Source organism: Pelecanus crispus, chromosome 6 (assembly GCF_030463565.1).
Source record: "Pelecanus crispus isolate bPelCri1 chromosome 6, bPelCri1.pri, whole genome shotgun sequence".
Classification (NCBI taxonomy): Eukaryota; Metazoa; Chordata; class Aves; order Pelecaniformes; family Pelecanidae; genus Pelecanus; species Pelecanus crispus.
In genome coordinates this window covers 870,698-924,663 of record NC_134648.1, presented here as the reverse complement: position 1 = coordinate 924,663, position 53,966 = coordinate 870,698, and the positions used below count along the sequence as shown (strand labels likewise).

At 42.3% G+C, this 53,966-nt stretch overlaps 2 protein-coding genes across 3 annotated transcripts; both read left to right on the top strand.

Annotated features, from left to right (window-relative positions):
- Window positions 1-2,143: 2,143 nt before the first annotated feature.
- Window positions 2,144-27,105, top strand: KNL1 (kinetochore scaffold 1). The gene is made up of 25 exons (XM_075712808.1): window positions 2,144-2,178; window positions 2,598-2,637; window positions 2,860-2,919; window positions 3,635-3,696; window positions 4,175-4,230; window positions 4,698-4,737; window positions 5,859-5,896; window positions 6,226-6,278; window positions 7,782-13,019; window positions 13,887-14,031; window positions 15,045-15,112; window positions 15,239-15,337; window positions 17,964-18,079; window positions 18,858-18,948; window positions 20,437-20,553; window positions 21,196-21,283; window positions 22,028-22,087; window positions 22,507-22,546; window positions 22,664-22,765; window positions 23,222-23,322; window positions 23,610-23,678; window positions 23,829-23,938; window positions 24,498-24,616; window positions 25,954-26,076; window positions 26,187-27,105. Exons 1-25 carry the CDS (start codon window positions 2,144-2,146, stop codon window positions 26,290-26,292), a joined length of 7,176 nt encoding a protein of 2,391 aa, XP_075568923.1. The 3' UTR covers window positions 26,293-27,105.
- Window positions 27,106-34,513: 7,408 nt separating this feature from the next.
- Window positions 34,514-46,180, top strand: RAD51 (RAD51 recombinase). 2 transcript variants are annotated; one of them, XM_009484321.2, is made up of 9 exons: window positions 34,514-34,600; window positions 35,078-35,215; window positions 36,441-36,558; window positions 37,093-37,184; window positions 38,080-38,174; window positions 43,475-43,588; window positions 44,989-45,118; window positions 45,370-45,491; window positions 45,790-46,180. In XM_009484321.2, exons 1-9 carry the CDS (start codon window positions 34,514-34,516, stop codon window positions 45,911-45,913), a joined length of 1,020 nt encoding a protein of 339 aa, XP_009482596.1. In that variant the 3' UTR covers window positions 45,914-46,180. The 2 variants fall into 2 exon arrangements, with proteins under 2 accessions (XP_009482596.1, XP_009482597.1); XM_009484322.1 differs by lacking the exon at window positions 45,370-45,491 and having other exon boundaries at window positions 45,790-45,816.
- Window positions 46,181-53,966: the final 7,786 nt, after the last annotated feature.

Here is a 53,966-nt window from a genome sequence, read left to right as displayed (position 1 = left end):
GAACTGAGAGGACTTCATTATCGAGTGTAAGAATAAAGAGAGATGCTTTTTCATAAACGGAATAACAAAGCATTTCAGCTCGCTGCCATACGCTGACAGGCCACAGACATGTGCGTAAGTTCAAAGAAGGATTAGAGAACGACTGCTGAGCACGGCGAACTCCAGAGTAAGGGACCTGCCAACAGCAGGCTCCTGGCAGACGAAAGGAGGCTTTCTGTAGCCACGCTCTGTTCTTTCGCTCTTCTCCGGACACCTGCACGCACGGCCATCTTTTATGTCACTTTATGGTGCTTAGGGCACCAGTTCAGATCCAGCGCAGGGGGTCTTAAGTGCAAAGCATTCCGGCTGCTGGCCAGGAGCCGCCGTGGAGATGCCTGCCTGGAAGCCGCATCTTGGTTTTGTTGCCTCAGAGTTGCAGGCCCTGAAAGCCAAGGCCTCTCCAGCTACCTTTTTGACTGGTACTAATGTAAGCCTGCTACGTTTTTGGTGAGAGGAATTACTCTGCAAAAATAAAACAAGAAATTAATGAAGTTCGTTTCAGCAAATCAGCTTTTACGTACAAGCACAATGTCATTCTAGGAAACTTCTCTGGCTCTTATTTGTTATACTCTCACATTTAATGGTGTCTTCCAAATTGTGTGCTTTTTCCTTTTCTCCTGTTTAAGCAAACAGAAATTTAATGAGGGGGAAAAAAAAAAACCTCTCTTGGTTAAATTTTCTCATCGTGCTTTCTTGCCCTGCCTGAACATCATCATTGAGCAAACTGATATTTCTGAAAAAAGATTGTTCCTTTTCCTTCCCCCCATAATTCAAACTCTGCTCTGCCTTGTGAGCAACATCCCAATAATAAGCAATAGCATTTTATGTGATTTAGCATTTTGCTAAATCTAGAGGCTTCTTTTTCCTACATAAGGCTTTGTTTTAGCTTGGAAAATAAGAGTTTGTGGTAAAAATCACCTACGATGAGGTAACTGGCTTGGTGGACAAGGGGAGGGCACTGGATGTCGCTTATCGGAGGGAAATCACTGATGTGTGTGAATAGTATTAATTTTCTCTTCCTAGCTAGAAAAAAAAGGGTTCGGTGGATTTAATATAATTAGGAATTTTTGTTTCCCATTAAATTTTTTGGTGATTTCCATCTTAAGTATGATAATGACGGGAAGGTTTAAAGACGATGGAGCCAGGCTCTTCTTGGTTGTATCTAGTGAAGCCTGTGATTCTGTGAAATGCGAAAGCTGAGCAGTTCTGCGCGCATCTCTCTATTTCTAATCGTGAAACTTAATTGTAAGTTTTACAAATCGCTTAATCCTTGCTTAGGTGAGGGTTTCTCTTACAACATTGCTTGCTGAGGTTTAGCAAGGGGAGAATAAAGGAACGTGATAAATGCTGTCAGATTGCTTACAGCTCTCCTGTAAGTACACTTTGCGTAGTTATTGATGGAGGGATGCGTGTAGATAAAGATCATCGCTGAAATCTAGGAAATAGCACAGAGGATTGCATGTATTGATCTCACAGTGCTGATGCTGTGGTACCTTTTTTTGGTGGTCTTTGTCAGGTCCATGGGAGACTGAAGTTATGAGGAATATTAACCTGGTATTTAAAGCCCTGAATTTTGTTGTGGTTTACAAGAAATGTTAGGCAATATTAAGTCTGTGTTAGCACTGGCATCCTGTCGGTGTGTGTTAATTTTATCCCCTTACACAAGTTTTGATAACCGTTGTAGTTTTCTGTGCTAGTGGGAGTTATTTGCATTGACATATGATACTCTTGGGGTGAGGGAAGTATTGACTGAAAAATTGTCTTGTGTGTCAGAGCAAGCTAGCAAACTTTGTATTGTATAAGGTTTGATCACATGTATCTCCAACAGTTACCAGAATCTTAACTTTAAATAAAAGGACACCTAACCAGTAAGACTTAAGCTGTTAGCACAGTTGTTTTATAATATGATATAAAACAAGAAAATGTGGGTTTGAGAGGCCTATTACACTTTGGTGCCTTTCTGTGACTAGAGAAAGATGGAGAGAAAAATTACAGCATCTCAGGCTAGTATCTAGTTGTGGTTTTACACAATTTTCTTACTGAGGTTCGTTAATGTTTTTGGATTTCAGTACTGTATGTTATAGGAAAAGTGCATCCTTCAGAAATGGACAAGATCTATGCAGACCCTAACATGGAAAAGTAAGTTGAAACCTTGTAAGAATTTTATTGTGGTATAAATATTGTCGTTTAGAGGCCAAACTTTTCTTAATCCCTGTGTGCACTTCAGCATCTCCTGAATGAAATGTGTTTTCCATTGTGAAGAAGAACAGGGAGTTTCTTTGATCGTGTGTAGGAAAGCTCTGAGGAAACTTCATAGCAGTGGATTGTCTGGAGACTAACTGACTACGGGGGTTGGAGGGCAATCTGCTGAATTTTCCAAAGCTTATTTTTGGGAACTAGTGCTAGAACGAATTATCTGTTCCAAGCACTTGTTTCACACTTGTAAACATAATGGAGAAATCAATTTATTAACCTTAAAAACGTGGCAGTACTGTTCAAGACATACACCTTGGTTCCAGTTTATGTCCTAATACCCATTTCCCTTTTTTCCCCTCCAGTGATAACACAGAGCACATCAGAGGGAAGCGACTGTCCTCTGTGAGTAACTTAAGGCGTTTCTCAAAAGAAAACTGTGTGAGTGAAGGAAAGAAAGGGAAGCTGTAAAGAGGAACTTGTTTTCTCATCACAGTTGAAGAAAAGCAAAGAGCCTGTTAGATTGATATGACTGACTGGGGCACTGGTGGCTCTTATAAACTCTCTCCAGCCAAGTGATCCGTTCTTGTAGATGGAGCTGATCTTAACTATTACATTTTCTTTTAGATTTTAAAGGCTCCGCGAAATCCTCTTGATGATCTGGGACATGGGAATGAATTGACGCAGGTAGGTCTATTAAATCCTTCCTTGCTGATGCTCTTAACATCTTCGGTTTGCTCTTCAACTTGTCGCTGATTAAACTGTGTCACTAGAATAATGCAGGTGTAAAAACTCTTGTAATAACTGCTTAGGAGGATAATGTTTGGAGTACTAAATATTATAAGAAATCCATCGAGTTTTTCTGATACTTTTATTTTATGTCAGAATGTTTCTTTTAACGTTTAACATTTCTGTAACCATTTAAACATTTCTATAAGAGAAGGGTGACTTTGATTCTTTCATGAATCCTTCCCTTTCTCCCATAAAGACAAACTATTATTAGTATTTTTTTTTTCAGTTCTTGTAATGGAAAACTAAAGAAAAAAACCTGCAACTCTCTTGCTAAGCAACTACTTCTATTTTCCCTAGTATGCCAGACAACATGCCAGACAAAAAAAAACTTATAACTGGTATTCGGCTCCTTGTGTCTGAAACCAGGCAGTTCTCACAAAGTGATCTTTAGATCCTACTTCTTATGAGATAGGTGTCTTTATGTCAGGAGAAGTTGGAGAGCTATAAAGTAGTTTAAGGATGTCGGTAAATATCTGTTGTACTTAATGGGCTCCTAGATTATTATTTTGAGGGGGTGTGGGTTTTTGTTTGGTTTTGTGTTTCATGAAAAGCTATGCTTATGGGAGAAGAACAGTTCTCTGTATATCAGTGTTATGTTCTTTATTGTCAGGATATCAACATAGAAAAACGTAGGAAAAACTCTCGCCGTGTCAGCTTTGCGAACACCATAAAGTAAGTTTAATCTGCAGAATGCAGATCCTACACCCTCTATTTAAGCATAAAATGCAGGCTATCGGTAATAATCTGGTATTCCCTAAAATTGCTGTTTGCGTACATTTGTGAGTATTCAGTGAAGGCAAACTGGTGACTGCTGTTATATTGAGGTGGTTTGGAGCCCTAAGAGAGCCATTATTCATTTTCTCTTCCTAACTAGAAAAAAAATGGTTCAGTGAATTTAATATAATTAAGAATTTTTGTTTCCCATTAAATTTTTTTGTGATTTCCATCTTGAGTATGATAATGGCATCTTCCCGATGGAAAATATGGTGGGGTTCAGTAAGCTTTTGATATCTCATTTCAGAATATACCATGTGGAGAAGATGGGAATTAGGGCTGATTTTTTTTTTTTTTTTTCTTTTCTCTTTTGCTTCAAAAGAGATGGTCTTGTGTTTTTCAAAAACTGGGTTGTTTTGTTTGTTTGTTTTCTTAGCTGCAGAGTCTTCCAGCCAGATCTTAAGAATAACACAGCAGAGAGAGAAAGTACAGGTAAAACCCCCTTCTCTCCTCCTGATAGGATTCGCAGACTATTAGCAACAACATTTTAGCCTAAATTTAAGACGTCAGTCCCGTCAGTCACAGGTAAGGAACAATATGGTCAGCTGTTTATCATGGACTGGCTGAAAACCCATTAGTTAGTGGTATTGTGGACCTTGTAGCTCAGAAAAGGAATTATTTTCTTAGACAAAACGCACCTAGAACAAACTGCCTTGGGGATTTAGATCAAAAGAAGGCTGAGCAGAATGTCATATTCACTCTGTCAAAGATTACCTAGGAAGAATCTGAAAAGCGAATGCATTTTCAAGTACTTCGCTTCTCTGGGTTTTTGCCACGATAAGAAGGCACATAAAGAGTAAGAACTTCAGAACATTCTTTTCTGTGCAGTTTATTCTTGTCTCCAAATGTTTTGATCATGCTTCTCGCATTGTAATGTCTAATTCTCAAACTATTTTTAGAGTGTGCAGCAGATACGAGGAATGATGTCCTGCTTAATCAGTAAGTTTGAAAAAAATTCCCACGATATATATAGAATTCTGTCCTGCAAATACATTTCTTCACATGACGTGCAACCATCAAAATATTACTCCTCAAAGAAATGCAGCATACGTTATTTATTTGGATATAAAATTGCTCAGTGCTTTTGATTGGTGAAAGAAGGGATACAGAAAAAAAACCAATATAGCTGTGTTGGTCACTCACAAAAAGATAGCGGTTTCTGAAAAATTGAACAATTATGGCTTGAAACTGCTTCCTTCCAAAGCTGATTACTTGGGAATGTTTTCCAGGAAAGACCTACCAGACTCCATATCTGACAGACATAGTCTTTGATATTTATTACTATAACTTTTCCCTCAGAGGCAGATGAAGTGTTAGTCTGACCTCAAAGTTCTTGCCTAGATAAAACACAACGATGGGATTTTTAAAATTAAAATGACCTGGTAAGTAAAACAACAGATTTAGACAGTTTCTATGTGTGAAGGGGAATTTCTTACATTTAAAATGTATAGCAAGGAAACAGCTTATGTACAACTGTAGTTAACTCATGCTTTTAAAGGTATCAACCCAATATAGTAACATATATATGTGTGTGTGTGCACATATATATAAAAAAGTAAAAATCAGTATTCTAGCCTAAGGTTTCTTGGTCTTGAAAGAGCAATCAATAAAACAGCGGAGAGCAGAAGGCATTAGAAGTTAGATGGAAAACCACACAAGCTGGTCATTGTATCTGGCTTTTTGTTTTACAGAGATATGATTTCAGGCTTTGGGAACACAGCTTCAGTTTCCCAAAGAGAAAGGAATAACTACAAGTGGAAGGTCTGAGTTAAAAAAAAAAGAGAAAAGATTAATTCTTTATTTTTACTTGTCACTGAGGAATTAAAATGCCATCTGTATGTTGAACAATGGCTTGTGGCATGCTAAGATGAGACAATCTCATGGGAAAATAAGATTGCAACTCAAATTAGAATATATTGAAGGCATATAAGTAGGGTCTGGTGTCTGCGTCCCAGTCCGGTAGGAGTATGCAACAGAATTCTCTGCCTTTTCAGTATATTGCTGAAGCCTTCTGTTTTGAAATCTTTTAACAAACTGTTTACCTAACCCACCTTTTGTAGAAATGAAGAACCTGAAGCTGTTCCATGTGAGATCACTGGTGAGTTTGGAAATAGATTTAATAACAAAATTACTATCTTTATTCAAAATTACTATCTTTATTCAAAACTATTTATTCTGTTTCAATGATTTTAACATGCCTAGAACAATCTCCCTGACAGAGACGACTATTGCATGAACAGGCTTTATCCCATAAAGCTGTTTACATGCTGAAGGGAGTACTGAAAAGATTTTTCAGGATATATTTGGGTTTAATTGTACTTACTTACTCAGTGGTATTTGTAAAACGAGTGCATAGATCTTCAGCTCAGTGGATAAAATAGTAAGAAAATAGCGCAACAAATGGAGTATTTCCTTTTCTTTCAACAGGGATGAACACTTTGCTTCATGCCCCTATCCAGGCATTGGTGCAGCAGACTGAGGTATCTGAAGGCTTTTATTTTCTTGGTGCTGAAAATATCAGCATCCAAAATATATTCCAATAAGTTGTGTAGTAAAGATGAAAAATGTAACTCAACTGCCTAAACAAGAAATCCTTGTATTCACATCAGATTCTTCTGAAAGCTAATCTTCTATATTTTGAAGTATTTTCCTAATCTGATAGGGATTATACTGCAGTGTTGATAACTCTGGCTTCTAAAATTGCTTGCTAATTTTTCAGTACCTGAGCCAGTTCCTCCGTTCTTTTCAATTCTTATCTAAGAATATGCAAAGGAGCTTATGTTTCACATAGGTCTGGTTATGTGTTTTTTCTCATGTATTACGCTCTGCTTGTGGGTTTTTTTTTTTTTCTTCTATGGGTAGAGTGGATATGCACAAATGTACTCTCTGCTCCTGCTGTTCAAAAGCTTTAGACAAATTGCAAAGATTAGTATGAAAAGGTAGCTGAATTTCTTCAGCTGAATCAAGTAATAACACACAGAATTCTTAACCAAGACCTTCAGAGGCACAATTGCACAGAAATCCTGAACTGTGTTACACTTTTGTGATGACGTTATGGCACTGTGGTGTTAAACAAAGCGGTTGTCAAAACAGTCTCCCTTACTGCAATGGCTTCTGACTTTTATGTTGAGTTTAAAGATATGACTTAAAAACATACGCTAGCTCTTGTTAATGTTAAAAACCAAACAAAAAAAACCCAGTTAAAATCTAGTATGGATGAGATGGATACCAGGAGGCTGTAAAGGTCAGACTGAAACTCTGTCTCTCCTTGTTTTGGGTAACGTATATGGTTGTGCTGCTTCTAGTATATTTTATTTCTTGCACTTATAAAATAGCATATGTAATTTGAAGTAAACATGAAGCTGTTCTTAATCAATACATTCATTATATTTAATAGAATATAGTATTATATCTTGTTACTGGCCAGTTTTTTTCCTACAGCTTTAAAACTGTAAATCCTCTCTATTAAAGAGACTAAAATCTCCCGAGTCAGTGGTGGAAAAGTCTTTTAAAACTTCTAACTTGGTGCTGCTGCTTTGGGGCACTTGCGTGATAAGCTGGGCAAGGTTTTTACCGGCAGTTATGGGGGGGCAAGGTGGAAACCACACTATAGAGATATAGAAAATACTGATCCAGAAGACTCAGTAACTGTTCCATGCTTACCAAGACATGTCTAGATATGAAATCTTTGCCCAACAGCACAACTGACACACATTCTTTCAAAAAAAGCCATTTAAATATGATATGCTCTAATAATTAAGTCGTCATCCTTTCCTTGAATGTGTTATTGCTTATCAAGGAGGGCTGAAATCAGTAATTTTTTTTTTTTTTTTCAAAAAAAAAAAAAAAAGATGTAAAGATAGCGCTATAACCTTAGGACTTAGGTTGACTTCTAGTTGACTTTTATTTTAAATACAATAAACCATTGTATCATTTGTTTTAAGTATCAGTAACTGTAATTTCTTTTTTTTTTTTTTTATTAGTGGCATGATGCGGACAACGCCATTCAAAGAACAAATAGGCATGACACCACCCTCATCTTTTCAGATGAAAATGAAATGGATATGACGGCTAGTCACACTGCAGTGATTACACGTAACCTGAAAAACAATCAAGCTGATGAAACTGAGAAAATAGATATCACATCCTTTCTGGCTGGGTTAAACTCTAACAATGGAAAGGCAGAATTTCATTTTTTCTCTGACCCTACAAGCCATTCGTGCCCATCTTTTGAACAAAAGGAAGATGCTACTCCTGTAAAAAAAATAAATTTCAATGAATTTTTGAGGAGCTTGAAGTCAAATGAAAAGGCACCTAATCCTATTGAGGGACCTGACAAAGAGAATGTTTTTTTTGTCCCTTCACAAGTCCCAGAAGACATGGCACGATCGTCGGTGGAATTTGTACGTTCCCATGAACCACTGGACACCTGCAATGTAACAAAAGTCTTTAGAGGGCAAGATGACGGAATGGAAATGACAAAATGCCAGGCATCTGATGTTAAAGCTATGTTTTCCGGTATTTGTGAAGCTCCACCAGAGCAACTACTGTGTGCAGATGTTACTGAGGCATTTGCAGATGATGGAATGGATATGACAACTAGCCACACTGCAAAAATGTCTTTTCCCTTCTCCAGTGTCGGGAATCAAAGTCTAAACTTCAAAAAGGATTTCCCATCCACAGAGTTAGATAATTCTATATTAGAGACAGCATCTAATCAGCACTTAATTGTTCAGCAGGACCTTCAACTTTGTACAGACAAAAAAATAGTAAATGTTGAAGACAGACGAGATCCTATAGTGCTGCGAACTGTTAGACAAGAGGCCAGAACAATGTCTGCCATCCCAGGATCCATTTCTTCTGAGACAGTCTTCCGAGGTGATAAAACTGTTGTTTTTTCTAAATGTGATGACTTGGAAATTACTGGGAATTATACAGATGTAATCTATAATGACAGTACTAAGGAAATGAACAGTTCACATCGTAAAACTTTTGAAAAGCCAGTTAATACAAACTCTTCACTAGCAGAAAACAGACATCCAGCACATGGTGATAGGGACATTACAAAGAGTCTAACATCTTCAGATAATCGAGCTTCAGTGTCGTATAAAAACAGTGCAACTGAACTATCTTCAGGCTCAGATGAACGAATTGAAAAAGTGACCCAAGATCAGGGGACTCCTTCAGTGAACATGGGTTTTGATTCACATACAAATTCAGTGTCTACTGGTGTTTCTAAGAATAAACTTCAGCACAGACTAGCAAACTCTCAACTTGTTTCTCTGCCAGGTGAGAAGACAGTAATATTCTCAGGAGAAGATATGGACTTGACTAAAACCTGTGTTGTCAAGGATGATGGAAAGAATGTTGAAAACGAATCTCCTGCTGGAGTGCCCACCTCTGCCACCTGCAAACCTTGTTTTCTTGATAACAGCTCTACATCTCCCAGTTTAAATGAACAGGAAGAAATGGAAATAACTAAATGCCATGCTGTTGTCATTGATGATCAGAGCAATGGGATAACTGCAGAAGCAAAACAAATGCATTGTAAAGTAATTCCAAGAAAGAACCAGAACAAAAATGTCAGCGAATGTCCAAATTCTTTAGATATGGACAAGGAAAATCTTGAGGTGATCAGTTTCGATGGGAATATGAAAAGAAGCCAGGCTATAGAAAGGAATACTAAAGATCTTGAGATGATAATGGTTGATAAGAAGCTTGGAAAACCAAATGTTCAGGCAAGTGGTCTGAGTTCCTGTGCAAAGAGCGTGTGCTCATTACAAGAGCAAAAGAGAGAAGTCCCTGAGAATATTGTCACCGACACCTGTGCATTCATGTCTTTGCAAAGTCAAAAAGTTGTATCTCAACCGTTGGAAAAAAACCTAAACACTTCAGTTTCCTGCACAAATGACAAAATGGGCAGGTTTTCAGATGATGAAAACATGGACATAACCAAAACTCATCCTGCTGCCTTTGATGTTGCTCCTGTTCATACAGTACAAGAATACAAGAATAATCGTAATCAAAATAATGCAGTATCCAAGCAGCTGCAAAACCAGACCTTCCAGTTCTCTGCTAGTTCTGGTGTGGATATCACAAGTCAGACTGCAGCAATAGAACGCGGGGATTTGAAAATGAGCACAAATAAGCAAACTGTTACTCCTTTGGCTCCGAATGGTTCATTTATTTCCAGTAATGAGCCTGTTCCCTGTGGAATGAAAGGAAATGAACGACTTGGAACAATATTAGGAATAAAAGCAGATGGCCAAAACTCAGACAGGCAAGAGAAAACCCATACTGTGAAGGTAGTAAACAAAGTATTGCCAACTCATGCAGATTCTGAGGGAGATTTTTCAATTGGTAAAACAGTTTCTCCAGAAGAGGATTTTAAAAATCTTCACTCAGTTGATGGCCTGCACTTGAGGGGTGCCGAAGAGCCGTTGCTAGCCAATACGTCTGGACCACAGAAGGGAATTTCCCAGTTGCCTTCGTTTTTGGAAAAGTCAGTTGTGTTTCCCTCTGGTGAAAACATGGACTTGACTGGAAACTGTGTGATAATGGTTCCTGATCACAACATCAATCCTGTTTTATCAGAAAGAAAAGCGGTACCTAGACACAGTGTTCAAGATGAAAATAAAATAATGTCCGTAAAACAAGGGGTCATGATGACAATAAATAGTCAGGAGCAGCCTGCGTGCAATGCGTACTCCTTGGTATCTGGCAAGAAAATGTTAACCATGACTGGTTTAAAACATTTGCCTTTCGCAGGTGAGAAAACAACCATATTTTCAGAAGATGCTGATATGGACATCACCAGAAGTCACACAGTTTCAGCAGACAAAATAATTTTTCAATGTAAGAGTTCAAGTGATGACACAGACTTAATTTCTGGAGATAAAACTTGTGTTTTCACCTACAATGATGACATGGAAATAAGTAGACTCGATACTGTTGCAGTTGACAAATCTATGGAAAAGGCTGCATCTCAAGGGATGCTTAACATGGCTAAAAGGACTGGAAGGAAAAGCTTGAAGGGCACAACAGGGGAAAAGACTGTTTTATTTTCACTGAACGATGAGAATAATGACATGGAGATCACAGAGAGCCATACGGCTGCAATAGGCCATGAAATTGTCTTGCAAAATGAGGTCGGGCTTCATTCTGTCTCTTCAGCTCATCCTGTTAAAACTGTTATGTTCACAAGTAGTCAGGCTGACATGGATATTACCAAGTCTTGCTCTGCTGACAAAACTACCGTAAAAGTTGTATGTGATGATAAACTGAGCTTGGATAAGGAGGTTGGACAGCAAGCGCTTTCAAATAGCGAAGCTACTGTGTTTGCTATGGATGATATGGAAATCACTAAAACCCATAATGTAGCTTTGGAAGAAAATTCTCTGCAAGGTAGGCAACTCACTCAGTGTGTTCCTTTAACTTCCACAATCATGTTTACGAGTTACCAGGCTGACATGGAAATGACCGAGTCTCACTCTGTTGACAAAAGTATTGAAAGAGTCTTATGTGAGGATAGATTAAACCTGGCTAAGCAGGCTGGACAGGAGGCTGTTTCAGGTAGCAAAACCATCATTTTTACTTCGGCTGAGGATATGGAGATCACTAAAACTCATACAGCTGTATTAAGTGGTGAAATTAATGTACAGGACAGAGAGTCCATGCCAGCCATTTCTGCAGTTCCTGCTGATAAAACCATTGTGTTCACCCACAACCAAGATGATATGGAAATAACTGCATCTCATACTACTGCTGTTAATAACAATATTAATGGATTTGAGAACCAAGAAGTGTCAGATAAAAGCACTTGGCGACCAGACTTGCACAGTGCGTTGTCTTCTTGCAGAGATGAAATAGATTCCCTGCATACAAAAGACCTGAATGGTGAATATCATACAACATCTAAGGATAAGCCCGGCATTCCTTCTTCTTCTTCATCAGCCTCAGCATTTCCTGGTGAGAAAGGGACTATGAAAGGCCACAGTGGCACAACACCAGGTTCCGTTTATTCTGTCTCGCTTCCAGAAGACACTGTGGATGTGCGGGCACCACAGGATCTTGACCTTCCCACGGATAATTCTGCCCCTGTCAGCAGTCAGCAGGATCTCACACAACCAGAAAAACTGAAATCAAAGAGAGTGTCTTTCAAGCTTCCAAGTAATGGGCCCATGGATTGCAGTGAAGAAAGCGGTGATTTGGTGTCCCGCGTTTCACTTCCCATCCAGGAACCAGATTCTTTGACGGGTTCTCCAGATGGATGTAGTACTAAGAGAAACCAAGTATTGAAAACTGATTCATCTAGACATGAAGACTTGGCTACAGATTTAGGCTTGGCTGGAGCAAGCCTTGTTCCAGTTTCTAACAAGGAATCAAAGGAAAATGAGGGACTGTCAGCTGAAGGGGAGACACCTCCAAAAGACTTTCAAATAAACTCTGAACAAACTAAGCAACTTTTGGTCAGTGACAGTCCAAGAGATCAAATAGATCCCACTCTTGCACCTGAATTATCAGGTATTTTAAATGTTTGTTCAAAACTGAAAAATATTAGAAGGAAATCTGCAGTTCTCTCCCTTTCTGAAACTGGTTTTTCTGACCAGTTGCCCAAATCATCAACTCAGCCAGAGGATACCTTGAGGTTAGGAAAAACTACTGTAAATGAACCAAATAATTTATTTTATACCAAAGAGCAGGAGAACACATGTCTTGAATCTGGAGCTGCTCCCATAGATGCAAATTCAGGCATGACACTTAAATATCAAGGAATAAATGTCCCTCTAGGTATCTTCCAGCCTAAATTACCGAACAGAAGAAATCCTTCTGTTTCTAGTGTACAAGCCATAAATACAAAATCTTCAGACAGAGGAGAAGCACCAGTTTCAGAAGTAAGCGTGAATGCTGGTGGAACCCCAGGTAACAAGAAGTCCAGTAGACAGAACTTCAGCCCTTCTCGGTTTATAGCAGAAGAATTTCTTCCTGTCTGCCTAGAAGAAATGGATTCAAATGAATCTGTAAGCTCTGAACTCGTAGAAAATGCTTGCAATGAGATAAACAAAACCCAAATCTCCCACAATGAAAAGAATCAATTTGAAGAGACAAAAACTTGCAACAACACAAAAAGAGCTTTGGAACAACATGAGGAGGATCTTCAAAGTCCAAAGAAGCTCAAGAGGGATGAAAACTTGGATGGTGAGGCCTCCCAAGACTTGCAGGTGAGCCTCATCACTCATTATAAGGATACAGTGAACACTAACAGGACTTTTGTTTAAATTTGGGGGTGTAAGCACATCTATTGGTAGGTTTTCTTGTTTCTCTTAACCACCAGCTTGCTGTCATTTTGTTATGTCATCCCCTGTATTTTTCATTGTTTTGCCAAAAAAGAAGAATCGGGTTGATATGTGCAACTTTCCTGAACTGTGCAAAACAGACAGAATAAGGGATATGTCCATTTTAAATAATTCTCTCCATAGTATCCTTGTAATCCTTTCTCGACTAAATACTCTTAGTCCTCTGAACTAAACTATTTGATAGTTGTTGCTTAGGTACAATGATAGAGTAAGGTCTAAAGCAATTATTTGAAATCCAAACATGGATGTTCAGTTTAAATTAGCGTTTTTACAGACAGCAGATTGCAGCTGAATCAAGAAAATCTGTGCAAATATGGAACATTAATCTGACCTTAAAAAGAAATTTGTCCATCATCAGTAGAAACTTGCTAGTTCCAAAAGGTGGAAGGGCGTGCTGTGGTGGCTGCTGCTTTGATTGAGAAATGAATGAAGGATTTTGCACCTTAACTTCCTATATGTCATCGTAGGAAATGGCTTAACTAGCCATACGCTGGCTTGTCATGCTGAGTAGATATAAAATGGGTCGATACTAAATATGAAACAGTTCTGAATGTCAAGAAACAGCTACAACAAACTACTGATTGACTTATTCTTGTATTGTTTCATAGAATCGTTTAGGTTGGAAAAGACCTTTAAGATCGTCCAGTCCAATAAAACCATTATTATTCAACCATAAACCATTATTATGCATGTAACTCATTTAATATTTTGTTAAAAACTTGCTACTTTCAGGTTACTTCTGGCGCTGTGTCTCAAAGCCAAGTAGAAGTTCATGAAGGTGAAGATGCTCCAAATCTGTCGGCTAAAAGCCCCGATTGTACGCACGCCAGCACCAGCAGCTCTCTGGATTCCGTTAAGGCTGACACAGAATTAACAAGTAAGACTTCCTTTGTGGTAATGGCTTCAAACCTTGTGTTTTTCACGCTTAATCAAGGAAGAGCCCCACTCGTAGTATACATTTCATTTGGGAGAGGCCTCGAATGCCTGCGTCACAGCTTCCCACGCAGTCAACGTGCTTTTATGTTCTGGCGAAGAGTCCAAGCTGTTCAAGGAAAACTGTGATGGGAAGAAAAAGTAGCAGAATTTAAGTACAGGCTTGTTTGCAAGGGCAAGTTGGGCTGATGAGGCAGTTTAGTTACCATAGCGCAGAGCAAAGCCCCAACTCGCATGCTGCTGGCCCAAAGATAAAATTAAGCTGGTTCCATGCAGAACGGCTCTGCGTGTCTGTGCCCTTGGAAATAAGCCTCCTCAGCGCGTGTTGCGGGGACAGGCTCTAAGCAGCTTTAGGCCCCGGGTTTAATTAGCTCTTGCTAATTAGCTGATACCTAACAATGAGGCAGAAATCTGCCAATTGTCTGCTAAGTGATACCTTGCCTCTATTTACAAAACCAATTGCAGTTTTGGCCTCCTGCAACCATGAACGCACATGCCTTAACAAGTAGAGGTTGGGCTCTTTCCTTTGAGTGAGAAACTAGCCCTTGTTGGCTCAGAACTCAAATGCCGTGTTTTTACCTTGAAAGCTGCTGGCAGCTCAGATGCTCTTTGGTCTCTGTCTACATAGGATAGATGCCCTCTGTGAACTGGTTGGAGTCTGTCTAAGTTTTACTACTTTTTAGTATGTTCCGTATGGCTTTCCTCCCACAGAAAAGTGAACTCTGTCATTTCATTACCGCTCTGACACAGACTTTATTTTATGTTAGATTCTTAATCTAGTCCTCCTTATTTGTCCCAAGTAGTGGTTTCCTCAGTTATTTTATTCAGCACTGAGAACGCACATAAAGGTCAAACTCTAAATTAAAATTCCTTTTTTTTTTTCCTAGAACTAACAAGCTGTGGTTCATATTTCCATAAGAATATTATTAACCCCATAATTTTTTTTTTGTTGGCTAGTTCAGCGAAGCAGTCAGATGGAGTCTCAGCTTCTCACAGATAGCATTTGTGAAGATAACTTACGGGAGGTATGTAAATAGCTGAAAGATGCTAACTTCTTGTCCTAACAGGACAAGGATGTGTGTGCATATATGCAAGTAAGCTTTCTTGCTTGAAAAATGTACTGATCTGTACGTTTTTCCTAATCTTTACAGAAATTTCAGAACGGTGTTATCACAGTTGGGGAGTTTTTTACGCTTCTTCAAGTCCATGTTGTGATTCAGAAGCCCCGGCATAGCCATCTTCCCGCCAGTGTGAGTATCCGTCCTTTGATATGCATAATATAATCGACCTTAAATTATATTTTTTTGCCATAGTTTGGTTTGGTTTTTGGTTTTGGTTTTTAATTTTTATCAACTAACCGGTCTGTATTAAAGGCCTTTAAATGAGTTAAGCCAGAAGTCGGTTCCACCTTGGCAAGTGTGTTAGACACTGCATGTTTCCTCTTGTCTCTTTGCTTGTTCACCTCTGGGATGCTTTTTTTTTTTTCCTCAGCACTGAAAAATAGAATACATTTCAGTCTCTTCATGACATACCATATATTCAGGATTACCTCTTCTTGGATAAATATGCTAATTCTTGCTTTTTTAACTTGTTTTAAGGATAAGTTTGAAAGTAAGAATTAAAAGCTCAGCCTAACCTTTTCACTTTACCTTTTTACTGTGTCCATCAGCCACTGAAATCAGAATCCTGAAACACTACTCTGCACTCCTACTACCTGTCCTGCTCTCTTCTTCATAAGCGCTTCACCATGACATCACCACTCTTTATTTCTTCCCCTTAAGGCTGTTCTGCCTGAACCCAGTTTCAGTATCCTCATCCTGAAAGGTTTCTGTTGGATTCTTGCAGACATGGGAACAACATTTTTTGCATGCAGACAAGTACCACTCATTGGCAGCAACTTGATGCTGAACAAGGCAGTAATCTTACTTTGCAATCATCCCGAAAACAGGGCCTTGTAATTTGTTTTCAGTAAAGGCACCTTATTTTCCCATAAGCTTTCTTATGACTAGTGTTTCAGACTTGGTTATTTGTACACGTTTGTGTAGCCAGCTGAATTTCTAACTGGATGCTGGGGCTGGTCTCTGTTACCTGTCTGGGTTTCGCAAATGATCTTTAAGGAATGGTACTTGCGTAACGAAGTACTGTGAATGAGCTGCTTAGTTTTCCATACGTAGGTATTATACTGACGTGGAAAAGTTTCGAGTTTCATGAACAGAGAAAGTTTGTTGGTAAGATTGCAATGCTTAGCATTGATTTAATAAAGTATATGGGGATTTAGTTCAGATCCTTCCATTTTCTGCTGCTTGCTACAGTTTCTACTGGCACAGTGAACGATGCGCTAGGACAAAGGAAAAGCCATCCTGGAAAGTGGAAAACCTTAGCAGTGTCTGCATAATTTTGACACTGGTTTGGGAGTTTCTTCTATGCTGGCGCTTATTCTAGAGTGCTGGAGAACTCTTCAGTAGTATGTTCAATGTTAAATTTAAGTTCTAATGAGATTTGATCTTCCTTCTTTCAAATGGGTAGCAGGACACATGTGTTGGTAGGAGTTTTTAATATGTCTTTATGATAATAAGGGTAAGAGTGAAGTAGTTACTATGTATGAAAAGGTGTCGTCAAGATCATATTCTTCACATGGAAAGTGGTATATTTGTGACAATTCTTTACTTGTGAAATTAATTCTAGTACTTCAGATTAGTTGAAAACTGGCTCCTGTATAACCAAGTCTTACTGCTGTAAGATGTCACGCTGTCAGGGCAAATATGTCAGTAGAATCTTCACATTGGAAATTTAGATATCTTCTTGGAAATAAGGACTGAAATGTGGACCTTGTTTTGTCAGTTTGCAGAAAGCCAGTGCACAGAGCTGGTTTGATATGTTTGTGGGGCACACGTGGTGGTGTGGTGTCTGCCTTTCTTCATTGCCTCGTTGCTGGCTGAATAAAATTTCTGTGTGTCAACTTAGCAAGAGCAAGTAAAAAGTCTGTCCTTTTAAAGTTCTTTAAAACTGTTACGATACAAGAATGAAAACTGATTACAAAGAATCACAGCTAAATTAATATAATTTGTATTGATCAAATTGCTTCCTTTATGACTCTTAAATCTCTTCTGGTTTTATTTAAAATGCTGTACTACCTTAGTTACAGTTTAGTTTACACTTTCAGTTTGCAAATTTATTCATACTGAGCTGTCTCTAAATATTCATCAGGCTTACAAAACTCTGATACCATTCATTAGTGACTGATCTCTGATAAAAAACAACCACCACCCTCACCCCCCAAAAGCCCCTGAAAGCTTTCTCTGAAGGGATGGAATTAATATCAATTATTTATGTGCTTCAGTATATAGGTAGCTTGCTGAAATAACCCCATCATATTTATTTCATGTGCCGAAGACTTGTTGAAAATTGGGACCTTCAATTCTGAATCAAGCATAGCTATCTTGTTTTATTCTAGAGCACTCTTGTTACCTGGATAACGTATGCATGTTTTTCAAGATTTCATCTAAAAGAAAGTTAACCACTTTCAAATTTTTTTTTTTTCCTGAGCTCTAGTGATGAGGCATATGTCCCAAAAGGAAATCCATGCTCAAATGTAAGGAAACATGGGACATAAAAGTGGAATGAGCTGTCTAAGGTTATATGACTAACTTGTCTCAGAATGAAACAGGACAAGTCCAGAATGAAAACAATAGTTTAAGTATGTCAGGCTGCCTCCATTAGGGTTTTGTGGTTTTTTTTTTTTTTCTGTTCTGCAAAAATAAAGATTCTGGGCCTTTTGCTGGTTTCTGTACATGAATTGATCGGAAGTTGCTGTTTCTGAAAAAGATGCATCTTTTTTTCTTTTTCTTCACAATTTTTCCCTCTGTTTCTCCCCAGTGTGCAGTCCGTGAACCACCTACTCCAGAAGACCTCATTTACAGCCAATATGTTTATCGCCCCAAGCTGCGTATTTATGAAGAAGATTGCCAGGCCCTTTCTCAGATGATAGATGAGTAAGTGTTTTTCCAGTCAGAGTGTATTAGTAATTTTATTTTTTCAGCTTTGGCTGCGTGCAAAGTGGCCTGGAGAAAGTTAATACATTACATATGGGAAAAATAAAAAATTGTAGTTAACCTACTTTATGCTGGTGGCCAGTTTACTACAGATTTAGACAGTATAGGGGTAACTCTTGGGAAGGAGTTATGCTTATGGAGGTAATTAAAGTTTGATCTTCCTCAAATAATTTATCTTTTACTAATAGAGTATTTCAGTTGCACATCAGAAGAGTTAGAGTAAAACTTTTATAATTGCATCAAAAATTATCATAGAAAGCAGAATCATAACAGGTTATGATCTATGTTTGTTCCCATCTTCCAGTGTTTATTAGACTGAAATACAGTTGTCATGATTTATTTTCTTATCTGCAGGACACTTCTGGTCTGATTCATTATGCCTTTTACAATTTATGTGCAAAATCAAGTTTTATGATAAAATTCAAAATCAGCAATAAGATTTTTCACAGCCTCATTAGCACCACTTTCTGTTTCCTTGGCTCTCTAGCCCTCCACCTCCTGCTCAGACCTGCCCTCAACAAAAAGACTACAGGAACTGAACTTGGTATTACTTGCTAGAGTTTAACAAACATGGGCCCCATTCAGTCAAGGCTTTAGAGGGTCTCTCCATGTTTTAACTAGACAAGGGGAATGAACTGTATAAATACCAATGTGGTGCTTTATGTGCTCAGTGTGGTTGCAACAAGACTTATTTCAACTTTTTTTTTCGATATTTCAGGTTAAAACTGTATGCGAATGTCCAGGATCAGCTCCTGGTGAATGTGAATAGGAGTTTGTGGGAAGTAATGAGAACCTGCTCTGATGAAGAGGTAATGCTGCATGAAGAGATAATGTTGTTTCTTACATAACAAAGAAGTACGGTTAATTTACGTATTCAAATAAAGTAAGAACCAGAATGGTCACAGAATAACAGTAGGCAGGGAGGTGATACAAGGCAAAATATTTTCTGGATGGAAAACTGCTATGAGAACTTCCAATGTGTCAGAAGAATGCAAGGATATGTGCCCTTTAAAATATATTAAAGAGAATATGTTGCTATAAAACCGAAAATCTTGATAATTCGAGTTGGTAATTCAGGTTAGTTGAGGACAGAAAAGGTAAGAGAAACTTTAGATGGGCCTAAGCAAGCAGTGCAATTTTGGAAAGAAAAAATGAACTGCTCTTACTGTAGAGACTCTGTTGCTTCATTGGTGGAGCAGAATTGTCCCTTAACTTAAATGCTTATTTAGTTCAGAAAGATGTGTAGCGTGGCAAGACATATAATGAACAGAAAATGTGTCATTACACAAAAATGAAACTGCATACAGGATTTAGAGTGCAACAGTGGTGCCAGGTGCCAAAACAAAAGATGTGGCCAGAGGGTATTTAAAGGATAATGGGCGCAAAAAAGCATGCCACACGTTTGCATTTAAAACCCAGAAGCAGTATAGAAGTATCCCAGCCCGAACTGAGAAGGTAGATCAAGAGATTCTGTTTTCCATGGTTCTAATGCCAAGAATAAAGATCTATTAAATGAAAATAGAGTCAAAATTGATAAAAACCAGTATTTTTCATAGTTCATAATTAGATTGATACAGGGTATCACTGAGGTGAGGTTATTAACTAGATTCAGGAAGAATTATACTTAGGAACAATGAAAGCACCTAGAACCCTTAGCTAAGAATAACAAATTTGAAAGCTTATTAAGCAAATCTCTACACACTGCAATTAGAATGATACTGTCTAGTGGAAATAGGCAGATGGCAAACACTGTAGAAAAAAGCTTTTTGTACATTCCTCTGCAGCATCTGGATTGACAGCTGTTAGAGAAAACATTGAACTGCATGATCTGTAGCTACGTTCTGTTAAAACAGGTTTTAAGTTTTACTTCTTGTGGTTTGGGTTCTGCCTGGATTTCCGTGAGTGTTTCAGTTAGCCTCCTGAACCGTAATGGGGCGAGTGTTCTAAATACATCTCCAACAACTGGGACGAGAGGCAGCCGATGTGCTTAATGAAGGTGCTCTGGTTTTTGGTAAAAGCATCTCTTTAGTTATTTGTGCAGCTCCCTATTTGAGTAAAGATCTTGTTGGATCTTTGCAAAGAAAATCAGTTACTTTAGCAGGCAATTGTACTTGAATTAACAGGGATTGTCCAGTCTTAAATGCCATTTAATTTGCAAGTGTCACGTAATACTGCTACTAGAGAAATGGGATATTGGGAGGAGCAGAGAAGGGAGAAAGAGTCTAAAGGGTCAGCTGAACAATCTTTTGTTGCGCATTCCCATTCACTTTCTCTTCTGTATTTTCCATTCATTGCAGCTGAAGAGCTTTGGAGCAGAATTGAACAAAATGAAATCCTATTTCACCAAGGAGAGTAAAATCTTGGCTCACAATGAGAAAGCGACGTTGTACAGCAAATTGCTGCAGAGCGCCCAGGTAATGTGCCACAAGGCTGCAGAGGTTTAGCTTTAAAAAACAGAATTTCTACCTTATTTCATCTGTCTTTGTCAAGTTCAGGAGCCTAATTATTGTATGTAAGTGCGCATTGTCTTGAAAGTTTCCTTCTTAGTAAACACGCTTCCCTTTTATTTATATGCAAATGTAAAACATTGGGACAGTGACTTTCTTGCCTTGCACAATAGGCATCTTCTGCCTAAGGGTTTGGCAAGTAAAGTACCAGAGTGAAAAATGGGAGTATTACAGGAAATGCTGCCAGAAATTAGCTCTTTATACTGCAGTAGTATCAGTATTAGTAACTAACAAGGAAATGCAGAAGTAATGCATTGTGATAGGTATCAGAAACTCGTATGTGTTAAAGGCTCTAGGAATTTATTTCCATGTCTTATCTCATGCCTTCGTAAGAGAAGTCATTAGGAAGATACATTGTCAAGTATCTAGTCCTTTCTTATGCATGGCTACTGCCCTAATGTTTGTCAGTCTGCCTCTTCCTTCTAATGACAGATTATATCAGCTTCTTTAATTAGTTTCTTAGCAAGCAAAGAGCCATGTGCTGGACCCAGAAGACAATTCAGCTTTTTAAAGAATGTTATTGACTTGAGTACAATTTTCCTATCTTAGGAACAACACAAAAAGCTACAGTCAAGAATAGAAAAGGTGGATGAATTGCTCAAGGAGACAGAGAGCTGTCTTGTTGACCTGGAAGCAGGTATGTGTTTCCAAACCAGAGACAGATACACTGATTTCTCTATTTTTCTGTAGAGCTCCTGTTTAAACGGTCCGTTCAAGATTCTGTGTTTAGTGGCTGCTTGGAATTTTACAATTCCTTTGTTACAAGTATTTGTTAGGCCTAAATACCTTCATTTGTGTCTGCAAACTTGTCTTGTGGGAATCACTTACACATTATATGAAGACTAGGAGTACACCTGCACTGAAATACAGAATTATAATTGTAGCCTGTGAACACGTAACCAAGCTAGCTAAATCTGCTAGCCATAACAGTACAGCTGCTGGCAGCGCGCAGTTCAGAATGGCTGCAAAACTGCCAGTGATCCTGCAGGTAGGCAAGAGCTTTGCACTCCAGGACTTTACTGTTTTCAGCACCATGCTGGAAACAACTTGTTCAGTTGTGTTCACACAAGCTGCACTCGGTACTTAGCATGGCTGCATAACGATGCTCTGTGTATTTTCACTTCTTCCAACTGAATTTCCTTCCAACACCTTAAGTAGAAATCAAATTGCACAGTATCAGCTTTGAAACAATGCAATAAAAGGAGTTTTCCTTGTTATCTGTTACTTTTTGAGGTTTTTGGTAGATACGCTACCAGCTTTTTGTACGTTTTCCTTAGTTAGTTTTGAAATACTAAGATTTATAGAACCCACAAACAAATAAAATTGAATCTAACTATTGAATCTGGGAGTTCTGCAGAGACCTGATACTTCTTTCCCATAGATTCTGACAGGGAAGCAGACTGCGGTGATGAAATGGCAAAACGGAAAAGCCTTGAGGAAGGTAATAGTACCAGCTGAATGGCAATTTTTGTTTTGTTTTGTAAATTCTGGAGAGGGTGATACTCAACATGCACCCTGATACATTAATTCTGATATGGATGCAAACACTACTGCTTTTTTTTCCACATTGGATACAGCTCATTACATAGATGTTAAAGTATGAAAAGGACTGGTTTTCCCCTGGAAAAATGGAGTTTAGAACTTGGTACAGTGTGACTTGAAGAGTGTGTGCTGGCTATCATATTCAGCACTTTAGTTGTTCAATGATTACTGACCTTTGTTGACTGCATGTCGGTATCCAGGTAGGAGTAACGGCCATCAAGTTGAGATCACTCATATTGTTAAGAACAGTGACTGCAGAGCAAGTTAGGGCTTTCTTTGCCGTTCTTTTCTCACATAGCTTTTTTCCCTTTCTCTTAGAATTGGAAAGCATCAAAGCTCAAGAAGAGGAACTTCAAAGGTAAGATGTCAAAGAGGATCTAAAGACCTTAAGTAACATGTGCACGTTCAGGTTTTAGAAGGTTGGCGGTTTTTTAACTGGTGTGCTACATCTCACGTGGTTGGTTTATCTTGGCAGAGAACTGTCAGATCTGGACACTCAGAATGAGCAAATGCTTGCTCAGATGAACCAGCTAAAAGAAGAAGAAAAAAGCTGCCAGCAACTCCTGGAGTCATACGAGTAAGGAAAAGACCTTCAGGTTTTATTTTTATCAGCTAGTTCTGGGGCCTCACATTTGTGTATAAAAGTTTTTGGTTTGGTTTTCCTTGTTATTTGATTTGGGAAATCTTTGGATGCCCATCTTCTCGCAGCCTAGGATAAGCAATAAAGCCTTGGTGAACTTCTGGGTGTGATGCACTGTTTTTCTATTAACAACTTTGCAGTGATACTCTACGTCCAGTCTTTCTATATCCAACGCTCCTCCAATTCTGAAATGAACATTTATGTAAAATGAATAGTATTATGCTTGCATTCCCAACAGATTCTTATGTTCTGTTGGAAAGTGAAAATTTCGTTGGTATATTATGTGGTAATAGCTGCAAGTGCACCTAATACTCTGTCATTCAGGTTATTATTATTTTGGTTGGTTGGTTGAAACTTAGGGTGATGGTGGGTTTTTTTCCTCCCCTTTTTTAGCTTCACTGAGTGGGAGCTTACTGAATGGAGCGAAAAGCAGGCAGTCTTTAATTTTCTTTACGATTCTATTGAACTCACAGTCGTGTTTGGACCCCCAATAGGTAAGTCGCAAAATTGGTAGGTTTCCATTTTATTAATTTGAAAGGTTAAATAGTTACGTAATAGAAACCTAAAGTTTTTATATTTGTGATGATCTGCTAAAAGGAAACAGAAAAACTACAGCAAAAGCGTGTAAGCTGAGAGGTGGCTTTGAATACATTTATCAGTGCTTTCTATGAAAATTCAGAAAAGTATGTAATGAATGGCTGTTTCTGAAGAGGAAGAGCTGTAACTCCAGAACTAAGTATGGAAATAACTACTGTCTGGGTTTTTTCCCTGTCCTTCTCAGATGGTGATGTTTTTGGTGAAGATCCTTCCAGAAAGATAGTTAGCCTGAATTTTGAATCTCTCTTGGATGGTAAGATTTTTTTTTTGAGTAGCTTGAAAGTAGCTGCCGTGATAATCTCTTCTTGGGAAGACATCTGTAAATTTGTGGTTTCTCTGCTAATGCATTACTATACGGCTTTTAAAAGATTTCTGGCAACGTGTTTTTTCTTTTGTGTTACAGAGGAAAAAGCTCCACCCTCCTCATGTTTAGTCCAAAGACTCATCTTCCAGTTTATTGAAAGTCAGGGATGCTGGCAGGAAAAGTGTCCCACACTGTACTACTTGCCCCAGGTAATGTTCCAGGAAAGCCTGTAAGACTCTGGAAGAACATTAAATCTTTTCTGACACACAGAATAGGGCTGACACTGAGAACAAAAGCATCCGAATGAATGCTTCATCAGTGCAAATCAAAATCTGCTTCATTAATACTCTGAGGTTTGAGGGCAAGTACCTGTCCCTGAAGGCAAGAGTCCTAAAAGCTGTGGTTTCTTCCTTGTTTGCTGCATTATTGTCTGCCTGTCTTAGTGATGTCTTAAAATTCTTTTTTTTCTGCTAGTAGAAATTTAAAAATTGAGCTGAATGCCATTCTGCTTCCTGAAGAATTAATGGTTTAAATTGCCAAGCCAAACTTGGTGTTCTTGCATGTCTCTGTACCCCTGTTAACAAAGCTGAAGGGAGAAACTTAGGGCAAAGAATGTCTACTTGTTGTTATGCTTGTACAATTTCATTTTCACATCCAAACTGAGATAGCAGTTAAACTACTTTTTTTTAGGATAAACTGCATTTTCAAGTGTCACATAGTTTACCAGCCTGAGTGCCAATGTCTTTGCTTTCCTGATTGCCCACTTAGGTTCTTCAGGATGTCTCTTTGGTGGTGAGTCGTTGCAAGATCTTAGGAGAGGAGATTGAATTTCTGGAGAGATGGGGTGGAAAATTTAATCTTCTGAAGATGGATATCAATGACACAAAGTGAGTAACTTCAGATGGAGTTTACACCAGTCCTTCAGAGAGTGTCTCTAGATAATCAGGAACAAAACACTGAGATACTTTCTGTTTGGTTTTCTTGAAACTGAGATTTTATGCCACTATTTTTAACAACAATCTAATTTATTTTAACACAATTGCACTATAATACTCAAATGCATGGAAATCAAGCTGTTCTTGGATTCAGCCACTTCCTTACTAGCAGATAACCTCTCCTTCCTTGCTGCTTTCCTGTTTGACTTGACTCTCTCACTTAAAACTTTAGGCCAGAGTGTAGTAATGCAAAGGAAACAGAGCCAAGAGTTTACCTGTAGCTTAGTGCTTTGTGTCTTTTAATCTTCTATTTGCTTCAGCCAAGCAGAATAAGTCGTTGAAGGATGAATGCACTTAAACAAAAGTTTATTTTCTTCTTAGTTTTCATTTTCTCATGCTACTTCCCGATTTTGTGTCATGTCTGAGTGGAACAAGATAAATACTACTTCACCTTAGCCTTCTATTATTGATGTATATCCTTAACTAAGAAGTGTCCTGTTAGCCTTGCTCTGCATGCCTTGATGCTGTTCCCATAGGTTATTCTAATTTTGTAGTGCCCTTTGCAAGAGTGGTGTTCTACTACATGCCAAAAATCCCATAAAAGCTATCTTTAGTTAAGTCAACAAAACAGATGCAAGAGCAGCCTGTGCTCAGGAAGTTGCAAATTGTGGGAGACTTACCTGGAAAAGACCTGTATTACGCTTGTTCTCGCTATCCCAAAGCATCTGCTTCCTGGGCATTGTGTCCTTGGTGCTGGTCTTACCCATAATTACAATAAATTCAACTCTGGCCTTCCCTGCACATTTTCATAGACAAGAGTACTGTGCCAGATAGAAATTTGGCCTGATTTAAATAGGGTTGGATTCATGAAACAAGCTCAGAATTATGGTATTGGAGGTAAATCAGTCCTACTTAAAACTTCAGAAAACTTTAGCTACCTAGGAATATTTTATGTTACCTAGAAAACATACTTTTTGTTACTACTTTATATTCTCCCATAATTTTTGAAAGGTTTGTGAATTATGTGTGTATTAACTTTCTCTGTGAGGGAAGTTGGGGTTCTGTCTTCTAACTCGGCGTTAGAATGCTGATAGTATGAGAGTGGAAAGGTTCTTTTAACCTTATTTATGAAGTTACTGTTAGTCTATGCTGAAACTCTTTAGAAGTTATTGAGCTTGTTGCATCGATTACATCACTTGTTTTCACTTCTGGAACCTAATTCAAAGGCGGTAGCAGTACACTTGAGTATTTTGTATTGATCTTTTTGTTTGTGTTTATTTCGCATACAGAGTGAAGCTTCTGTTCTCCGCTTCCACAGCTTTTGCAAAGTTTGAGTTGACGCTGACTCTATCTGCCAACTACCCATCTGCTTCACTGCCTTTTACTGTCCAAAACCAAATTGGGAATATTGGGTGAGTTGAACAGAAAGAACCACTCTATATGACTTAAGTTTCAAAGCTAGGGATGGGGAATTAATGTTCCGTATCCTCTCAAACACGTGTGATAATTTTATCTTTCCCAGGGAGGAGGAAATCTCTGCTGTTCTGTCCAGTGTGCCAGTTGGTTCCCACTATCTGCGGAGAATAGTCAGCTTGATTCATCAAAATTTGCTCCAGGATCCCAGATGATTCACTAGATCTGCACGCAGGACTGAAGAAGTCAGACTGGATATGCTTTGATTTTAGTCTTGGAAGAATTCAAGCTGTCTCTCACCAGAATGGGAGTGCTGTTAGCTACTCAGCTCTCTAGTAATCTTGTCTAATAATTGGTTGATATCCAGGATGCTCGGTGTAGGCCACAAGTTTTTACAAAAGCAGAGGTCTCTGAAGAGGAGAAGGAAGAATTTCTTAGGTCTCTTGTAAATCCAATCTGCCTTTTATCATCTTTCGGTCACCAGTGGTCGTGGCCTCCTTGTATATATAGTCTTTCCTAGTATGGATATTCTTCTGACATAGCATATTAATTTTGGTCTGGGTTGATTGACAGAGCTCTTGTATAAAACAATGATGAGTGTTTTCTAAATTAAATTACTGGAATTTACTTTCCCTATCATTACTTCACTACTTTGTAGCATTTTAACGTATTGCATCACATTTGATTTTTATGAGTTTCCTGGAATCCCTCCCAAAACACAAGAAACCATAGCCCTGCTTCTGGTTAACCAAATAACCTGTAATAATTAACCAGGTGGCCAAAGTCAGAAATACTTCTGGCATGAAGCTAAAGATCCCAGTGCTTGACCATGGACTTTGCGGTGCGACAGACTGAAAGCCATCAGGTTCCATCTGTGTGATCCTCTCCAACTTGAAGTTTGTTCCGATATTCAGTGTCTTTGTCCAGTACAGTCTGTCTCTTGGTTCTGGTACATTGTCTGAGTTTGTAATGCATTAGAATTTTAGCAAGGAGATGGAGCTGTTTAAATTTAGGAGGTATCTGTAATATCGTTGGTGCAGTCCAGATTGCTTTTGTATATATTTTGTATATTACGTAGGTTGAGCTGTTGGAACTGGTCTAACCCCGATTGAGTTTATCGTGTAGAAGTGCCTACCGTTTCTCAACTGTCCATCCTGTAGGCAGGTGCAAATTTTTGTATCTCTGTAAAATATGTTGAATTTAAAAATGTTTTCTTGTGTTTAAGTGTTTACATATTTTTGTCTTTTTACAAATTTTCCTTCTATTTGGAAGGTGGAAGTTCATTAAACATTTTAATTATTGCTCTTCCTTCTTCAGGTTGGGATTATTGACTGCTCTATTTAAACTTGTGACTGAAAATTTGCCTACTACTATTGAAATAACTTTGTTAGTAATTTGGGAGGACTTTTCATAATATGAACTTCCCACACCCCCCCTTGTGTTTCCTAGTGTTAGCTTTCTATGGCCTGGCTTTCTCAGAATAATTTTTTTTTTTTTTAAACTAGGAAAATAGTACCTCAGTTGCAAATGACTTGGGTATTATATATTATATTATACTCTGGAATTACTTTTACATTACCTCAGGTCGCTGTATCAGCATTATTAACCAGTAGAGGGTGCTGCAGCAGTACTTCAGGAGCATTATTCAGTTTGGGCTTTTTTATTTGTCTGCTTTCATTTTCCTTCAGCCTATTTACAAGCTAAAGAATCCGATGACTATGAAGACTGAAGTGAGTTTTGGTAGAGTTTATTATATTTCTGTTGCTCTGGATATTGAATCAAAGTAGCAGAAGAAACAAAGCAAAACAAAGCCATGCATTTGCAGTAGAAAAGGGGGATTAGGCAGAAATTAAGCAGTTGCAGGTTTGTATTTAGTTTATATTTGTACTTGACACTCTTATTTAAACTCCTCCCAGGGCATTAGGACTTAAAGATCATAACATCTGTCATCTATAGGACTTGATGTATTACTGTTAAAATCTTCATAGTGATAATATATTTACAAAAACTGTATTATTTTGCAAGCCAAATTTTGTTGAGAATGCCATTACTAAAGCTTTTCATACACAGTGCTTCTTGTAACCGTTGCTCAATCATAAAGCTGGGTATATAATATTAGAGAACTCTTTATTTCCTTCAACGATCCACTGCGATTCATGGAGAAAAGCTCAGATTAGATCTCCAGTTACAGCTATACCACTTTTAAGGATGGGGGAAAAGGTAAGGGAGAAGAAATTAATTATGTTTCAAGAATTAATTTACTTTTCTAGCCAAAAAAAAAAGTCTATAGATGATGATTCTTACTTCATATTTGGTAATATAATACTAGCTGTGAAAGAATGAGCAGTATTGTGTTCTCACGCTAATACAACTGGAATGTTGTTTTGACTATGGCTTGCTTTAATGATTAATTTACAGATATCAGTAATAGTGCACATTGTTCTATTGCATTTAATTGAAAGCACTTGTTCTTGTAAATTTGGAGACCATCCACGAGCGCTTATGCCCTGGCATAAGTATGAATCCCAAGGGAATGTCAACCGCATCCAAGTTCTAGTATGTTATGGGAAAAGGATCTTTTATGGTCCTTCGACATTACTGACCTAAGACTGATCTCTTTCTGTGTATATAAATGCAAAAGCTGCAAAAGCCTCTTGTGGTCTCTGTTTTGTCTTCTTAAATGCATATTAAATTCTTTAGCTCATTGGGAAAAGGTTAAATAATGAGCGTGCAAATTATTGTGCATTATTAGTAATATTCTGCTTTCATATTCCCAACCTTAGTTTTCATGGGAAACATCCCAAAATCTGTACAGAGGACAGAATCCATTGAAATATACGGCAATGCTTTGAGGAACATCCAGAAGTAAAATGAGTGAGTGATCAGTTTTGCAATTTAGAGTGAGATGAAAGGACAGTCTAGCGCTAAAGCGTTTGGCTAGCTCAGGAGCTGAAGTGAAATTCTGGTACCGCATCAACTTACTTGCTGTACCTCCTCTGTCTCCAAGTCCAAAGCATCTGCCATTTGCAAACCAGGCTCTTTAAAGGGCATCGTTGCTTCACATTGGTGAAATACCTTTATGTTTCTAAACCCAAACTCTGCAAAATACCTAGTAATTTCTCCTTTGCAGCTCTAACGCTACTTCAGTTGCAGCAATGGAAGCTAACACCAACGTTTGATATCCCAGTGCTTCCAAGAACTATGGGGAAAAAAAGACTTCCGAGTGGAAAATAATTTCTAAATAGGATATTTGTACAAGATAAGCCGCTCTGAAGATATAGCAGGTAAACTCAAATTAACTGTTAGATATGGAAGATTTAGTTACATTTAACAGCTCAGGCTTGCACACCAGCTCATCTGCTTCCACTCTAGTGGCTTTTACTTGTGAAGTTTTAAAATACAGGATGATTGGATTTAAGTTAGTAGAGGGACCATAAAAAGCATTTCCTTGGGTATGAATTCTGAAGTGCTCGGTGTATTGCAGTTTATACCATGCACTTGGACACCTAAATAGAGTTCTGTAGAGACCGATAAAATCTCCTTTTGATGTTCTTTTACTGAGAGTGGGCTCTGCTGTGCTGTGAAGTCACTTGAAGTTCTCTTCAGGTTGATATGGGATCTTAGAATTAAGAGCCATCTTCTGCCATCAGTTGTAAACTGCTCTTAACATTCCTTGGCCTTATCATGCAAATGGTTACAGGATTTTGATTATGAATGCCAACGACATGCTGTTGTGTCAGCTTCTGCTGGGTTAGCAAAGCTCAGGAATGGGCATCAGTATGCAATATTCCAGTGGCATGCTGACATCCTGAGCTGGGCTTGCTTGTTTTATAGGAAAATTAGGATTATTTTCTGAATGCTTCCTCTTCCTAAGTATTTTTCCTCATTCCCTGCTGTATGGCCCGTGACTGCAACTAATGTCCATTTTTCTCTGAACTTGAAACCCCGTTTTGGGAAAAGAGATCTCTGTAGAGAGGCTGGTGCCTTCCGCATCGCTTGTTCTGAAAACTCCCGGTGTGGCTTTGTGGTGGTAAAATGCGCTGTGCAAAGAGTGCTTACGTTCACAACTCTAGAATCCAAATACCTCTGTATTTTGAGTGCTTATTGCCATGTCTTGTCATGTTACAGGTCCTATGGCTTAAGGCCAGGCAGCCGCGTTTCCTTTGCGTGTTCCCAGTGACGGGTAGGCTGGTTTGTGCCTGCGTGCAGGTACGGGAGTCGGAGCACAGCTGTCAGCTGCAGGCCTCTGTGGCTGGGCTCGCTCATTGCTGCACGCTTCCTTCAGCTCTGTCCTAAGCCTGATTACCCCTCTCCGCTCCAGGAGGGCTCATGGAGCTTGGCAACAGACTCTGGCAGAATTGCTTTGCAGCCTCACGCAGCCTGCAAGTACCAAATCTCTTGCTTCCGGCCCAGACGATCTTGTAAACACGGATCCACGGAAGACCGGGAGATGGAACTGCAGAATTTCCTGCTCAGAGGCTGCGATGATCTCATGCGATTTGGAAACGCTCGGCTATCGCAGGCTGATACCATCTACTTTCAGCTGAAAAGCTCTGGATTTATCAGCCGCTCTGTTACAGTACTAAGGGAGCAAGTAGAATCCTAGAATCGTTTAGCTTGGAAAAGCCCTTTAAGATCATCCCGTCCAACCATTAACCTACACTACCACGTCCACCACTAAACCAGTTAAGGCTAGAGCAGTAATTTCATGTTTCCTGGCTTGGTAGAAACAACCTTTACCAGCAGAAACAAACACCTTTTGCTTACCTACCCACTTACTACTCCAACTTCCACCCAGCTTCATCTCTTTACAGGTGAGCAGGATCCTGGCCCTGTGTACAGTCATCAATAATCTTCAAAGATATAATAAAAGTCCTGAGCCAGGGTATGTGCCTGATGTGCATTGCCATACGCCCTCAGGGATGAAAGGTTGTTAATTTTCTTAGTCGTCAGGATGCTGTGCATGTGAGGTATGATGGTATGTGCAAAGTGAACCTCTGCTCTGTATCCTTCCTCCCTCCTCCTCTGCTCTTAGATTCCCAGTTGAGCTTATTAACACGCCTTCTTCAAACTAGCTGTGCAAATATGCCCGTGGATTTAATGCTAGGCTGATACCACTTTAAAAATCTCACGTCCTTTATCTTTGCGTGACACTCCTGATAGCTGGCCAGCGCTAAAATGGGTTAAAATAAACATTTTAATGAAAAGCATAAAACCTCTGCAGATATTTCTAACACGCCTGGCCTGCAGCTATTTTGATTACGATGCTTTGGCTAGCGTCGGAATAGTTCCGTGTCAGTGTCCGTGTCCGTGATGCTGCGGTTCTGCTACGTTTTCTCCTAATGCTTGGTGCTAATAAACAAAGTTGGGGGCAGGAGGAATTCCTTTGTCAATCCTGCTCAGCTGAAGAAATGAAAAGTGCGGGTGAAATGCAGATTTTCCTATTTAGTGTTGTCCTGAAATGCAGATTTTCCTGTTTAGCATTACCCTTGCATCCATCTCGCCTAGTGTTCCGCTTCCAAGCGTGACCAGGGTGGAAAAGCTGGAAAAAACTTTTCCTGCAGGCAGAGGTGGCCCTGGGATCCCCCGCTCCCAGCGTCCGCTCCTCTGCTAACTGGCAGGGAGCTCGCTACGCCTGTAAAACGCTTTCGCTGTTTTAACAGACGCCTTTATATACGGGAAGAGCTTTCACTGCTCAAGCCGGATTCTTCTGTAGCTAATTTATTTTTGTGGAAATGCAGGGGAAATAATGCAGACCCTGCTTTTTACCAATGCAAAGAGGGGGAGAGGGCAAAGCCGCCTCCTCCCAGCGCGCTCGGGGCCTGGCTGGTCTTGCCTTCGTCGCACCGGGCTCTTCCCCGGCCGCTGCCCCCCGTCTCGTTATCCTTCTGGGGAAGAGGAGGCTGAGGGGGGACCTGATCGCTCCCTACAGCTACCTGACAGGAGGGGGTAGTGAGGTGGGTGTTGGGCTCTGCTCCCAAGGAACAAGCGATAGGACGAGAGGAGATGGGCTCAAGCTGCGCCAGGGGAGGTTTAGGTTGGAAATTAGGAAAAATTTCTTCATGGAAAGGGTGGCCAAGCATTGGAAGAGGCTGCCCAGAGAGGTGGTGGAGTCCCCGTCCCTGGAGGGGTTCAAAAAACGGGCAGAGGTGGCACTTGGGGCCATGGTTTAGTGGGCATGGGGGTGTTGGGTTGGTGGTTGACTGATGATCTTGGAGATCCTTTCCGACCTTAATGATTCCTGGTTTTACTTTCATTATAAATGATCCAGCCACCAAGGCAGGAGGCGTGGGGTTGCTCTCTGCCCTCAGTTGGTTTAGTGTGGACTTGGTAATGTTAGGTCAATGGTTGGACTGGGTGATCTCAGAGCTCTCTTCCAACCCAACGATTCTAGGAGTCATCTTTAAAAGCTAATGGGAAACTTCCCTTGTACGCGCTGAGAACCGGCCGCTCCCATCCTTGCCCAGCAAGGCTTCGAGGCAGAGCTTTCCTCAAATTTGTTAAATTGAGACTCAAATTCATTAAATTGAGACTCAGATTCATTAAATCGAGACTTAGTTTGGGGCCCCTGCCCAAATTAATTTGGGGTCCCTGGCCCCAGCTGCTGCCGCACGCCTCTCCAGCTCTGGGCTGTCCCGTGCTGGCGTAAGCGGGGTTCATTGCTCGGAGATGTGCGCTGGCCTTCCGAGCGGCTCGGGGGGGTGAGCAGAGCCACAGGGTTACGCTTAATCTTCAAAAATTATCTCGGGAAAAAAGGGGGGGGAAGGGAAAAAAGACCAAAAAAATGAAAGAAACACGACCGAAAAAAAAAAGGAAAAGAAAGGCGAAAGACGGCGCTGCCCGAGGCGGGGCTGCACGCTGGACCCTGCCGAGCACCCTCGCCCCCGGGGCCCCTCGCCCCCGCGCACGGGGACGCGAGGGGCGCGGCGCCTTTAAGGAGCCGGGCGGGGGCGGGGCCCTGCCGCGCGCGCGCGCCGTCACGTGACGCAGCGGCGGGCTCCTCCGAACCGGCGGCGGCGGCGGCGCCTGGGAGCGCAACGGGCGGGAGAGCGGCGGGCCCGGGCCCGGCCGCCGCGGGTGAGCGAGCGGGGCCCCCCCGGCCCCGGCCCCTGCCCCGGCCCCTGCCCCGGCCCCGGCCCCGGCCCCGGCCCCTGCCCCGGCCCCCGCCCGGCCCCCGCCCCTGCGGGCAGCGCCCGTGGCCGGCGCGGCCTGGCGAGCTCCGAGGGAGGCCTGCGGCGGCCTGAGGGGTGGGCCGGGGCGGGGCGGGGGTAGATTTGTGAGGAGAAAAATTAAAAATACTGCTACTAATAACGTTAGAGAAGGTGAGAGTGCCCCGCGTAGCACAAACGGGGGGGCTGTAGGCCGCGGGGCGTCGAGGGGTCTGTGGAAGGGGCCAGGGCCCCGCTGCCCGCCCGGGGGCGGGGGGGCACAGGGGCTGAGGGCTCGCTGCGGTACCGGGGCGGCCGGCGCCCTGCCGGGCTGCGGCTTGGCCTGGCTCCGGGCCGGCGGATGCGTCCCGGAGGGGCAGGGGGGAGTCACCTGGGGGGTGGTGTGCCCAGGGTGGAAACTCCCTTCTTCCCTTCCGATATGGTAATTAAGTACGGTAGGATACTAGGATAATTAACTTAGGGGATTGAATCATAGGAATCATTGGATAGTAGGAAAAATCTCTTCACCAAAAGGGTTGTCAAGCACTGGACCAGGCCGCCCAGGGAAGCGGCCGAGGCCCCCTCCCTGCAGGTATTCCAAAGCCGTGCGGATGTGGCGCTTGGGGACACGGCTGCGTGGTGGGCTTGGCACTGCTGGGTGAACGGTTGCACTGGATGATCCTAAAGGGCTTTTCCAACCTCAACGATTCGATGATTCTACAGTTACCCTCCCCGCCGCGCTCCCCGGCTCGGCGTTCAGCAAGGCGGTGCGGCTGCGGTGCGGTGTCAGCGGGGTCTGGAGGGAGAATCTGAAGCCCCCGGCAGACTCTCCCGAGGTGCTGGCATTTGTGGTTGTCATGAGGGCAGGCCCTGAGGAACGGCCAGGCTAGAACGTCAGGCGCCAGTTCCAAGTAACACGTCTAGCGTGACCGCGTAACTTCTTGCTAAAATGAGACAGCAAATTAATTTTGCTATATTATACTCCTAAATACTGTGGAGCGCTCTATCAGGCCTCCTGTTGTTCCTTACCAGGTAACACGAGTTGTTTGAGTTTGTTTGTTTTTAATGCTTTATACTACATCAGAAAGCACGCAAAAGAGATTTCTCGCAGCACTCGCGTACCACGAGCTAAGAGATATGGCAGGGGAGGAAACCATCGCGTGCTACGTTGGATCATCCGTTATATCTTCTGAAACACTTTGCACGCGTATCTTGTTGGAACGGTGTATGTTGCGTCACAGAGTTATTTGGTTTTCTTCTAGGGGGGCTGTGCTGAAGACTTGGTGCAATGGCTGTGCAGATGCAGTTAGACGCAAACGCAGATACGTCAGCGGAGGAAGAGAGCTTTGGGCCACAGCTCATATCTAGGTTAGAGGTAGGTAAGGACTTGGCTCTAGAGTAAGCCTTCAAGAAATCTGCTAGTGTTTTTCCTTAAACACAAGTTGTAGCTGAAAATTGTGTTGCTAAATCCTTGTGTTCTATCAAAGAAACCCAAACCGAACCAAAAAACCCAGCGTGTTAACAGTTATGTTTTATATTATGTTGCCTTGCTGTGTACCCTTTCCTTACATGCACTGGTCACCTCCAGCATCTATTAAACCAGAGAATGATATCTTCTGCCTGTTCTGTGCCATCTCTATGGTTAATAGCTTATGCAAACATTCCACCGGTAAAAGGATATTATTTTTTATGGTTCTTTGTGTATAAGTGAATAGGGAGGTAACACTCAATATGCTGACTTGTAATAACAGAGTTTGATCCAAATCTGATGAAGCCAATTGAAAGTATTCAGTGGAAGTTAGATTAAGGTATTTGTGTCTTAGTGTGTCCTTTTTTCTCCCCTCCCTTTCAGCAATGTGGTATAAATGCAAACGATGTGAAGAAATTAGAAGAAGCTGGATTTCACACAGTTGAGGCTGTTGCTTATGCACCAAAGAAGGAGCTACTAAATATTAAAGGCATCAGCGAAGCCAAAGCTGACAAAATCTTGGTAAGGGTGTTATGGAAAAGCTTTAACCCAAGATATTCAAGAAGCTTTATTTCTACTGGCTTAAAGTGTTCCGGTGATTTTGGAAGGTCTCCACTAACAATAAGATCTTCAAGAAGTTTTGTTTCTACTGGCTTAAAGTGTTCTGGTGATTTTGGAAGGTCTCCATTAACGATGTACTGAGGAGGGCAGTGAGGGGGATTAGAGGTACGACATGACTTCTGGTGAGAAGAGACAAAAAGCACTAGGACCGGCTTCAAGAAGTGAAGAGGGAGGGACTATTAGAAAGGTCCATAAAAATTCTGGAAGGTATGGAGAATATGCCCAAGATTACTGTTACTTCTAGCTCAGTATTTCTCAGGATAAGAAGGCTTATGATAAGCCTAAAGCAAAGAAAGTCCTTTTTCCTACAGGGTGTAATTAAGTTATGGAACTCCTTGTCCCAAGAGACAGTGGCCGCCTGTAGCATAAATTGGTTTAAAAAGGGGCTAAGTGCAACGTTTGTGGGGTAACGTTCGGATCAAGAAGCTCGCTGAGTGAACCAGAGGAGCTGCCAGACAGCGGGTCAGCCCCTTGTTCCCTGATGTGTTACGCTCTTTCCCTCAGCATCCGCTCTGGGCACTTGGCAGGGCAGGGGAAGCTGCGTTAGGAACGGCTGGACTGACCCGGCGCAGCTGTTCTGCTGCTGGGCTTTTCTTAAGCATGTTAATTGTGTCCCTCGGATAGGTATTCACCGCGAGACCTGGTGTTTACTTCTGGGGACTGAGAGCGAAGCCTGAGTTGTAATCTCACGCCACCTTCTAGTTCAGAATGTGGAGTTTCTGCCAAACTAGTTCTCACTTATGGAAAACTGACCTAGCACAATGTTTAACTCCAATACTTTTCTTACGTTGTCTTCCCAATAGTGAATAAATATGCGGCATTCCTAATAGGCCGTATGCCTACCCGAAGTATTTCAAGTTTCACAGGGACAGAACTGAACAGGGTGGAGGACGAGGGGGGGAAGATTTCCATAAAATAACGTAAAATGGATGTTGAAGCTTTTTCTTTGAGCAGAATTTCAGTTCTGTTCCGAGGTACCAACTAATATGTGGCCTATAAAATAAAATGTATGCATTTAATTATATAGGTGCTTCTCCACAAACCAGAAAATTACAGTATTAATTACTAGAGGGGGTAAATGAATGGGATGAACACTCCCTGCACTGCTTAGTTTGATTTTCTTTAGGCTGAAGCAGCTAAACTGGTTCCGATGGGTTTCACCACAGCAACAGAATTCCACCAACGAAGGTCAGAGATCATCCAGATCACCACTGGGTCCAAAGAACTTGATAAACTTCTTCAAGGTAATAATTTTATTTCTCTTTATTGATTAGCCTTCATTATCTCCTTTTTTTTTTTTTTCTATGAACATGGTCCTTGGACAAAAGCACTGAAGCCACACAAGCTCCAGTTGAACAAAAAAGTTCTGCTCTCTTGTATCCCAATTGCTTTTCTTTTAAAAGCAGTAGAAGTAGATTTAAAACCTTTGAGTCATGATGCAATACCCAGAGCTGTTCACTTTGGATGTTTCTAGTTTATTCTAGTCTATGACCTATTTCAATAAAACAAAACTAGGCATCATCTTCTCCCCATTGCTACTTGCAATCAAAAAATCAAAACAAGTCATTTCAGCTTTTCAGCATCTTCAAAAATACACTTACCTAAACTTCTTATCTGCAAAATGAACAAACCTCAGTATGAAAACCAGTTTTTCCAATTAGAGTTTTGAAACTTTTAACCAAAGTAAGTGTTTAACTCAGTCTCTGTAAATGTAATCCTTTATATGTGGTCTTTGTTTGAAGTATGTGATCTTTTTAAAATTATTATTTTTCCTTCAGGAGGAATAGAAACAGGGTCCATAACAGAGTTATTTGGCGAGTTTCGTACTGGAAAAACACAGTTGTGTCATACCCTGGCAGTAACCTGTCAAGTGAGTAGTCCACTTCTTTAAAATCAAGTATTCGGACAGCACAGCTTTTGGTTATTTGCTAATTTGTGCACTTTTCTCAACCAATACAAATGTGATGCGTATCAATAGCTGCAAAGAACGGGAGTATTTGCAGCAGCCTTGGTTGTACTTGCAGCTTTCTAGGATCTTTTGTTTGTTGCTTACTCTGCCTCCTAGGATTAGTTTAGCAGCAATTAAGTTTGTGAGGGTTTTTGCCTGTGTTTGACGTGTTCTGTAGCGCTTTTCTCTTCTTCCCCCCCGCCTTGGTATTCTGACAACAAAATTTAACACGTTAGCCTTGTAGCATAATTGTAGGTCTTAAATGCAGAGAAGCATTTGATCTCTCTTCAGGTACTCTGGACTGCAGAGAACCTTTCTTATCACCAGGAGTGTTGAAAAGAGGGAGGAAACTGTGTTGGGTTCAATGAGTTTCTTTGACTAGCTGCTCTTTTTCCTAATGTATCCTAAGCTTACTTCACTTGACTTTTGTAAAAGCCTTCAGCTGGCTTTTGCTATCAAACAGTAGATCAGTTTGGAGTAACCTTTTTTCCTAATCTTAATTTAAAAAAAGAAGAGTGTTTATTACTTTCTAGAGGTTGCTATTTCATAAAACATGGGAGGCGGTGGGCTTAATTTGGTCAGTTAGTTGACACCCTCATGCACCTAAACTTACCAGCTCAAAGTTAAGCACCTGTCCTCTTACGTAGGTATTGGAGATTTGAAAATGCTTTTTCTTCTCACTTTTCCCAGAGAAATGTGACTTCAGTCACAATAGCTTGGTATGTCATTTATTGTATGATAGCAGTTGAGGGCATAAGGCAGCAACTGGATTATTTGTTGGTACTTTGTCATGTTCATTCATTTGCTTTTCCTTTAGCTTCCCATTGACCGAGGTGGTGGTGAAGGAAAAGCTATGTATATTGACACAGAAGGGACCTTCCGTCCAGAACGTCTGCTTGCTGTGGCTGAAAGGTCTGTACTCGGGGCTAGAAGTAAACTGGTATTAGTTGAAGAAGGGAATACACTTCCTCACGGGACAACTTAGTTAGTGAGGATCACTGTGTAAATCAGCCTGACTCCTTAAATTCATGGGGCTGTTGCAGTAAGAACTGTCCCCAAAAAAACCAGCCAAACAAAAAACCTTTCTGTATTCTAGTTGTCTGCCTGCTTACCTGCGTGTTAGACAGCTTCATTAGCTGTTCTTTATAAACAAAGCTTCTAATTCTAGATATGACAGCAGCTCAATGCACTGGAATATGATGTCTTCACTTCTTACTAGTGTCTCTTTCAAATTCAGTTGTACTGTTGGCGAAATACATTCAAAGATTTTCCTTAAATTCTACCAATAGCATGACCTTGAAACACAGATCCTTTTGTAAAAAGGTTATCGCAACAGCAGCTGGAAAATTTTTGTTAGGAAATGTGAGAGCATCCAGTGACCAGTTGAAAAGCTGTTTTTTCATCTCCTGCCTCTATCTCAGAATGTTCTGATATGTTTTTTATACGAGTTGGAAAGTAAAACTTAATTACCCGAATAAAAACTCTGCTGTCTACACAGAGGTTCTGGTTAGACTTAAAAGCCTGGAGTACTAGTTCCCCACATTAGAAAAAGGAGCTACTTCTGGTCTTGCGATTCGTTAGACTTTCTCAAAATTAAAACTGCTTCTGTGGGGCTTAATTAAAACAACGATCACAGAAAATTAAATATCAAGGTGTATATGCAACTTCTGTGAACTTGGGCTGAAGTATTTATTTATCTTGCAGTGTTATTGATTGCTGAAATTGTGTCAGCTTGAACAGAAAAGTAGCCCAACACTTTGGGATGTGCAGCATGTTGTACCTGACTGAAGTAGGAGAGGAATTCTAAGGGTGCAGGATGTAATTATTCAGACTGGAATTTGCACCTAAGCTTCAGATTAATAATTTCAATTATATGGTAGTTTTAAAAAATATTTCCACCTAGATGCTGATTAGAATGTTCATGTCAGTAAGCTGTGCGCTTTCTTCTGGAAGTAATAAGACGACAAACATTGATTGTTTCTAAGCTGCAAGCCAAAATCATGCAGCGAGGCTGGGCTGATTCGAATACAGAGGCTCAGATGTTCTGCAAAGATATAATCAATTGGCCTGTTTTCTACTACACTTTTGCTAGTCTGATTTAGGTTCATAGTTTTTCAGGTTGTGTATGTGACGTTTTTTAAAAAGTATTTTAAAAACTTTTGTGCAAAAAAGCACCCGTCCTCCTTTTTACCGTGCATTTACAGAAGGAAGACTTATTTGTCAAGTAACTGTGCTTCCTTCAAGCAGCCTTCAAGGATACTTCAAAGCCAGGCCTATCATTATAGATGTTTTCTCTAAAGTTGCTTTGTTTTTACCCCTCATTATTCCTCAGCATATATTTTTTTTCATGAAGTTATTTTTTTGCCAAGCCGCCATGCCTTCCTTATGCTGTAGGCTGATCTCACAGTATGTCGGCTTTGTAATATCACGCTGCATAGCTAACAGTCTGTATGGGGCAGAAACTTAAGTTTTAATTCGATTTAATGAGGCTCGATTCTGCGCCACTGCAGGCGGTCCTGCTGTTCCTTTTGCCCCGTGGTGTTGGCATTAGTGCCTGTTGGGCTGTAGGCTGAAGCAGAGCAGTTGCTGGTGTGGTTCGCTGCAGGGCAGCATAAATTGCTGGTGCTGGAGCCACGGAGGGGACAAGAATGAGCAGCTGGAAGCAGAGGAATGAAAGGGTAGGACTGCTGCTTTTTAGTGGCGCCACAGGGTTATGAGGTAAGGCCAGTATTTATGGGCCTTTCCATGACTATAGGTAGAAAAATCAAATATAAAATATCAAATAATACCAAACCAGTATGACGTGCTAGCCCATAAGAGATGCTTCCTTTTCTTTGTAGAGGGAGATGATCTAATTGACATACCATCCTAAATGAATGAAGTCAGGTCAAGTTATTGAAAAATAGTAAGCTGAAGATTTGGGTCAGTACTGGATTTGGATGGTTTGTTACTGAAAGGCAAAAAAAAAAATCTTTGGAAGACATTTTGCACAGGTCCTAGAGGTTAATTTGACAGATGTTCACTTTGGAAACATCTGGTATTACTGTTCCTCTCCCCGCTCTCTCTGCTGCTTCTCTCTTCCCACAGCTATTGTGTAATTGTCCCTCTGCAGGAAGTAATTTCCCTCACTTTTTTGCTACTGGACGGGAATGTGCGCCTGCTAATCGTCTGGGGACAGCACCAACTAAATCCTGTTTGCTCTCTTTGAAGACTGTTTGGTCTAATCCTGCTGGCTTTCCTGCAGCAAGTAGAGGAGTACTCCCATATTCCCTGTTGCCAGTGGCTATTTGGCAACAAACACCTCTTGGGCCCCGATGAGAAAGTGCAATGACGTTGGCAGCAGTCATAGATTCCCTCCATAAGAGGGTATCTGTGCATGGCTGTATGCAGAGAGTATTTCTTCCAGTCAGTTCCATCCCTCCGTCTTTTTCTTCAGCTCAGCTCGGATGGAGGCTAACGGTCTTTCAACTCATTTCTTTCTGTAGTCTACTGTGTTTGACTAGCACCCTTGACTTTAATCTCAAATATGTAATATTTCAGTGTGATCTTGCTTCATCATGCTAGTCAGGGTTGGCCATTACTCACCTTCAAACATAAGGTGCCAGTAGCCTAGTAAGGTTGGGTTATTTGATTTATTAATAGCTATCATGTGCAGGTAACAAAATTAATTGGTAACTATTATTCTAAAAGTGTACTGTTCAAAGCTATGTTTAGCCTAGAAGTCTGATTTCTGTAGGAATTAGGGAGGGAGACGTTAGGTGTCCAGCTGTGAAAAGCAGACTATTGAAATCATAAAGATACTTACCTTATTTCATGTTCTTAATTTGATGTATTTCGGTATGACTTGGATCTTTCATACCAGTCATTGATGAAAGTCAAATTCAGCTGTGCTGGTGTCATTAGAGTGTAAAACTGTATTGTTAGAAGTTGTGGTCCTTCTGTGGAGAACCCACTTTGACCTGGCTCTTCAGGTAGAATCTAAAAAAAAACAATTCTCTGACAACAGAGCAGTTTTGCACTCTTCTCCCAGGACGTCTTATCAACTGAACGTGCACTGATGTCCATTGATGTGCGCTTCTGCATTCAGTGTACCATTGATATATGCACTCCATTTAACTTGCTTTACGTAGACATTTTAAGTATGCCTGCACCCTCATGCATGCAGAATGGGGAACAAAGGGGAAGAGTCAGACATCTGTGTGCAGGTTCAGGGCTAAAAGCTCATTGTGATCACAGAGAAGCAGTGACCATGAGATGGTGGAGTTCAGGATCCTGAGATAGGTGCAAGGCGTTAAGCAGGATCGCAGTACTAGACTTCAGCAGGCTGGACTTTGGCCTCTTCAGGGATCTGCTTGGAAGAATCCCGTGGGACACAGCATTTGAGTGAAGAGGGATGGAGGAGAGCTGGCTGATTGTCAAGGATCATCTCCTTCAAGTTCAAGAACAGTCCATCCTGTTGAAGAGGAAATCGAGCCAAGGCGGTCGGAGCCCTGTATGGATGAACAAGGAGCTCCTGTTAAACATAACAAGGAGGCATACAAGAGGGGGAAGCAGGGACAGGTGACCTGGGAGGAACAGGTGGCCAAGAAGGCCAACAGTATCCTGGCTTGTGTCAGGAATAGTGTGGCCAGCAGGAGCAGGGAGGTGATTGTGCCCCTGTGCTCGGCGCTGGTGAGGCCGCACCTGGAATGCTGTGTCCAGTTTTGGGCCCCTCAGCACAAGAAGGACATTGGGGTGCTGGAGCGTGTCCAGAGAAGGGCAACGGAGCTGGGGCAGGGTCTGGAGCACAGGGCTGGTGGGGAGCGGCTGAGGGAGCTGGGGGTGTTCAGCCTGGAGAAGAGGAGGCTGAGGGGAGACCTGATCGCTCTGCAGCTCCTGGCAGGAGGGGGCAGGGAGGGGGGGTCGGGCTCTTCTGCCAAGTACTTAGCGATAGGACGAGAGGAAATGGGCTCAAGTTGCATTGGGGGAGGTTTAGATTGGATATTAGGAAAAATTTCTTCACGGAAAGGGTGGTCAAGCATTGCAACAGGCTGCCCAGAGAGGTGGGGGAGTCCCCATCCCTGGAGGGGTTCAAAAAACAGGCAGAGGTGGCACTTGGGGACATGGTTTAGTGGGCATGGGGGTGTTGGGTTGATGGTTGGACTGATGATCTTAGAGGGCCTTTCCAACCTTAATGATTCCTGGTTCTACGTTCATTAAAAAGTACTTCAGCCACCAAGCCAGGAAACATTAATTATTCCTCTCCCCTTAACTGGTTTAGTGGTGGACTTGGCACTGTCAGGTTAATGGTTGGACTGGATGATCTTAAAGGTCTTTTCCAACCTGAACGATTCTAGGATTCTGTAATACAGCGGCACCGTCCGAGCATGCAGAAATGGGGTTAGGAAGGCCAAAGTCTGTCTGGAGTTGAATGTGGTGAGATATGTAGAAGGTAGCAAGAAAAAGTTCTCGTGTTCAGTGTGGCCAAGCATTAGAACAGGTTGCCCAGAGAGCTTGTCAAGACTGCATCCTTGAAGATGTTCAAAACCCGGCTGAGCAAAACAGTCCTGAGCAACCTGCTGCACCTGATTCTGCTTTGAGTGGGAGGGGAATTGGACTCGTTGATCCGCAGAAATCCCTTCCAATTTCAAAGAGTCTGTAATCCTGTGAAATAGTGTGAAATGAAAAATGAGAACAAATTGCCTATGTTCTCTCTCATTGGAAAAAATATTACTACATTTCAGATCCAAGGGGGGGAATCAGCTGGTTCTCCAAATTCTAAGGGATTTCTCAAAGTGCCATATAAATAATTTAAATGCAAGATGTTGAATGTAACTATCTTCTGGGTTTTTTTGTTTTGGTAGTAAAACACTGACAGAGGTGTTGCAGGTGGAAGGCTGTTATCACTGGGTTTTATTAGCAATATGCTGCTTTCAGAATATTCTGTTCCAGAATGGCAGCTCTCCTTGCCTGTGGTTTTATTTTGAGGAAAATGTCTGGTGTTCTACTGTACCATTGTTCCTAGGCAGGAAAATACTCTTTAAAAATGGTTTCAAATCATTCTGTTCTCTTTTCATCTGCAAGTTGTGTTGCATTTTTTGCTCTCTGTTTTTATCTCTAAGACTCTCCCAGGAATGTGAATTTTTATTCTGGTCTTTAGGTAAACCTGCTAGATAACTCCTATTGATGAAGTTGTCACTTAAAGACTTTTTTTTCCCCACTGATTTCTCCAGGTATGGCTTGTCTGGCAGTGATGTCCTAGATAATGTGGCGTATGCTCGAGGTTTTAACACAGATCATCAGACCCAGCTCCTGTATCAGGCATCTGCTATGATGGCTGAATCACGGTAAGAAGACTGATTTAGATGCAGTGATTTTTTGTGCGGATACATATTCATGTTATAAAGCTACCTGTAGATGATGAACAAGCGTGAGAGAAGTATAGATTACACAATTGTCAAATGTCAACGTAATTGTTTACTTTGGAAGTTAACTTTTTTGAAATGTACTCGCTTTCTTCAGTGCTTAGCTCCATTAGGTCAGGTTTTGTTATTCTTGTCGTGGTTCAGCCCCAGCCAGCAACTCGGCACCACGCAGCCGCTCGCTCGCTCCCCCTGCCCCGGTGGGATGGGGAGAGAATCGGAGGAGTGACAGTGAGAAACACTCCTGGGGTGAGATAAGAACAGTTTAATCATTGAAATAAAGTAAAATAGTAATGATAATAGTAACAGTATAATAATGATAATAATAATAATAATGATATCCAAAGCAAGTGCTGCCCAATGCAATTGCTCCCCACCCGCCGACCGATGCCCAGCCAGTTCCCAGCAGCGATGGCTGCTCCCCGGCCAACCCCCCCAGTTTCCATACTGCCCATGACGCCGTATGGTATGGAACGGCCCTTGGGGCAGTTGGGGTCAGCTCTCCTGGCTGTGCCCCCTCCCAGCTCCTTGTGCCCCTGGCAGAGCAGGGGAAGCTGCAAAGTCCTTGCCTGGCATAAGCAGCGCTGAGCAACAACTAAACCATCAGCGTGTTATCAACGTTATTCTCCTACTAAATCCAAACCACAGCACTGTGCCTGCTACTAGGAAGAAAATTAACTCCATCCCAGCCCAAACCAGGCCAATTCTCAAACTGGATTATGCTTCGGCATATCCAGATAATAAGCCTGGTGTATCAGCAGCCAGTTGTGAGTTAGTGCCTCTTGCTGTTGAAGTGTTGGACGACAGCGACTGACTTGAACGGTGACGACTGATGTTACTTTACAAAGAACAAGTGCCAGGCTGAGAAACAATTATAAAGGTCAGTTTATAATTGCTTTCAGAAATAAAGAGTGTTGATTTAGAGCATGCCACGCACCGAGAAAACCTGTGCAGACAGCTCTAGTTTGAAACTAGGATTTATGGACAGCTTTAGAGTGGTATGAGGTGTATAGGAACCTGTCTACAGAATATCTGTGGTGTCAAAACATTAAATTCTGCGCTAGTTTATATAAGAGTACAATAAATCCAAGTTTCGAATCATGCAGCGACTTTCTTTGGGTTCACTGGGTTTTATTGTATAGTTAGCAATCTGAATGTTACAATCAAGTCAGTGTTGTTAAAAATGGTAATTCTGCTAACTGACAGGTCGAGGGGAGCTTACATCCGCATGCCGCCTTACAATTTGCCAGGCACTGTCACACTCCAGTGGAGGCATTATTCATGCTGGAAATGTTTGTGAGAACGTTGTGCTTTATCGTTTCCAGATACGCGCTGCTGATAGTGGACAGTGCCACAGCCCTTTATCGGACAGATTACTCGGGCAGAGGTGAGCTGTCAGCTAGGCAGATGCATCTGGCCAGATTTCTGCGTATGCTTCTTCGACTTGCAGATGAGGTAAATGAACTTTCTTGTTTTGTCTAAAGGACTGGTGATCAGTTTTCTTCCTCTTGTAAAGCTTAGCGATTTTGTACAAATGGCTTTCTGCCTGCTCGGTTGTCTGCTTCCATTTTGTTTTGAGAGGCATGATAGAGTGGTTATGGACAGCAGAAGTGCATGTGTTATGTTTTTGTTTTGGTTTTTTTTCCTCCCGTTGTTGAGATTGTGGAAAATAAATGTGTTTTGATTTGTTGCTTTTCTCCTTACAGTTTGGTGTGGCAGTTGTGATCACTAACCAGGTGGTAGCACAAGTAGATGGAGCAGCCATGTTTGCTGCAGATCCCAAAAAACCTATTGGAGGAAATATCATAGCACATGCTTCCACCACGAGGTGAGAGAATAGATTATCATCCCATTAGCCTTGTTTTGGAAGATTTTGTGAAACTAGCTAAGTACCTTTAAATTCTGGGTTTCTACGTAGTCTGTCAGTGGCAAGTCCAGCCTGCTTCTCAGCAAACGAACGCTGCTCTGAGCACTCATTAATCTGCAGTAGAACCAACACAACATTTTCCGAAGTTCTTACAGCTCCGCAGTCTGCTGTATTCATGTACTAACGTAATGTTTTAACGGTAATGATTTACTGAAAGTAGCTATGCACCCTTACCTGTTCTGTTTCCTTCTCCCTATAGACTGTATCTGCGAAAAGGCCGAGGTGAAACCAGAATATGTAAAATTTATGACTCTCCTTGCCTTCCTGAGGCTGAAGCAATGTTTGCTATTAACGCTGATGGAGTGGGAGATGCTAAAGACTGAAGACTCCATTTCATCTCCCGTGTAACCCAAGACTCGGTGTCTGTAAACGGCTCCTTTCTTTGTGGCACCTTACAGATGCTTTCCCAATGCAGCGCTGGGAATGCTGGCAGAGGAATCTGTTGTATTTCAGCGTAGAAGCCCATCAGGTGAATACACTTAGATACACCAAAGGGTTTTGCTTGCAAAAACCCTCTTGGGCTTTAGTCACAAGTTAGATTAACATGGTTTCTTGAGAACATTTTCAGAGGACCGTAGCCTTTGCATTTTCCTCACGGCTGCTCCAGCTGGATTCTACCGGTGGACATAGTGCAGTAAAATTTAAGAGGGCATGGCCATAGTTCATAACTTGGTGAATTTGAAGTAGCATTGATGGGTTTGTCAAATATGAAAAGTGGTGACTTAAATACTTACTGCATTGCTTTAATGATAAAGTAAAGCAGAATGGTATTCCCCAGTAAGAATTTGAGGATATTGCTGGGATTGATGATGATCACAATCCATATTCTTTATGTTAATTTTGTTTTGGATGCTGCAACATGCTGGCTTTTGGGAACTGTTAATTTACATTTCAATTACATTTTTTTTGTGTTTCATTAATTCTCTGTGGAAATCTGCTTTTAATAAAAAGGACCATGAAAATATTGATGACAGTACAGGTTTCTGGGATTCAGCCAGCTGTTAATTCAGACCAAGGCATTTTTTATCTGCAGGTAGGAAGAAGATGCATAAATCTTCAATGAATCTCAGTCTGGATTTTTTTTTTTCCCCCTCCTAATGCTAACAAAATGCATCATCTCCTTGATTTGGGATGTGCAGTGCAACTGTGCTGTAAGTCCCCTGTAGATGTCTTTTAAGAGTTTTTGAGGTTAAAAAGGTTCTTTTGTATTATGCATTATTTTATATAAGCTGTGCTATTGTGAACTACTCTAAACTTGATTAAAGGGAATAATATCATAGCAGTGGCTGGCAGCAAAAATATTTTCCTCGTTCTTTTCCTCTGGCACAATTTTTTTGGGGCAAATAATGAAGAATACAGTGGGATCCAACTGTCTCTTACAGGCTAGCAGGCATAAGCTACATTTATTCAGGTACATGAATACTTGTGCTATATTAACTACTCAGTCTCCTGAGAGGGTGAGTTGTCTGCTGCCTCATTTACAACTGAATGCCTTTGTTCTTAAATTCTGCGTAGCCACAGAGTGGCTGCTGTTCTATTCGGAAGATGCGCCCAAAAGGCCATTGCTGTCGCCGTTGCCTGCAGCTCAGTTTCAAGAATTAAAACTCACATTAAAACGTTAACTAGGGGATTAAATTGGCGTTGAACTCATCAGTAAGGAACTGAGGTGTTCAGTCTTTTTAGTGACAGAGGTTCAGCTCTTGTTACCCTTGCCCTGCACGTAGGCGCAGGTGGTACAACGTACCGTCTAGGATTGCTCTAGTCGGACGTGACCAATTATAAAATCCCGTTACTGCCTGAAGTGTGCGAGCTGTTAGTCGTGTTGGCTGAAACCTGGCATGGATGGGGCCTGTAACAGGCTGACACTTGACAGGGAAGTCTGGCAAAGGCTTTCGGCTGCCCTCAGGAGCGAGGCTGGAATAAAAGGAATTGTTATGCCCTGTCAAAAAAGTCCAGGTGTCTGAGAATTTCTAGCCGTCCTGGTTTTGAGTGTCCCAAGAAATGGACAGAAAATGGTCTCTGGAATAAAATGTGCTGTCCCTGCAGAAAGTTGCTTGCAGGTAATGAAGTCATGAGCCTTACAGTCTGTCCTCACCTGCCCTGCTGCTTGTCAGACCTTTGCAGTTTTTCCTTTTTTATGTGTCGGATGTGCTCTACTGTAGGCATGGCTTGAGAATCGGACTGTAACGGCAGTCCTGGTTCGTGCAGGCGAAACGCAGGGGCTGTGGTGTTCCCAGGAGGTTACCTGGCTCAGGTGCGTAGGGGGAAAACCACTGGGCCAGCAGGGAACAGAGGCAGATTTCCTCCAGAGTTCTTGACCAAGAGAAAACTCGGACAGGCTGGGAAAACCGGCTGAGCAGTAGGAGCAAGTGAAGAGAAGAGAAACGGGGCAGAGGGAGGTGAGGAGTGGGACTCAGCGGGCAGAGGGGCTGTAAGGGGAGCACAAGGTAAGGTGACACAGAATCGGGGTAAGGGAACAGGCTGAGAAAGAACAGCTGGAGAGCTACGGAAAGGCAACAGATGGTGCAGCTTGTAGCTGGGGAGATCCTGGCTCCGGTGCGTGCCCCTCTGCGGCGTTTTCTTTCATGTAACTGTGCTACGTTTTCAGTCGCCCCTAATATAAAATCATAGAATCATCGAATCGTTTAGGTTGGAAAAGCCCTTTAAGATCATCCAGTCCAACCATTAACCTACATTACCGAGTCCACACTAAGCCAATCAGGGGTAGACCAGACTGAACCATGTCCCCAAGTGCCACCTCTGCCCGTTTTTTGAACGCTTCCAGGGATGGGGACTCCACCACCTCTCTGGGCAGCCTCTTCCAATGCTTGACCACCCTTTCCGTCAAGAAACTTTTCCAAATATCCAATCTAAACCTCCCCTGGCGCAGCTTGAGCCCATTTCCTCTCGTCCTAAATGGAACATTAAAATCCTGTTTCAAATTGCAGATGGGGTTGAACGATCTGAATACGAACTTTTTAATAGGCTTAAAGATTCCGCGAGGACCCGAAGGTTGGAAGCAGCGCTTCCTCCCTGCTGCCCCTGAGCTCGGCAGCTTGCTGGGTCAGCATGCAGCGAACGCGGGACGCTGAACACCACTGGTGCTTACTGAATTGCACTGCTGGCTGTTTCTCCCGAGTTTTACAAATATAAATGTTATTTAATATGAGGGCTTAAAACTACGCGGCTTGCAGCTTCGGGGTGATTTCCAGCAATCCACCGTGCTGGGGGGAGTGGTTTTTTTTTTTTTTTGAAGCCCTGCTTCGTAAACATGTACATATCATGTGCTCTCATTTAGGTATAAAGGACGCTTTAGGGGACGATGGAACACTTTGTTTTATTGCTTTTGGCTACACTGAAATGCAATGTCATGTTTGTTTTCTGCTCTGTTGCTTCTCTTCAGCGTCCTTTATGGAGAGGGAGTTTTGCCATGCCTATATCATGGTTCTCTGCTGTTTGTATTCTGTATAATTTTTGTATATAATGTTTGTATGCTGTATAATTCAATCTTAATAGAACCTTTTTTATTTTTTCTCCTTTTCTAAGTCCACTTAGGACTTTGAACAACTAAAATTACATCTGGAGTCCTCTCTTCATGTAACGCTCAGCACGGAAACTGATTTTCCTAACAGCCTGCAGTATGTCTCTTAGCTAGCTAAGGTTTGTCACGTTGATGGGGAGAGCAAAGGTGAAGAAACTAGGAAATATTTGTTCCTCCTCTCTAAGCTCTTACACGGCTTAGGCTCTGAACTCGGGGGGGATTTTGGGGGGGTTTGTTTTGTTTCTTTTAAACCGAGAACCTTTTTCGAAAGATCTTTCTCAAGTCATCTTATGACATCCCTGTGGCAGCTGCACAGGCAAGTATTTCCGCAGAGGGTTTAAGTTGCTTATGACACAATGCTATGAAACGCTAATTAAATAAGCTTATTGTCAACATTGCTTTAACCTCAAGGAGGCGTAATTAATATCCCTTTAGTAAACATTTTTCCCGCTGTCTCCTTGAAATACTTCTCTCAGTGTTTCCCCAAAAGTTCCTCTCAAGGCAGTGCAATATGATTAGAAATCATACTCACTTTTAAATTCTAAAGCGTGTTTGTGTGTGCATGTGTTTGCGCAATCGCCTGGCTCCCGTTCATCCAGCCAAGTTTTGCTACGTTTGAACCCACGTCCAGAGGTGAAGAGGAAATGATAACCCATTTGAAATGCCTACAGAAATACGTGCATCGCTCTGAACTACTAATGCCCTTACTAGAGCACGATGGAGAGCCGTCTGATTAATTAAAGCGCCGTAGATGGAGTCTGCAGTGTTTTGTTTCCATGTTTCCCATGAGAGTTGCGTTAGTCTCCCGACAGCTGCCCGCTCTGCTGCCGGGATCAGCCGGGCAGCGACCAGTCACGCAGGCTCTGCCCGGCCCCGGCTCCATCGGGTCTGAGTTTCCAGAAGAGCCGGCGATGCTCTTGGCTACACCTGCATTTTGTACACAAATTAAAAACCCCTCGGGATACAAACGCGAAGCGCGGAGACCGCAAGGAGCGAAGCGTGGCTCGCCGTTGGAAGGACGCAAGCGTAGTGGCACGTGGAGAAATATTCCCGTGTTTTCTTTAGGAGAGGACAGCCCCACCTCCCAGCTCCGTGCATCCTTGCGGGCAGATAGCTGGCTGACTGTAGCGTTGTGTGTGGTCAGCCAAGCTTTCCCAACTACCTGGCTTTAGAAGCAAATGCTAAATCTTTCCAGATGCGGCCGCGGCGGTGCAAGTGTGAAGTGCTGCTGCGTGGCTCCAGCTCTCCCTTTTTGTTCGCTTTGCAAATACACAAACCCACTGTGCGACAGCAGCGCTTCCCCAGGATGTGTTTTTAATTACGGGGAGGAATCTTTCTTCAAGGTCACAACCCAGACCGAAAACAATCGGGTCTCTGCACATGGTTTATGTTATCTCAGCTCAATACACTCGGTGCCCCGGTTTCCCCACCGAGACCGGAGCTGCAGCATCAGCTTTACGCGGCCTCGTACAACCCATGTTGCTCCAGACGAAGGTAGAAGCGCCCCGAGTCTACGGTAACACTGAGTTATTTTCACTGCGCAACTTGAGTTAATGAAACCGCACAAACTTGCACTTGAGGTTATCGCTGCGCTGCTGACCTTGGCTAATCGGGTGTGTTAGTCTTGGCTGTGGCGGTTTTCCTCCTAAGATCAGCGTGCGTTTCTGCTGTGGAAATGCAGCTTTAAGACTCCGTCCTTCCTGGCGCAGACCTCGCTGTTGGTGGTGAAAAGAACTGCAAAGACAAATTGTCGACTCCTGCTGCGACTACGACAACCAAGTACCATCCCCTGTTCCCCTTTCGCAGGGCTTCAGCCTTTATTTTCAGGAGAAACTTGAAAATATAAATGGGTTTCTCTGTGCCATAGAGTTGCATCGTTCTTCACTCAGTCTCGCTCAAATGGGCTGTGTCCTCTTCCAGGAAAGGCAGAAAAAATCTGCACAACCCAGCCACAATCTGGGGCTTTAAACAAACTTAGAGCACTTGGTAGTTGTTTGTCCGATCATTCAATATGAGACGCAGAGGAGGTTTTAATAACTGTAACCTCGAGGCTTCAAACAAATGAAGGAAAGTAAAATGGAGGGAACGCTACAGCTTAAAGTTACATCCAGAATATTTGGAACGTTTTACTGAAAACTAACAGCAAAGCCAAAGATTTCATCACCAGTCTGAAACCAGAGGGAATGTTTTTATTCTTCCTGTGCAGTGAATGACAGCAACTCGGTGGTTTGAGTGTTGAATGGATTCTGGGGAGGTGCAAGGGGGAGAAACCGGAGACGGTGTATCTTCACACCTTTTCAGAAAATAAACTGCAAGACTTCAAATTTCCCTTAAAATCATTCATTTTTATTAAACTAGTTGTGTTCTACTGCTTCTTAAATTTATCCTGAGGATTTTCATTTTTCTTTAGCAGAAGCTTGTTTGTAGGATAACTTGACTGTACTTGTTTCTTTGTCCATATTTTGTATAAAATAGGATCCTTTAATCACTGATGGTCCATCGTATTTTAAAAACACCTAAATCTGCTGGAAAAAGAAAAGTACAATTGCGTGCATATCTCCACCACCCACCCCCCAGGGAAAGGCTTTGCTAGAATAGAAACCTGTGAACTGAATCTTTGAGCCTGGCTGGTCAGGGTTAACAGCTCCAGCGCTTCTCTAGCTTAAGACCATCAAATCCATCCTGTAGCTGCGGGGTCACGTTCTGCATTGTGCCTCGGCCAGAAAAGTGAAATTAATATTCTTAATATTCGGTTAAACCTATCCTGGGACAGAAAGCACAATGAAAGTCAACTTTTTGTAGGCTTTGCTCTGTGACTTGCTTGAAGTAACAGGTTTAGACGCTTGAGTGTATGGAATAGAGGGAAAAGCACAGCAACCACAGTAGAGCACAGCGTGCCTGGGTGGCACCTGAGAGGGGTCAGGAGATGGCCACGGGAGCAGGAGATGGCCACGGTGAGCGGGAGATGGCCATGATGAGCAGGAGATGGCCACGGTGAGTGGGAGATGGCCATGGGAGCAGGAGATGGCCACGATGAGCAGAGATGGCCACGGTGAGCAGAAGATGGCCATGGTGAGCAGGGGATGGCCACGATGAGCGGGAGATGGCCATGGTGAGTGGGAGATGGCCACAGTGAGTGGGAGATGGCCATGGTGAGTGGGAGATGGCCACGGTGAATGGGAGATGGCCATGGTGAGTGGAGATGGCCACGGTGAGCAGGAGATAGCCATGGTGAGCGGGAGATGGCCATGATGAGCGGAGATGGCCACGGTGAGCGGAGATGACCACGGTGAGCAGAAGATGGCCATGGGAGCAGGAGATAGCCATGGGAGCAGGGGATGGCCATGGGAGCAGGGGATGGCCACAGTGAGCAGAAGATGGCCATGGGAGCAGGAGATGGCCATGGTGAGCAGGGGATGGCCACAGTGAGTGGGAGATGGCCACGGTGAGCAGGAGATGGCCACGGGAGCAGGGGATGGCCACAGTGAGCAGGAGATGGCCATGGTGAGCAGGGGATGACTACGGTGAGCAGGAGATGGCCATGGTGAGTAGGAGATGGCCACGGGAGCAGGTGATGGCCATGGGAGCAGGAGATGGCCACAGTGAGCAGGAGATGGCCATGGTGAGCAGGGGATGGCCACGGTGAGCGGGAGATGGCCACTGTGAGCAGAGGATGGCCACGGTGAGCAGACGACCTGCCTCATGGCAAGGGGATGCTCAGAGCTGCCTGTGTGAGGCCACGCTCCCACGGGAAAGGCCAACCTTGGGGAGCTGTAGGGCGACGCCTGGGAGCGCAGAGGGACTTCGAGTGGCTGCGCTAAGCAAAGCGAGGAGGAGAGCAGTTTGTATTTACAGCTGCAATGAAACCTGGGTACTCCACCACGGCCAGCAATGCACGCGTGTGAGTTTATCAGAGACCGGGCAAAAGGGTTATGGGTGCTGTAGGCGTTGGACTGTAGGTCCGGGGAGGCTGTGCGTCCGGCAAGGCTGACGAGCAAACGAAGCCGCCCCCAGAACAAAGCAGGTTTGGGGCATTTTTGTTCTACTTCTGATCCTGCCCCCAGGTTCCCTCTCCTGCCCCACATCTCCGGCCTCGTGTGCGCTCCCCATCCCTCGGTGGGCGGGAACGGGTTAAAAGCGCCTGTCCCAAGGTGGGAGCTGGCTGGAAGAGAGGAGGGAAGCAGTCACGCAAGGAAAACCACGCTGGCTGGAGAGGGACTGGCTTCTCACGCATTGCCGTGTAACCCTGCCATCCGTCTGGCACGGGCCAGCCCTCCTGTCAGCACTCGTCCGTGGCGACGGCGAGTTAATCCCCGCTCCATCCCGGGGCGAGGCAGCGGCGGGGAGCGGGTCCCCGGCCAAGCAGCCTGCGCCGCCCTGCCTCGCGCTCGCCCAGGAACGCCAGCCCGGCCGACGGCGCGCCGAGGTTATTTCCCTAGGATGCGTGCCGGGGGGGACTTGCTGGCTTCGGCCCCCTCCTTCGCCCTGGCAGGATGCAATCCCTCGCTCTGCCAGCCAACGCCCTCGAATAGCTTGGAATTACAGGGGGAGAGCGGCTGTCAGCCCGTGCGTGGCATCCCTGGGCACGCTGGCATCGTCGGCTTCGCGCGGGACTTTTAGGACCGGTGCATTAAGTGCTAGAGAAGCAAATGCATTCCCTCGAAAGCTGTCGGGGTTCAGCCCCAGCTCAGCACCACGCAGCCGCTCGCTCCCCCTGCCCCGGTGGGATGGGGGAGAGAATCGGAGGAGTGAGAGTGAGAAACACTCCTGGGCTGAGATAAGAACAGTTTAATCATTGAAATAAAGTAAAATAGTAATGCTAATAGTAACAGTAT

Excerpts from the sequence above, each read along its gene's own strand:
- KNL1 (XM_075712808.1), top strand. The coding sequence starts at position 2,144 with ATGGACAAGATCTATGCAGACCCTAACATGGAAAA. Across the intron at positions 13,020-13,886 it reads AGGCCTCCCAAGACTTGCAG|GTTACTTCTGGCGCTGTGTC; the intron begins GTGAGCCTCATC and ends TGCTACTTTCAG. Across the intron at positions 23,323-23,609 it reads CGTGTTTGGACCCCCAATAG|ATGGTGATGTTTTTGGTGAA; the intron begins GTAAGTCGCAAA and ends TGTCCTTCTCAG.
- RAD51 (XM_009484321.2), top strand. The coding sequence starts at position 34,514 with ATGGCTGTGCAGATGCAGTTAGACGCAAACGCAGATACGTCAGCGGAG. Across the intron at positions 36,559-37,092 it reads ACTTGATAAACTTCTTCAAG|GAGGAATAGAAACAGGGTCC; the intron begins GTAATAATTTTA and ends TTTTTCCTTCAG. Across the intron at positions 37,185-38,079 it reads CCCTGGCAGTAACCTGTCAA|CTTCCCATTGACCGAGGTGG; the intron begins GTGAGTAGTCCA and ends CTTTTCCTTTAG.